The 72089-nt window shown below is 38.8% G+C and overlaps 1 non-coding gene and 1 pseudogene across 1 annotated transcript; one reads left to right on the top strand and one right to left on the bottom strand.

The window, feature by feature from the left end:
* The first annotated feature begins 36156 nt into the window (after window positions 1-36156).
* LOC138891960 (uncharacterized) lies at window positions 36157-43111 on the top strand (annotated as a pseudogene).
* A 27713-nt stretch (window positions 43112-70824) lies between these two features.
* Window positions 70825-70931, bottom strand: LOC117274298 (small nucleolar RNA R71). Its single transcript, XR_004504407.1, has one exon. It is a non-coding gene; the product is annotated as a small nucleolar RNA R71 (small nucleolar RNA).
* Between the last annotated feature and the right edge of the window lie 1158 nt (window positions 70932-72089).

Here is a 72089-nt window from a genome sequence, read left to right as displayed (position 1 = left end):
CAGATATTGTTTTTTAAATTATGGCCGTTGGGACCATTTGGGACCGTTTAGGCCCGCTAGGACCGGTCCGGTCTCGCGGGCCTCAAGATAAAGATCGACCCACTTGCCAGGTCCAATTCCTCCGGTCCCGGTCTTAAACGGTTCAGTCCGTTTAGGCCCACTATCCATGGGCCGATCCCGGTCGTGAACCGGCCAACTTGCTAGCCTTACTCTAGCACCTGAATTTGTCTCTAATTATATATAGTCCTTGTTATGGGCATATATATATATATATATATATATATATATATATATAAAAATATAGAGGGACCAGCATATTTCAACTTTTCCAAGGCTGATGTTAACATCCAATATATGTAGGGAAGGTTACGTCTTTTTTCAAGCTAATGAAAAAGTTGTGTCCAAGAAACAGTTGGCACATTGACATTGTAGTTATAAGTACTTTGATTAAATATGAAAGGTCCAATTCAAGAGACATAAATGGGGCAGGAACTCGTGAACGGTGGGGTGGTATTAATATTCAATAGGACTTTCCAGCTATCTTATTTTATACTTATATGTTACGTTTTTGTGACAAGATGATATTCTAACAGGATATATTCCTTTTATTTTCTCTCGACAAAAATAATTATGATTACGTTACATTACAGTTATATGCCCCACAAGTACAATCTCTGAAGAATGTGCTTGATGATATCCATTTTAAGTAGCAGACTAACATGCTTGATAAGACTTCTAACAGATAATTTCCATTTTGGATCAGATCAATATCCATACAAAAAAGAAAAAGCAAAACACATATAATCAGTCTATCAGTCTATTTGATCACGCTTCTAAAATTAGCTTATTTCGAAAAGTGCTTTACTTTTTTTTACTTATCAAAAACTGTTTTTGTTTCTACTCAAAAGCGTTTTCTTTTCTTATAAAAACACGGACAAATACCTAAACTTTGTTGGGAAAAAAATATTTTTGGCCAAAAAAAAAAGAAGAAAGTATCGTTGGCCAAAAAAAGCTTGACTAAACATGCTATAGTAGAACACAAAAATTTGGGAATCGTCTGCAATTAATGTCTTATGGACCTAACACCAAAAAATGAGGAACGGTCATGGCGAAGCGATGACTATTATTTATTACGTCATTTTTGATGGGCAGAATTTTTTTTAGGAGATTCGGAGTAGGTCGCCCGAATTCATGCTGATGGAATGGACACGAAAATATGGGAATCGTCCTCAATTTTCGTATGCTATGACTATTGTTCATTAGGTTATTTTTTATGGGCCCGCAAAATTTTAGGAGATTCGGAGCTGGTCACTCGAATTCATGCTAATGGAATCGTACTGAATTCCTATTTACCGGTCCTAAAAAATAAAAAAATAATAAGGAACGGTCATAGCGAAGCGATGACTAATTATTCATTATGTCGTTTTCCAGCAAAATTTTAGGAGATTCGGAGCCGGTCGCCCGAATTCATGCAGATAGTAGGGACTATAACACATGAAAATCTGGGAATCGTCCTTAATTCGTGTTTTATGGCCCTAAATTGCCAAAATACGAGGACAATCATGGTGAAATGGAATATGGTTCGTTATGACATTTATTATTAGCCCGCAAAATGTTAGGAGATTCAGAGCCGGTCGCCCGAATTCATGCAGATGATATAGACTAATACACGAAAATCTGAGAATAGTCCAGAATTTCATTTTTATGGCTCTACAACGCCAAAAAAACGAGGAACGATCATAGCGAAGCGATGATATTGTGAGGTCGTTTTTTATGGGCCCGCAAAATTTAAGGAGATTCAGGGCTGGTCTCCCAAATTCATACAGATGGCGTGCACTATAGCACACGAAAATCTGGGAATCGTTCTGAATTCCTATTTTATGATCGTAAAACGTCAAAAAATGAGGAACGGTTATGACGAAGCAATGATTATTGTTCATTAGGTCAATTTTGATGGGCCTATAAAATTTTAGAAAATTCGGAGTTGGTCGTCCGAATTCATATAGATGATTTGGATTATAGCATACGAAAATCTGGGGATCGTGCAGAATTCCTATTTTATGTCCCTAAAATGCCAAAAAATGAGAAACGGTCATGGCGAAGCGATGACTATGATTTATTTGGTCATTTTTAGTGGGCCCACAAATATTAGAAGGTTCGAGGCCGGTCGCCCGAATTCATACGGATGGTGTGGACTATAGTATACGAAAATCTAGTATTTGTCCTGAATTCCTTTTTATGGCCCTAAAACACCAAAAATCGTGGACCGATTATGGTAAAATAATGATTATTGTTCATTAGGTCATTTTATTTGGGCATGCAAAATTTTAAGAGATTCGGGGCCGATCGCCCGAATTCATGTAGATGTCGTGGACTATAACACATGAATATCCGGGAATCATCCTGAATTCCTGTTTTATGGCCCTATACCACCAAAACAATGAGGAGCGGTCATGAAAAAAGATGACTATTGTTCATTAGGTATTTTTATATGGGCCCGCAAAATTTTTGACGATTCGGAGCCGGTCGCCCGAATTCATGCAGATGGTGTGGACTATAGCGCAAGAAAATCTGGGAATCATACTAAATTCTTATTTTATGGCCCTAAAATGGCAAAAAGTGAGGAATGGTCATGGCGAAGCGATGACTACTGTTCGTTATGTCATTTTTTATGGGCCCGAAAATTTATAGGAGATTCAGAGCTGGTCGTCTGAATTCATGCAGATAGCGTGAACTATCGCACATGAAAATCAGAGAATCGTCCTGAATTCCTATTTTATGGCCCTAAAATGATAAACAATGAGGAACGGTCATGGCGAATCGATGATAATTATTCATTAGGTCATTTTTGATAGGCCCGCAAAATCTTAGGAGATTCAGAGCCGGTTGCTCGAATTTATGCAGATGGAAATCATCTTGTATTTCTGTTTTATGGCCCTAAAACGCCAAAAAGCGAGGAACTATCATGGCAAAGTGATGACTATTTTTCATTAATTCATTTTTGATGGGCTCACAATATTTTAGGATATTCGGAATCGGTCACCCGAATTCATGTAGATGGAACTATAGCACATGAAAATTTGAGAATCGTCCAGAATTCTTATTTTATGCCCTAAATGCCAGAAACAAGGAACGCTGATGGTGAAGCGATGACTATGGTTCAGTAGGTCGTTATTGATGGTCCAGTAAATTTTTAGGAGATTCGAGGCCGGTCTCCCGAATGCATGCGATGGTGTAGACAATAGCACACGAAAATCTGAGAATCATCCTAAATTCTTATTTTATGGCCCAAAAAGCCAAAATATGAGGAACGGTCATGGCGAATCGATAACTATTTTTCATTAATTCGTTTTTATGGGCTCTCAATATTTAAGGAGATTCAGAGCCGGTCGCCCGAATTCATTCAGATGGCGTGGACTATAACACATGAAAATTTGGGAATCGTCGTGAATTGGGTTTTTATGACCCTAAATGCCAAAAAATGAGGAACGCTGATGGTGAAGCGATGACTATTGTTCATTAGGTCATTTTTATGGTCCCGTAAAATTTTAGGTTATTCAGGGTCGGTCGCACAAATTAATGCAGATGGTATGGACTATTATAGCTTATGAAAATCTAGGAATCGTCCTGAATTCCTGTTTATGGCCCTATAATGCTAAAAAATGATGAACGGACATGGAGAAGTGATGATTGTTGTTCGTAGGATATTTTTTGTGGGTCGACATAATTTTAGGAGATTCAAGGCCGGTCGTCCAAATTCTTGCGGATGGCGTGGACTATATCACATAAAAATTTGGAAATTGTCCTGAATTGCTATTTTATGGCCCAAAAATATCAAAAAATGAGGAACATTCATGGCAAAGTGATGTATATTGTTCTTTAGGTCGTTCTTGATGGGCCCACAAAAGTTTAGAAGATTCGGAGTCGGTCACGCGAATTCATGCTGATGGCATGGACTAAATCTCGAAATCGTCATGAATTCCTATTGTATGGTCCTAAAATGCAAAATAATGAGAAACGGTCATGGCAAAGCGATGACTATTATTCATTAGGTCATTTTTATGGGCCCGCAAAATATTAGGTGATTCGGAGGCGGTTGCCCGAATTTATGCAGATTGCATTGACTATAGCACACGAAATCTGAGAATCGTCCTTAATTCCTATTTGATGGTCCTAAAACATCAAAAAACGAGGAATAATCATGGTGATGCACTGACTATGGTTCATTAGGTCATTTTTTATTAGCCCGCAAAATTGTAGGAGATTCAGAGCAGGTCGCCCGAATTCATGCAGATGACATGGACTATAATACACGAAAATCTAGGAATCGTGTTGAGTTCCTCTTTATGGCCCTAAAATGCCAAAAATGAGGAATTATCACGGCGAAGCTATGACTACTGTTCATTAGGTCGCCCGCATTCATGCAAATGGTGTGGACTATAAAACACGAAAAACTAGGAATCGTCATGAATTCCTGTTTTATGACCCTAAAATACCAAAAGAGGAGGAACGTCAATAGTGAAGCTATGACTATTGTTCATTAGATTATTTTTGATGGGCTCGCAAAATTTAAGGAGATTCAGAATCGGTTTCTCGAATTCATGCAGATGGCGTGTATTGTAGCATACAAAAATCTAGAAATTCTCCTGATTTCCTAATTTATTGCCCTAAAATGCAAAAAATGAGGAACAATCATGGAGAAACGTTGACTATTGTTCGTTAGGTCATTTTTTATGGGCCTGCAAAATTATAGGAGATTAGAGCCGGTCGTTCGAATTCATACATATGGCATGGACTATAGCACACGAAAATGAGGGAATCGTCCAGAATTCTTATTTTATGGCTGTAAAACGCCAAAAAACGAGGAACAGACATGGCGAAGCGATGCCTTTTGTTCATTAGGCCATTTTTATGGGATCGCAAAATTTAAGAGATTCGAAGTCGGTTGCTCGAATTCATACAGATAGCATGGACTATAGCATACGAAAATCTGGGAATCCTCCTGAATTCATATTTTATGGCACTAAAATGCCAAAAAAGTAAGAACGTAATGACGAAGCGATGACTATTGTTCATTAGGTCATTTTGACGGACCCACAAAATCTTAAGAGATTTGGAACCAGTTACTCGAATTCATGCTGATGGCGTGGAGTATAGCTCATAAAAATCTGTTAATCGTCCTGATTTCCTGTTTTATGGCCATAAAACGCCAAAAACGAGGAACGATCATGGCGAAACGATGACTATTGTTCATTAGGTCATATTTTATGTTATGCTAAATTTTAGGAGATTCATTGCCGGTCACCCGAATTCATGCAGATGTCGTGGACAATAGCACACAAAAATCTGGAAATCGCCCTGAATTCCTGTTTTATGGCCCTGAAATGCCAAAAATGAGGAATGGTCATGGAGAAGCTCTGACTATTGTTCATTAGGTCATCTTTGATGGGCACGCAAAATTTTAGGAAATTCGGGGCCGGTCACCCGAGTTCATGTAGATGGTGTAGACTTTAGTACACGAAAATATGGACATCTCCCCGAATTCATATGTTGTGGCCCTAAAAACGCCAAAAATGAGGAACGGTCATGGCGAAGCGATGGCTATTGTTCCTTAGGTTATTTTTTATAGGCCCGTAAAATTTTAGGAGATTTAGAGCCGGTCGCCCAATTTCATGCATATGGCATGGACTATATAACACATGAAAATAAGGTAATCGTCCTAAATTCATATTTTATGGCCCTAAAATACCAAAAAACAAGGAATGGTTATGGAGCAGCAATGACTATTGTTCATTAGATTATTTTTTATGGGCCATAAAATTTAAGAATATTCGGGACCGATTGCCCGAATTTATGCAGATGCCGTGGACTTAGCAAATGAAAATCTGGAAATCATCATGAATTCTTATTTTATGGCCATAAAGCGCCAAAAATGAGGAACGGTCATGACAAAGCAATTACTATTATTCATTAAGTCATTTTGGATGGGCTCTCACAATTTTAGAAGATTAGGAGTCCGTAAAATTTTAGGAGATTCGGTGTCGGTCACCCGAATTCATGCAGATGTCGTCGACTATAGCACACAAAAATTTGGAAATTTTCCTGAATTCATATTTTATGACCCTAAAACGCCGAAAAGGAGGAACGGTAATGGTAAAGGAATGACTATTGTTTATTAGGTTATTTTTTATGAGCCCACAAAATTTTAGAAGATTCGGTGTCGGTTGCTCGAATACATGCAGATGGCGTGGGCTATAGCACACAAAAATCTGAAAATCGTCCTGATTTTCTATTTTATGGTCCTATAACACCAAAAATGAGAAACAGTCATGGCGAAACGATGACTATTGTTCATTCGGTCATTTTTTATGTGCCGCCAAATTTTAGAAAATTGAGAGCCGGTCACCCGAATTCATTTAAATGTCGTGTACTAGCACACGAAAATATGGGAATCATCCTAAATTCTTATTTTATGGCCCTAAAACGCTAAAAATTGATGAACGGTCATTGAGAAGCGATAACTATTGTTTATCATGTCATTTTTGATGGGCTCACAAAATTTTAGGGTATTCGGGGCTGATCGCCCGAATTTGTGCAGACGGTGTGGACTATAGGACACAAAAATATGAGAATATCCCTGAATTCGTATTTTATGGCCCTAAAAATGCCAAAAACGATAACTATTGTTTATTAGTTTTTTTATGGGCCCGCAAAATTTTTGAAGATTCAGAGTCGGTCGCCCGAATTCATGCAGATGGCGTGAAGTCGTGGAGCACATAAAAATCAGGGAATCGTCTTGAATTCTTATTTTATGGTCCTAAAACGCCATAAAACGAAGAATGGTCATGGAGAAGCGATGACTATTGTTCATTAGGTCATTTTTATGGCCCCGTATAATTTAAAAAGATTTGGGGCCGATCACCCGAATTCATGCAGATGGCGTGGACTCAGCACACGAAAATTTGGAAATCGCCTTGAATTCCTATTTATGATCCTTAAACGCCAAAAAATGAGAAACAGTCATGGCGTAGCGATGACCAGTGTCATTAGGTAATTTTTTAAGGGCCCAAAATATATTAGGAGATTCGGAGCCGGTCTCCCAAATTAATGCAGATTGGCCTGGACTATAGCACACAAAAATCTAGAAATCGTCTTGAATTACCGTTTTATAGCTTTAAAATGCCAAAAATGAGGAACGATTATGGGGAAGCGATGGCTATTGTTCATTAGGTCATTTTTATGTCATGCAAAATTTTAGGAGATTCGGGGTCGGTCGCAAGAATTCATGCAGATGGCGTGGACTATTGTCACGACCCCAATTTCTCTCCATAGGTAGTTTCTAAGACTAGGTAAGCCTAACATGCGAAATAATTGAAATAATAATAGATATAAGTCTCAAACTCAACATCTGTAATAAAACAACGTTACAACTCAACATAATATAAATCTCGAAACCCGATGTAGTACAAGTCACAAGCTCTAAGTATGATTACTGGATAATCTTATATGCCATATCTACATATATATAAAGGATAATGAAGTAAGAGATCTAGAGAGAGGGGAACTCCAAGGCATGCGGACACCGGCAGGTATACCTTGAAGTCTCCGCAGTAGAATCCCGACTAATGCATGGACTGGTAAGAAGCACCTGGATCTGCACAAATAAATGTGCATAATAGTAGCATGAGTACACCACAATGATACCAAGTAAGTTCCAAACCTGACCTCGGTAGAGTAGTGACGAGGTCAGGTCAGGGCCCTACTGGAAATAATAATAGACTGAACAAATGTAGGAAGTGCAATAAATACAGAAATGAAATTGAAACAACGAATAGTATAACAAGATTAGCTACACAGAACTAAGTAAATAGTGCAACACAGAGAAAGACAGTTAATAATATGCTAAGGAAACAACGATCGAGAAAAGTGCAAAGAATGGGGAAATCTCAACAAGAGTCACTACCGAGGTATCGCCTTGTAGTCTCAAATCACAAAATGAATTACAATCTTTCCTTATATTACCGCGGGGGCCTTTACATTTAGTTTTGAAAATTATTTTCCCCCGAAATAACACACCGTATTTTAGCTACCTTATCACACCGCATGGCTTCTAGTAGTTCCCCTACTAGCCACGCATATCAAGCCCACCTTATCTCACCGCATGCATTTCAACACCCAGACCTTATACCACCACATGCGTATCAATATCACAATATATCACAAATCGCACCTCAAGTGCCCAATATTACAATTTGCCAGAGAAACCAAACAATAACAGAGTTTCACAATAAGGAGCCTACAGCTCAACCACAATGTATACAAAGTCTCAACAATATTAACCGGAAGAATAACTCAATGGAATGATATTTCACAACTTAACACTTTGCCTCATTAGGAATCACGGCCTTTGCAACTCAATACCATTTTCAACAACAAGATATTCCAAGAAATAGTAATTTCAAGTAAGAATTCAATAGTTAAATAATGAATACAGAATAAGGAAACGAGAATTTCAACTAAACATGTAGAGCAATTAGCAAGTAAGAGATAAGATAAGTAGACATGTGAAATTAGACTAAGTATGATGACTATAACATGTTAAGCATGAAAGGAATCTACATAGCTAAAATCCGGCAATTTCCATATTTAGCCCGTGTACATACTTGTCACCTTGCGTACACGACTCTTACATATCACAATTATCACAAGCAACACCAATCCTAAGGGAAAATTCCTTCACACAAAGTTAGGAAAGCCACTTACCTCAAACCACGCTAAATCAATTCACTAGAAGGCCTTTACCTTGATTTTGCAACTCCGAACGGCTCAAATCTAGCCAAAACAATTTCATACTATAGATATAACTATAGGAAACCAATTCAAATAATGAAATTACGATCTTTGCAAAGAATTGAAAATCGACCCAAAATGTCAACTCAGGCCCGCATCTTAGAACTCGACCAAAATTATAAAATCCGAACACCCATTCGATATCGAGTCCACTCATACAAGAATTACCCAAATCTGACCTCAATTCGCCTTTCAAAACTAACAAATTTAGCCTAAGGAGTTTCTACCATTTCCCCCCAATTTCCAACTCCAAAGCACTAATTAAATGAAGAAATTATCAATAGATTCATGTAAATGAATCAAAAACGTGTTGGAATTCCTTACCCCAATGTTCTCTCTGAAAAACCCTTGAGAAATCGCCTCCCAACGAGCTTCTAAGTCCAAAAATGAATTATGAATCAAACCCTCGGATTTTTCCCTTTTGTGCCTAGTTAAATCGCACATGCGACCCAACTGCCGCATTTACGGCTCCGCACCTGCGGAATTTCCATCGTAGGTACGGCCATGACGTAACTCCTCACTCTCTGCTTTTGCAATTAAAGGGCCACATCTGCGCATGCGTACCTGTGAAAAAAAATTTCCGCACCTGCGATTACTATCGCTTCTGTGTTTCTCTCCTTCGCAAAAGCGAAGTTGCGCATGCAGATATCTTCTCGTTTCTGCGACCCCATCTAGACATGGCCAGCTCCGCACCTGCGATCTACAGCTCACTTTTGTGATCCCTTACCTGCGGCCAATTCCTCCGCAGGTGCAAAGATACCAGAAGTTGCAAATCTTCAGCAAATTCTACAAGTCCAAATTGTTCCGGATTATATCTAAATCACACCCGGGGCTCCAGGGGCCCCATCCGAATATACCAACAAGTTCCAAAACACATAACGGACATACTCGAGGCCTAAAATCACATCAAACAATGTAAATTCTATGAATCTCTACCCAAATTCAAGCCTATGAACTTCCAAATTCCGAAACTGATGCCGATTCATACCAAATCAAGTCCGATTGACTTCAAAATTCACACACAATTCATAATTTATATTACAGACCTATTCCAACTTTCGGAATTGATATCTGATCCCAATATTAATAAAGTCAACTCCCGGTCAAGCTTTTCAAAATCTTCCATTTTCCAACTTTTACCAATTCACGCAGAAACAGTCTACGGACCTCCAAATCAACATCCGGATATGCTCCTAAGACCAAAATTACCATACGTATCTATCATAACCATCAAAACTCTATTCCTGAGTCATCTTCATACAACTCAAACTGCGGTCAACTCCTATGGCTTAATCCTCCAACTTAGGGACTATGTGTCGCATTTCACTCTGAAACTCACCCGAAACCAAAATCAAACACCCCGACAAGTTACATAACCACAATATAACATAGAGGAAGCATAAATTAGGGGATCAGGGCTACAATACTCAAAATAACCGACTAGGTCATTACAACTATAGCACACGAAAATCTAGAAATCGTCTTAAATTCCTCTTTTATTGCCCTAAAAAACCAAAAAATAGGAACGATCATGAAGAAGTGATAACTATTATTCATTAGATCATTTTTATAGGCCCATGAAATTTTAGGACATTTCAAGTCGGTCGCCCCAATTCATAGAGATGGCGTGGACTATGGCACACGATTTGGGAATCGTCTTAGAGAAACAATGACAATTTTTTATTAAGTCATTTTTATGGTCTCGCAAATTTTTATGAGATTCGAGGCCGGTCGTCTGAGTTCATGTAGATGGCATGGACTATAGCAAACGAAAATCTGGGAATCGTCCTGAATCTTTATTTTATGGCCCTAAAACGCATAAAATGAGGAATGGTTATTGTGAAGCGATGACTATTTTTCATTAGGTCATTTTCTATGGGTCCGTAAAATCTTAGGATATTCAAAGCCGGTCACCCCAATTCATGCAGATGGTATGGACTATAGCATACGAAAATCTAGGAATCTACCTGAATTCCTATTCTATGGCCCTAAAATACCAAAAATGAGGAATGGTAATGGTGAAGCGATGACTATTGCTCATTAGGTCATTTTTCATGGGCCTGCAAAATTTTAGGAGATTCGGGGGCCAGTCGCCCGCATTCATACAAATGGTCTAGACTATAACACACGAAAATCTAAGAATCGTCTTGAATTCCTATTTTATGGCCCTAAAACGTCAAAAATAACGAGGAACGATCAAGGTGAAGCGATGACTATTGTTAATTAGGTCATTATTTATGGCCCGCAAAATTTTAAGAGATTGGGAGTCGGTAGCCCGAATTCATGTAGATGGCGTAGACTATAACACTCAAAAATATGGGAATCGTCTTGAATTCCTATTTTCTGACCCTAAAACATCAAAAAATGAGGAACGGTTATGGAGAATTAATGACTATTGTTCATTAGGTAGATCAACTATCAATTTCTAATATCTCAATCAACATATATTGAGGGGGACCAACTTTGAATGTTCTTAATTGTAAAGACCCGACCGGTCATTTTGAGTATTAGCGCTTCGTTCAATGGCATAAGGTTTCGAGTAGCTCCATATTATGTGTTATGACGTACGTGCATAGTCGAGTTCGGACTTCAGATGATTCGGGATTGACGTGGAGGAAGGATTCGTGTTTTAGAAGTTTAAGTAGTAAGAGTTGTCTGGAATTTGACTTTTATGTAAACGACTCCGGAATAGTATTTTTATGGTTCCAATAGTTTTGTATGGTGATTTTGGACTTCGGCGTGCGTCCGTATTTGTATTCGGAGGTCCGTAGGGTAATTTGAAATATTTCGGCGAAAATTGGAAAGTTGAAATTTTTGTAAGTTGAGAGGTTTAACCGAGAATTGACCTTGTTGATATCGGGGTTGGATTTCGATTTCGAAAGTTGGATTAGCTTCGTTATGTCATTTGGTACTTGCATGCTAATTTGACATCATTTCGGGTTGATATGATGTGTTTCGGCACGGGTTTTGGGAGTTAAAAGACTTGGAAATTTATGAGTTCGATTCGTGGTGCGATTCGTAGTTTTGGCGTTATTTGATGTGATTCGAGGCCTCGAGTAGGTCCACGTTGTGTTTTGGAACTTGTTGTTATGCTTGGACGAGGTCCCGGGGGCTCCTGGTGTGTTTTAGACGAGTTTCGGATGATTTTCATACTTGTGATCAAGTCTAGTTCTGGTGCTTCGCACCTGCAACGTTTTGGAGCGCCGTTGCGGCTCCGCTTCTACGTGAGCCTGGTCGCCTCTGTGATCATTGTGGCCTAGGGGGAACTCGCTTCTGCGGAATTTGGAAACGCAGGTGCGACCATTGGGCTGGCTAGTTGAGTTCACAGATGCAGACCTTTTTTCGCAAATGCGAGGCCGCAGATGCGACATTCCTGTTCGTAAATGCGAAAAGCATGGGCAGAATCCCATTTATGTCGAGGGTTTGATATTTTTAACATATTTTGAGTTCTACACCTCGATTTTAGGAGAGTTTTCGTGGATTTTCAAGCAACTCATTGGGGTAAGTATTATCTAACCGGATCTTGTTATATTTTATAAATCCATTGCTATTTTTATCATTTAATTAGTGAATTAAGTTAGAAATTTTGGAAAAATTTGTAGAAAACTTTCAAAATGTAAAATGATGATTTAAAGGACTAATTGATGTCGAAAATTGATAATTTTGGTATGGTTGAACTCGTATCGGAATGGGTGTTCGGTTTTTCTAATTTTGGTCAGGTTCTGAGATGCAGGCCCGGGTTGACTTTTGGAGCAAATTTTTAATTCTTAGCTAAGATCATTATTTCATTATTTAAATTAGTTTCCTATAGTTATAATTATAGTATGAAATTGTTTTGGCTAGATTCAAGTTGTTCAGAGTTGGATATTGAGGGAAAAGGCCTACTAATTGATTGATTGAGCGTGGTTTGATGTAAGTATCTTGCCTAACTTTGTGTGGGGGAACTACCCCTTAGGTATTGAATCGTTGGTGCTAATTATGTCATGTGAAGTCCGTGTACGTGAGATGACGAGTACGTGCTCGAGCTTATTTGTGGAAAGTTGACCTTTTAGGACTCTTAGGTTATTATGTTCATTAGATATGAAGTTATTTTGTTATGTTTAGTTCCACATTAACTAGTTTCACTCTACGTGTCTTAATTGGAATTAATTGCTTCATGTTCAACCTTTATTTCCTATTTGACTATTGTATGCCTTAACTGAAGTTGTTGCCTCTTCGATTGCATGCAATCCTTTCTGTTGCTTATCCTTAATTGAATTTGGTGCATCTCCTCGTAATTTCTCAGCCCTAAATGAAGTTTAGTTATCATTTGTCATAGTTGCCTCATTCGTATTTAGAATTACTTGTTACATATTATTTCTCCCTTGTTGAGCCATTCGTATTGAGGCTAGTACTCCCTATTGTATTTATTCTTTATGAGCTCGTTCTACCGCTTCTTTGTGATCCAAAGATTTTGAGTTGGTTTACTTGTCGTATTCTTGTGCTATTGTTATTGTTGTTGTTATTGTTGTTGTTGTTGTTGTTGTTGTTGTTGTTGTTGTTGTTGTTGTTGTTGTTGTTGTTGTTGTTGTTGTTGTTGTTGTTGTTGTACTCAATTTGTTGAGCCCGAGGCTATGCGCGGTTGTGGTATTGACACTGTTTAGATGAAATGTTGTGGTATATGTGTGCGTGTTATGAAAGTCATTCTATCGTGATGTTGTTTTTTTGGCACGTGATATTGTTGGAATATTTTTTCGGGTGTTTGCACGAGGTTTCTGCCGTGCTATTGTTACTATTGATATATGCATATGCGGCGTGACAAGGCGGGCTATATATGTGGGTTTGTGTATATGACGAGACAAGGTGAAAATATTATTATGCGCGTGCGGCGAGATAAGGCGGGCATTTACTTTATTATTTCGCACGTGGCGAGACAAGGTGGGCTATGTCGAAGATTGAATTGTGATGACTTGTGATGCCCTGGGGGCATTGTTGTAGTTGATATTTGTGTGAGTTTTACTTGGTGCAAATTGTGGGAATCGTTCCTTATGTGCTGTTCATTTTCTATACTCTTATTCGTTGGCCCGAATTGTGATAAAACACTTGCACAAGTATACACGTACTTTATCACCCTATCAGTTTAAGAAGATAAACACTGATGTTACTGAACATTTATGCGTACTCCGTTTACTTGCTTTATATGTGAGATTTGTTCTATTGGCACGTGAGTTGTCCGTGCAGTTATCAGTTGTAATAAGGATAGAAGATGCCAAATGATTAGTGTTCATGAATTGGGACCCATGAATCGTGTGAGTTTTGAGGTTTGGTACCTCGTGGGGATTATTGAATAAGCCTGATACGAAAGCGGTTATTCTTATCAAGTTGTTACTTATCTTTTCTTTGTTTGTTTTTCACCGGATTTAAAATGTACCCAGCTTACTCTACTGTGTTATTACTTGTGGTGTCCCGCTGCAAATTATTGCTTCTATTTCTTATTGCAAGCACCGTATTATTGTTGTCATTGTGCATAGTTCTGTAGATATATCATACTCTGTTAGTCCTACACCTATACTTGCTCATATTATCTAGTCCAGTAGGTGTCTTGACTGTCCCTCGTCACTACTCCACTGAGGTTAGTCTTGATACTACTGGGTACCGCTGTGGTGTACTCATACTACACTTCTGCACATTTTTGTGCAGACCCAAGTAATTCAGAGTCAATCGATCGCTAGCTAGCTGTACGGATCTTGCTGTGGAGACTCAAGTAAACCTGTTGTTGCGTTCACAGGTCTCGGAGTCACCTTTTGTATTGTACTTGCACTTATCTTTATTTCGAAACAATTATATTTAGAGGATTTTTGTAGTAAACTCAGTAGAGCTTATGACATATATTACCGGTTTTGGAAATTGTAAGTTGTGTAATAAGGTTCTGTTTCATAATTATTAATTGTTGGTCACATTCTTCCATTAATTTAATAAGTATTAAGTTTACCTAGTCTTAAAGACTAGATGCCGTCACGACATCTTACATAGTAAAATTTGGATCGTGACATTAATACTAACCTGAAATTATTTCATAGCACGGGCACTGAGATATATATAAACTGAGTACGTAAGAATTATAAGGGTAGTTAACTATTGATATCAATACATGTACCAAGAATCAGAAGGCAAATTTTGTGGCAGATGATGAAAAGAAAATACAACATTAGATTTGTTGAAGAAAATATACGTCAACCTTTCGGATGTCTGCTCAATTAACTCATAAAAGTACAATAATATATACGAGTCTTGTCAAAAGAATTTTAAATGAAGTTATTGAGATGCAAAAAAAATTGCACAATATAATCATTTGGATTCGGCTTTTTTGCATGATAAAATTATTCATGTACACTCAATCGACTAACTTAATTACTCGTAAGAAATTCTTTTTTCAGAGGGAACTCTGGTAAAAATAAGAATATACTTATTTAAGTATTAGGGGCACTACTAGAAAATCGTAAATTTCCGACGAAAACAATTGTCGAAAATTTCCGACGGAATCGGTCGGAATTTTAAAAAAAATATCAATTATATTTTTTAAAAATATTTTCGACCATATTTCCGAGCAAATCGGTCATAAGTTTTGGCGCAAAAGCCCGGGAAGTTATTTCCGATCGAATCCGTCGGTATTGAATTTTTAAAATTAGTCTGTTTGACTCGTTTGACTTTTAATAGCGACCAAATCGATCGAATTTTTTTTTAAAAAAGAAATATTTAATTAAAATTCCGACCGAATCGATCAGATATTATTTTTAACCCTACCCAACCCTCGTTCCCCAAAAACAGAACATACTTTTTCCTTTCTTCGTCCTTCTTTTCTCATCCTCCTCCTCTCCCCCTCTCGTCCTTATTCTCCATCCTCCTCCATCTAGGTAATGTATCCCTTTTTCCTTTAATTTTTTTTTTTTTTAGTTTATCTGCAATGGTTCCGTGGCGGCAGCAAGTATCTTTCTTCTCCGATATTTTTTGGGCGAGGTAAGTACTTCGTTGATATATATCTTGTTTTCATTGTTAACTTTGTAGTCATTTTAGTTGTTGTAGGATTATTGGATTTTCTATATATGAACATCCTAGCTAGTTGAATTAGGTATGGTTAAAATTTTAGGGATTTTAGTTTTTGTAGGTTTATTTGATTTAGGTATGATTGAATTGGCATTATATAAAATTTAATTGTATATTTCTATTTGTATGCTATAAGTTTTTGGGGTTCCCTATAAGAAAAACTATCACGACCCAAAATCCAACTAGTCGTGATGGCACCTAACCCAACCCGTTAGGTAAGCCAACTATTCACTATCCAATTCCAATGTAATTTAACAAGACAATTATTAAAGAAAATATATGAAATCATTACATTTCCCCAAGAACTGGTATTACAAATCATGAGCTTCTAAGAATAGAGTATACAAAGCCGGTATGAAATAATACATCATCTGTTTGAAAAGTACATAAACAGAGTTTTCATGAATCTAAGGCTGCCATGAACAAGAGGCAGCAACAACCGGAACGCAGGTGCATCTTCAAATCCGAAAACCATCGAACACAGCAACAATGACATCCAACATCTGCACGCAATGTACAGAAGTGTAGTATCAGTACAACCGACCCCATGTACTGAGTAAGTAACAAACCTTAGGTTGAAAGTAGTGACGAGCTTGTACCAAGGTCAGAGTCCAACTTCCATAACCAACAATGGTTCATAACAATATAAAACAAGTAATACCAGAAGTAACTCAAATAATAAATGCTCAGCTAAATCGTGACTTTTGAAAATAGTTCTGTCTTTCAAGTACATCAGTGAAGAACCCAAATCGTTTACCGAAGTTACCAAAAATATGAATAAGTTTGAAGATAGTAATTTTTCCAAATCCTTTCAATAATAAATAAAATATCTCATTTTCTTTCTAGATAATCAGTGTAAAACAAATACTTCACTATGCCCATCTGTCAACATGTGTGAGAAATCATGAATAATATGGTACCGTACAGCATAAGAAAAAATACATCTCTATGCATATATGTCATATGTGCATGTCAATGTAATGTATCTTAGAGATTGTACTCATGTACTCACACTCTCAGAGTACTCAATCTCACTGTCTCGCATTCTCTCTCACTATGCTCAGCACACTCAATCACTCAGCACTATACAATACCTGCTGCGGCTGCAGCCTGATCCCTGTTTATAGTTGACTGCGCTCACTGTGGGTGCGTACAGACTCATGAGGGGCTCCTACAGCCCAAGCGCAATAAGCACAGACAACTCATAATATCATATCTGGATTCGCACGGATAACTCACATGCTATAATAATATCTGGATCCGCATGGCCAACTCACGTGCAATAGTATAATATATAGATCTGCACGGCCAACTCACGTGCTGCACGGCCAACTCACGTGCAATAGTATAATATAAATAAAGCCAACATGGCCTGCTGCGGCGTGCAGCCCGATCCCAAAAATATCCTCATAATCAGGCCCTCGACCTCCTTCAGTCATCAATCTCTCCAGTCTCTCTCTCATGGGCTTAAATGTCATGAGAATAGTCCAAAATGATGATATGATGTATCAATAAATAACAACAGAGACTGAGATATGATATGCAATGAAATAAATATGGCTGAGTATGAATTTTTAATTTAAAATAAATAATTCACAACAATATGACCTCTACGGGTCCCAATAATACTGGCACATAGCCTCAATATGGTTTTTAATATGCTTTTCAGCTCAATTCCTTTAACTCATAAAACCGCATGGAAAATGCCAAGATCATTTAACTACAAAATTCCATAGAAACAATTATGTCACAATTTCTATAGTGCACACCCACACACCCCTCACCTAGCATGTGCGTCACCTCCCAACAATTTTACGAACTACATATGTTCAGGGTTCACACCCTCAACTCCAAGATTACAAGAGTTACTTACCTCAAGCCGTAAAATTCTTATTTTGCAATGTCCTTTCCTCGTGAATTGATCTCCAAACACCTCGAATCTAGCCATAAATAATTCGTTTCAATCAATAAAATTCATTGGAATTAATTTCATAAGAAAATAATAATTTTCCATAAAAATCCGAAAATTAGCTCAAAAATTGCCCGTGGGTCCCACATCTCAGAACTCGACAAAAGTTATAAAATCCGGAAGCCCATTCAACTACGAGTCTAACCATACCAATTTTATCAAAATCCGACCCCAACTCGACCCTCAAATCTTCAATTTAAACCAAGAGGGTTTTCAAACTTTTCCAACTCAATTCAACAATTAAATGATAAAAACAACCATGGATTCGGGTAATTTAACCAATATTGAGTGAAGAACACTTACCCCGTTATTTTTCTTGAAAATCTCCCAAAAATCGCCTCTTTCCGTGCTCCAATCCGTCAAAAACTAAAAATGGGACGATGTCCCATTTTCAGAACTTAAACTCTCTCTCTAGACTTCTCTTTTTCGCAAACGCGACATGTCCCTCGCATTCGTGAAGCACAAAATGTGCTGCCCAACATTTGCTCTTCGCGAACGCGAGACACTACTCGCGAACGCGATGCACCCCCCAACTCCTCTTCGCGAACATGATTCTCCCTCACGAACACGAAGAGTAAATCCTACCTGCCTAAAATTCCTCTTCGCGAACGCGAGGGCCCACTCGCGAAAGCAAAAGGGAAAATCCGAAAAATGCAGCAACAGATAACAACAATCTCGTCAAGGCCACAAATGATCCGTTAACCATCCAAAACTCACCCGAGCCCCTCGGGACCTCAACCAAATATACTGACAAGTCCTAAAATATCATACGAACTTAGGCGAGCCCTCTAATTACCTCAAACAACGCTAAAACCATGAATTGCACCTCAATTCAAGCCTAATGAACTTTGAAACTTCCAATTTCTACAAACGACGCCGAAACCTATCGAATCAAGTCCGATTGAACTCAAACTTTGCAAACAAGTCATAAATAACATAACAGACCTATTCCAATTTCCGGAATCGGATTCCCACCCCGATATCAAAAAGTCAACCCCCTGTTAAACTTTCGAAAAATTCAACTTTCGGCATTTCAAGCCTAATTCCACTACGGACCTCCAAATAATTTTTCGCACACACTCCTAAGTCCAAAATCACCATACAGAGCTATTGGAATCATCAAAATTAAATTCCAAGGTCATTTACACATAAGTCGATATCCGGTCACTATTTTAACTTAAGCTTTATGTCTTGGAACTAAGTGTTCCAATTCATTCCAAAACCTTACTGGACCCGAACTAATTACCCTGACAAGTCACACCATAACTGTAAATCCCAATTTGAGCAGTAAATGGGGCAACGGGGTTGTAATAATTAAAACGACCGGTCGGATCGTTACATTCTCTCCCACTTAAACATACATTCGTCCTCGAACGTGCCAAGAGTTGTTTCCAAGCCATCAAATCACCGTTCCATCCTACCACACACGTACTAGGGGTGAACCCACGTCACCCTATTCCATATGAGCTTGACAACATAATACAACTGAAATCATTGATTTAACTTTAGCCCATAAACCTTGGAATTTAATTTTCAACCTTTAGAATTTCTTTCAAGACACAAATCTTACATTTACACCCTGTATGAGTTTGAACAAGCTGTATCAAGCCATAACCATAACCATAACCACAGACATAATCACCTAACATATTACACAACTCACATGCTTATAGCACCATTCCTGACCACAGTGACTACTCCAAAACCACCAAATACTAGTATCAAACCCATATCGAACCAAACCTTATTCCAAAACCTTCGTACACTGTTGATAATAAACGAAACATGCAAAATTTCATGACCAATTACCAAATCAACAAGTCACAAAGCTCTCTCGCCCCAACCAGAACCATAATCACTTTCTGAGCTGACTTTCAATATTATACTCCCGAATATACCGAAATCAGACTTGATACTACCCATTCTAGGTCCAATGACCTTATATTACTAAACACAATTGTTCCATAGACATGCCGCACCAATATAACATCAGAGCCACAACCCGTGCTATCCGTGCACTAATACACAATAATTCAAATGTACGCAGTCATGGAAAATGACTCAAATGAGAGAACTGCCCCGCCAGATTAACAAGTACCGCCACAACAAAACCCTGAAAATTTATCATACACCGTAGAACCATCACCCGATTCTAACACAAGGTTCATACCTTAACATAACTCCGCTGCAATGCGTAACCCCATCCAAATACTGGTCCATAATATATACCTCGATCCACCCCGCTCAAAATCAATAGCCACAGAGAGGCAAATGACACAAATGTCACACAAAACTTGAAAGAACATTACCATTACACAATCGATCATGCAATACCCAAATACTCATCACGCTCAAATTCCGCTATAAAGCTCAAATAGAACCGCACCATCTGTGCACATAAACAATGAATCACAACTCCTCGTAGCATAAAGTAGTAACTCACAGATCATTTCAGAACACGAATAAGTTCAACATCAACCGAATGACACATCCCTCAACAATAGCAGTATGGAGCCAACCATTCCGGCTCGGTGTAGAATACACATCTTAATTGGGCCTACCAATGGACCCCCAAATCAACTCGGGTTACCCACAAATAGATAAAAATCCCTCCGAAAATCCATAATGACTGAATAAAAACACATTCTATCATCTGGCTAGTTTCGGCCACAACTTCACAGTCTACAACCATGAAACAATCTGCTCCTGAGAACTCCCAATCTCCAAATCCATAGAACATGTTAATCACCATATTTGATTCCATCTCCACCACCCGAATGCCTAACACTTCTCTCATACACGATCATCCCACGAGAAATACTTTAAAAGTTCTTCCGTGCCACTTGGCAAAATTTGAATATCAGCAGTCTATCAACCATGTGAGTACCACAATACTAATTAAACATCCTTAAGTCAAAATATAATGCGCCTTCTGAAATACGCACCCTTCTCATACAACATCAAGTAGCAATCGTATTCATCTAGTCATTTGGAACCGCCCATGTTGTCTGAGAATTCATGACCATTCTGCCCAAACTTCGTTACCTTCCTTCAAGACTGAACTGCCACCTTGTACATGTAAATCCTAATCCCGCACAACACACCACATCTATTATGCCATCATGTGATAAGCACAATAATCTCATTATCAACTCCGAGTCACCAGCAAATTACATACCTGGTTAGATAGAAACCTTCTGCTTGCTTCCTTCTAGGAGGAAATCATAATACACAACACGTTTTCCACACCAGTAGATAATATCCGGTTCAATCCATGGTAGAAACCATCAAGAATACTTTGAAATCCATTTTCACATAACTAATCTATTATAACTAAATTCTTCTTACTCGACCAAACCACGTAGGTCACCAAACCCAAGAATCACCCCCTCTGCAAATACCTTATTTGAAACACTCACTCTGCAAATACCTTATTTGAGTCTAAGACCGTTTTATTCACCTTCCTGATACCGAAATATAAAATCCATAATGATATACAAAAATGTCACAAGTCTCGACACCATCCAACTTAAATCTCTGATTTTAGCTCCAAACAAATCCGCCAAAAATTCTCAATTGTTACATATAAATCTCGAATCCATTAGAACTTTCTCGAGAATCACCCCCTTTGTTCAAATCCATATTACACCGCCCAAATGGGCCAAAAGACACGTGCCCCATTAGCACAACAACTCTAAAAGAAGTAACTCTACTTTAATATCACCTATCAAATTCATACTATGTGCGCACTACATCATTCACAAATAATAACTCACTCATCCCACAATTTTCATATACTCATAAGTGCAATATAACCCGTATCCAGGAATTTTCTTATTCGAGTCATCCTCGATCAAAACTTCTGCAAGTCATAACTAACCCACCAGTATGCCTCAACCCAAAACTAAACCTTTACATATAACCATGAAATTGAATTATCAATAGCAGGCTCCCCACCTTGGCTCAAAGCCATAGATTAAAACATTTCATAACTCACAATACCAATACTCTATTACTGCCATAATTCCATAGTCAGTTCAACGAAACTTCTTCTCAAACTCATGCAACGCCAACCATAAAAATTCCCCAAATCAGCCGCTGAGCTCGCAATCATTCTCTTGACACTCAAGTCAACTTTCTCAGCCAGATTCAAATTCAAATCTCCACACATATGCTCTGTTGGCAGAAAAGAAACTCTCCACTCACATATGAGGAACATACCTACGTAAATTACTCTCTAGGAGATAACCCACCTCCTTAGCCTCATATTGGCATCTTGTTATATCTTTTCGCAGTCACAATTACTATGCAATCACTTAGTCTATTTGAGTCCAAACTCATTAACCAGACATGAGAATTTAATTTGTCCCAAAATTTAACAATGTAAAAGATCCTCCAAAATATTCATACTCGAGACTGTACGTCACATCAAAACGAAAATCAAGCACCCAATGGCCTTTCCTTTACATTTACGGAAACACTTCTCGTCACATTCAATCCTCTTAACACATCCCGCAGTTACATCGTACTCATCACAAGGCCATTCCACCGCTCATCGATCCACAAATTTCACCTGTAGGGACATTACCGGACATATGTGTCACTCCCCAAACTAGGGGAGGCACGACTGGCACTCGATACTGTATTCGATCGAGTTAGCCACAAAACATACTAGCTAACTAGACTGGGGGCCCAACAGATTGGGCAGCACAACGTCTGAAATACTAAGCCTAGACCGTAAGGTTATGACATGAATAACAATAAGCCATATAAACATAGGTAGACAAGCCAAAATAATAAAATACTAGCTGGCCAACGAGGCCGCGACTGAAGACATACATGCCTACACACCTATATATACATGCCAAGCCTATGAGCTGGAGACTGAAAGCAGCAAAAAAAAGAAACCCAGAATATTGTGTCCACAATAGCCTCTAAGAGTGTCTTAAGCACTGTCGGGATAAGGCCCCAACTATACCCAAACTGTACAACAAAAGTAACCATCCTATGAAAGCTCCAGGAAGAGGTGGAGCTTACCAACTCACAGCTGAACTCCGAAATCCTAGCAAAGGGGTCGATCAGAGTCCCTACCTGGACCTGCACGCACGAAACAAAAATGCAGTGTCCCCAGGCAACGAGACATCAGTACGAATAAAAATGTACTGGTATATAAGGCAGAAAGTAGAATCATACATAGCTGATGTAAAAAGGTAATAAAGATACCACCTGACACTGAAACTCTGATAGCCTCCATGGCCGACATCCGACCTCATAGTAATAAAATATGCATGGTATGCTCGTGTAATCGTATGTCGTGAATACATATATATTGATGTAAATGCATGACATACCCAACCAAATGCTAGCAATGGCGGTCTCTCCCGGTAGCTAACCGGTATCATATTGCCAACCTGTGGCCATCTGTACAATATATATAGTCTTTCGGGCAAATAGGCCCCTTACCTCCGATTATAGCTCGAAGTCCATGCATAATATGTCATGTATGATATGAACTTTGAATGCACATAATAGGCCATAACAAGAACTTAGCCAACCTTGGCTCATTGGTACTCTTATTCTCATAATCTCATAATCACCTTCGTATCGCATACAAATGTCTCGTGGAACCTCATATCTTTTTTAATAAGTTTGAAAACTTAACTCGACTTTTAGAAAGATAACTTAACTCTGAATATGTTCATAAAAAGCTTAAGGTGCTTCACTTAGTCCTTATACCTGATTTCTTGATAATTAGTAAAAGAAAGTATTTAAAAAAAATCAAATGTTTTAGTAGTTTAAAGATAAAAATTATATTTGAGAATTTTGAAATCGACGTGTCACTTTAGAGATTTTAAAATACACTTTAACAAGGAAGAAGGACTGATCGTAAATACTAAATGCCTTTATTTTTAAGTCACACAACCCAAAGACGAATAAGAATTCATATATATGGACATATATTTAAGAAAGCCGACAAAATGACATATATAGATGTCGAATACCCTTTTTAACCGAACGAGTGGAATATCAACCTAATAGCATCATGAAAATACTTCAGCTACGATACCAATGCCTTTCACAGAAGGTCTTTCTAGCAACAGAATAGTAAAATATCACATTTGGCGTCTTAGGAATTTCCCAAAATTCGTGCTAAAAGGAAGGACGAAGCTTAGCCTTAACATACCTCTCCAACGAACGTCTGAATGCCTGTAGTTCCTTCACGAAAGTTGTTCATTATGTCCTAAGCTTCGAAACCACTATATATATGCAGCTTATACGCACATATAACCAGTTTATAAATGAGTTTAAATCGGCAGATTTGCCATATGACCCTAACTTGACGAAACGGCCGTAGAACTTTGTAAAAACGATCATAAAAGAGTCCCAAGATGATTACCTTGGCAAATCAAGTATAAATCCTGAAGAACCAGCAATAAAAATAATTTTCTATCTTCCAAAAATAGCTCCAAACACAGCTAATAGAAGGGGAAAATGATTGCAAAGCGTAGAGATTGCGCTTCTAGGCACGGGGGCAAACTTTAACGATAGAAATCGTTAAAAACGTACCTTAATCACTCAAGAACACCATGAAACCCTCTCTTAAGCTTTCTCACTATTTTGGGACAAAGATGAAATATTTTGGTGTCATAAAAGTCGGATTTTCCGACTTATATCACTTGTTTGACCCGACCCGGTTCGCGACCCGATTTCAGCCCGGACAGTCCGCGGTAAAACAGTCATAACTGTTTACTCCAATGTCGGTTTGATGTGAGATTTCTTTGGTTGAAAACTAGACTCGTAGACCTTCGATTTGGTAGGTTGTGGGTCCCATTACTCTTTATATATTGGGAGAACGGAGCTGATACATTTGACCCAAAGTTTAGAAAAGTTATTAGAGAAATTTACGATAACTTTTGCCGACCTTTATTTCGCAACTTGTTTGACTCCAAAACTTAATATGTGACCAGTGTGATATTATAATACCTCATAACACATTATTCTTACCATATTATACACTCTTAGTCTTATCCCACAGGTACAAGTTAACTTAAACCTTCCGAACGCGCGGGGTGCTACCCGAGCCATTTCTTTAAACATGAACCTTTGTTTAAGGGATTCCTTTGACTTAAAGCTTTAGTTTAGTTCCTTGATATTACCACACATTTTCAGTCTTATTCTCCCAATGTGCTATACCCAATCATATATACCTAATATAACCACGCCACGTTACGTATATTACGTAAGAGAAGAGAGAAACACCTGAGGTCTCACAATATGAGTCCAAATGTACAAGTTATAACTGAAGCTACTGAGCTTAAACTGCGGTCTAAACCTGGCCTCTAGTCCTCCAAACTGGCCCATCACCAAAACACTAAATACACATCTTGAACCTCGTTCATAAAAATCACAAGTCGGCGATGCACAGCTGATATCGAGCGCTCACGTGCGCATATGAATATGTGGAAGGAATTCAAAGAGTTATGTCTCAAGCTGAATCAATTCCGCACGATAAAGAAAGAAAGATGGGAAATATATATCCTAAATGACCTGTAGCCTCTCGAAGATAGGCATGGACGTCATCATATCGATCCGCAAGACTCCACTAGACACTTGCTCATGACTTGTAGAATCTATTTACCTAGAGCTCTGATACCACCTTGAAACGATCCAAAATCCAACTAGTCGTGATGACACCTAACCCAACCCGTTAGGTAAGCCAACTATTCACTATCCAATTCCAATATAATTTAACAAGATAATTATTAAATAAAATATATGAAACCATTACATTTTCCCAAGAATTGGTAGTACAAATCATGAGCTTCTAAGAATAGAGTATACAAAACCGGTATGAAATAATACATCATCTGTTTGAAAAAGTAAATAAACAGAGTTTTCATGAATCTAACGCTACCATGAACAAGAGGCAGCAACAACCGGAATGCAGGTGTATCTTCAAATCCGGCAACCATCGAACACAGCAACAACGACATCCAATATCTGCATGCAATGTGTAGAAGTGTAGTATCAATACAACCGACCCCATGTACTGAGTAAGTAACAAACCTAGCCTTAGGTTGAAAGTAGTGACGAGCTTGTACCAAGGTCAGAGTCCAACTTCCATAACCAACAATGGTTCATAACAATATAAAACAAGTAATACCAGAAGTAACCCAAAGAATAAATGCTCAGCTAAATCATGACTTCTGAAAATAGTTCTGCCCTTCAAGTACATCAGTGATGAACCTAAATCGTTTACCGAAGTTACCAAAAATATGAATAAGTTTGAAGATAGTAATTTTTCCAAATCCTTTCAATAATAAATAAAATATCTCATTTTCTTTCCAGATAACCAGTGTAAAACAAATGCATCACTATGCCCATCTGGCAACATGTGTGAGAAATCATGAATAATGTGGTACCGTACAGCATGAGGAAAAACACATCTCTATGCATATATATCATGTGTGCATGTCAATGCAATGTATCTCAGAGATTGTACTCATGTACTCATACTCTCAGAGTACTCAATCTCACAGTCTCGCATTCTCTCTCACTATGCTCAGCACACTCAATCACTCAGCACTATACAATACCTATTGCGGCTGCAGCCCGATCCTTATTTATAGTCCACTGCGCTCACTGTGGGTGTGTACAGACTCATGATGTGCTCCTATAACCAAAGCGCTATAATAACGGACAACTCACATGCTGCACGGACAACTCACGTTCTATAATATCATATCTGGATCTGCACGGACAACTCACGTGCTATAATAATATCTGGATCCGCACGGCCAACTCACGTGCTCCACGGCCAACTCACGTGCAATAGTACAATATATTGATCCGCACGTCCAACTCACGTGCTGCACGACCAACTCACGTGCAATAGTATAATATATATAAAGCCAACATGGCCTGCTGCGGCGTGCAGCCCGATCCCAAAAATATCCTCACAATCAGGCCCTCGACCTCTCTCAGTCATCAATCTCTCCAGTCTCTCTCTCATGGGCTCACAATGTCATGAGAATAGCCCAAAATGATGATATGATGTATCAATAAATAACAACAGTGACTGATATATGATATCCAATGAAATGAATATGACGTAGTATGAATTTTCAATTTAAAATAAATAATTCACAACAATATGACCTCTGCGGGTCCCAATAATACTGGCACATAGCCTCAACATGGTTTTTAATATGCTTTTCAGCTTAATTCCTTTAACTCATAAAATCGCATGGAAAATGCCAAGATTATTTAACTACAAAATTTCACAGAAATAATTATGTCATAATTTCTATATTGTACGCCCACACGCCTGTCACCTAGCATGTGCGTCACCTCCCAACAATTTCACGAACTACATATGTTCAGGATTCATACCCTCAACTCCAAGATTACAAGAGTTACTTACCTCAAGCCGTGAAATTCTTATTCTGCAATGTCCTTTCCTCGTGAATTGGTCTCCAAACACCTCAAATCTAGCCATAATTAATTCGTTTCAATCAATAAAATTCATTGGAATTAATTCCATAAGAAAATAATAATTTTCCATAAAAATCCGAAATTAGCTCAAAAATCGCTCGTGGGTCCCACATCTCGGAACTCGACAAAAGTTACAAAATCCGGAAGCTCATTCAACCACGAGTCTAACCATACCAATTTTATCAAAATCCGACCCCAACTCGACCCTCAAATCTTCAATTTAAACCAAGAGGATTTTCAAACTTTTCCAACTCAATTCACCAATTAAATGATAAAAACAACCATGGATTCGGGTAATTTAACTAATATTGAGTTAAGAATACTTACCCCATTATTTTCCTTGAAAAACTCCCAAATGTTGCCTCTTCCCGAGCTCCAATCCATCAAAAACTAAAAATGTGACGAAGTCCCATTTTCAGAACTTAAACTCTCTGTCTAGACCTCTCTTCTTCGCGAACGCGACAGGTCCCTCGCATTCGTGAAGCACAAAATGTGCTGCCCAACATTTGCTCTTCGCGAACGCGAGACACTACTCGCGAACGCGATGCACACCCCAACTCCTCTTCACAAATGTGAGACTCCCTCGCGAACGCGAAGAGTAAACTGCCTGAAATTCCTCTTCGCGGATGCGAGGGCCCACTCGCGAACGCGAAAGAGAAAATCCGAAAAATGCAGCAATAGATATCAACAATCTCGTCAAGGCCACAAATGATCCGTTAACCATCCAAAACTCACCCGAGCCCCTCGGAACCTCAACCAAATATACTGACAAGTCCTAAAACATCATACGAACTTAGTCGGGCCCTCAAATTACCTCAAACAACGCTATAACCATGAATTACACCTCAATTCAAGCCTAATGTACTTTGAAACTTCCAATTTCTACAAACGACGCCGAAACCTATCGAATCAAGTCCGATTGACCTCAAATTTTGCACACAAATCATAAATAACATAACGGACCTATTCCAATTTCCGGAATCGGATTCCCACCCCGATATCAAAAAGTCACCCCTCCCCCCGGTCAAACTTTCCAAAAATTTAACTTTCGGCATTTCAAGCCTAATTCCACTACGGACCTCCAAATAATTTTTTGGATACACTGCTAAGTCCAAAATCACCATACAAAGCTATTGGAATCATCGGAATTAAATTCCGAGGTCGTTTACACATAAGTCGACATTCGGTCACTATTTTAACTTAAGCTTTAAACCTTGGAACTAAGTGTTCCAATTCATTCCAAAATCTTACTGGACCCGAACCAATTGCCCCGGCAAGTCACACCACAACTATAAAGCCCAATTTGAGCAGTAAATGAGGAAACGGGGTTGTAATACTCAAAACGACTGGTTGGGTCGTTACAAAGACATAACACTATTGCCTTGAATTTATCTATGGAATGATATATTAACTTTATAGTTTATTGATTTTAATTGTATTAACTAATTAAAGTTTAAATCTTTGGCGTATAGCTTGTTGTACTAGGTTCATTGTTGCTTGTTAGTTTTACTACTAGAATGATATTAAATTTAATTTTTTTCAATTTAAACATTAAGACTAATTTGTAAATTTGAGAAATTATTAGTTTGGATTATATGATCATTTAAGAAGCTATTAAAATTTAATTACTATAGTTAAAGACTTATATAATTTAGAATAGAGATTAATGTGAGATTTTGAGTGTTAAAAAATATTAATTTAAAAAATAAAATATATCAATTAAAGTATTTTGGCACAATGATACGTATATATTATTGATGATGAGTATAAACAAACTGAATCTGATTTGTAGTAGTTTAGGTGTATGATTTTGGTTGATTGGTAAACTTGATTGTGAGAGACAAGTTTATGTTTTATTTTTAAACTTGAATGTGGGCCACTATTTGTCACGACCCCAAATTCCCTCCGTAGGGTGTCGTGATGGCACCTAGTCTCTAAGACTAGGTAAGCCTATCAATGCGGAATAACAATAGAAATCTGAAATAAATAAATATGTAAATTCACATAATTATAACTTCCAAAATCCGGTAGAAATAAGTCATAAGCTTCTAAGGATTTATCCTCATATATATCTATATATCAGAGTCTAAAGAAAATAAGGAAGCAACATAATAAGGATAGAAGGGGACTCCGGAGTCTGCGGATGTTGACAGATGTACCTCGAAGTCTCCTCGTATGGCTAATTCATTGACGTCTGGTCTAATAAAATGTACCTGGATCTGCATAAAAAGATGTGCAGAAGCATAATATGAGTACACTACAGCGGTACCCAGTAAGTTCCAAGCCTAACCTCAGCAGAGTAGTGACGAGGTCAGGTCAGACCCTACTGGAATAATAAAAGACAGTGAGAAAAGTTTAACAATATAATAACAATAATGACAATGGGAATAAATCAAGTAAGTAGTATGTCACAATTTAACTACACAGAATAAGGGCAATTAACACCTCGCGAAAGGAAAACAGAAATTTACAACTTTAAGAAAAACACCAAAAATAACCAAAGACAATGCAGCCATAAAGAAATATCAACAAGGGTACTCCCGAGGTACCGCCTCGTAGTCCCAAATCATAAATAAATTCACAATATCTTATTACCTTATATCATCGCTGGAGCCTTCACATTAAATTTTAAAGAAATATTTTTTCCGAAATAGCATCCCGCGTTTTAGCCACCCTTATCACACTGCATGACTTCTAGTAGTTCTCCTACTAGCCACGCGTATCAAGCTACCCTTATCTCATCGCATGCGTTTCAACACACACACCTTATACTACCGCATGCGTATAAATATCACAATTTGCACCTCAAGTGCCCAAATATTTCAATTTACCAAAATAAATCAACAACAATATTTTTCATGATAAAGAACTCACGGCTCCATCACAATGAGTACGAAAATCTCACAAAATATTCAGCAAAAATAATATTTCACTAATTTAACACCTTGTCTAAATATCAAAATTTTAAATGTAAAATACTACTTTTTTATATATTTAAATTAAGAAATCCATCCTTCAAGTAATGCATAGAACAAAAGAAACAGAGTTTCAACTAAACAGGTAAAACACTTAGCAGGAATAGGTCATGCAAATTTAAAATACGAAAATATATTAATGATGATGAATATCATTTTCACTAAGTTGCATGTGATTCCACATCATCACAGCGACCTAATGGCGTGAAGAAAGCAAAAATAAAGAGAAATATGAAGATAGTCCCATCAAAAAATAATCGAATTGTTGAGGCGATGAATAATGCAACTAAGACAAAAGAAGAAGTTTTGACAATCCAAAAAGAAAAACTAAGACTAAAAGAATTGAAAGAAGAAAATAAAATTTTAGTCATCGATGTGGATTCTATTGTCGATCTAACTCGTTGTGAATTTTTGCGACAAGAACAACATCAAATAATGTATAAAAGAAGTCAACAATTTCCACGGTCATAACCACAACAATCATCGGCCCCATTCACTCAATACTATAAGGATTTTGGTGTATCTGAAATCGATATACCTCCCTACAGCTATTATGTTATTTACCGTAATTTCAATTTTTATGTATTTTAATTTAATAAATTTTCAATTTTAATGTATTTCCAATTTTCACTTTTTAATTTTAGCAACATCTAATATTTTATATTCACACCTTTTAATTTTAGCAATATCTAATGTTTTATATTTGCACCATTCATTTTTTGAGATGATTATATATTTTTTGTACAATTATAACTTACAATAAAATTAACTTATAATTTTATATAAAAAATAATAAATGCACGAAAATTAATTTATCAAAATTATACGCCAGAGTTAAGATGTAAATTAATAATATAAAAATATTACATAAACATAATTAGGTGTATATAAAGAGATAAATTAAAAGAGTTAAATAATAATAAAGTAATAGGGAATAGTAATGGAGGAGATGAATAGTGTCACTCCAAATTTGGAGTAACACTATTCATCCCCAATTTTGCAGCCAAAAATATAACAGCGTTTGAGACCAATTACTCCAAAACTCACATGCATTATAGCAAATGCAGTTGGCGTTGGAAATGCCCTAAGAAGTCAAATAATCTTCTGAAATCAAATAATCTTTTTAAAAAATGAAGTGATCTTGCTGTCTGTTATTTTGTTGTGAGCTTTTACTTTTAATAGGGACATCAATTTTTGACTCGTGATAGAATAATCCATCTAACTCGTCTAAGTGGGAATGTGTTAGTTAAGTGATTTATGCAGTTAAAATTAAAATAGATGTAATCCAGGTTAGCTCATCCAAAAGATTAGGTCAACATTAGGCTAAGAGGGTATGTGGCTAAGCTTATGAGCCGGTCACATTGACTTATAAGTATTTTTTCGTTTATCTACGTATTTGGTAAATATCCAAAGTGCTTATAGGCCAAGTGCTTATAAGCTAAAATCAGTTAAGGGTGCTCGTCGGTCGGTACGGTATTTAGACATTTCGGTTCGATATTTTTGGTATTCGGTTTCTTAAAATGTAATAACAATACCGTACCTAATTAAATTCGGCATGGTTCGATTTTTTTTCTTTCGGTTTCAGTTTATTCGATTTGGTAACTTCGATTTATTCGGTTTGAATACTAACTAGTGCATAGATTCATAGACTGTAATATTCTAAATTAAAATACTCAAAAGTACAAAACTAAAAATATTTATTGACAAAAGTTTTGTCCAAAATTAACAAATATCAACCTGGAGAGAGAAAACTATACATAAAAGAATAAATTTGATCATTAGAAATGTCTTGTTACTTGGTTAGAGTTAATTGATGAACTTAAAGAATAAAGGAAAGTAAAATTTTATATTTTTATATTTATGTTATAATTAATAATATGTATTGTGTAATATAATATATATTTCGTTACGGTATCGATATTTCAGTATTTTATTTTAAAATATTAAATACCATACCTAATACCAATATTTTTTAAAACTTAAACCAAATACCATACCGAATACCAAAACATCGAATACCAAATACCAAAACTTTCAGTTTCGGTACGGTAATTCGGTATTTACCAAATTATGCGCAGCCCTAAAATCAACCATAAGTCATAAGGTGCTTACCCTCAACTTATGGTTTTCCAGCTTATAAGCGCTTTTAGTTTGACCAAGACTTCGTGCAAGTTTGGATTGGCTTATTTTAAGTGCTTTTAAGTCAAAATAACTTTTAAGTCATTTTGTAGTGTTTGGATAGAATAAAAAAGTGCTTTGAAGCACTTGTTTTTAAGCTAAAATGACAAAAGCAAGCCAAAAGTCAAAAGCTGAAATTCCTAATTTATGGCTTAAAAGTTATTTTAGCTTAAAAGTCGCTTAAAATAAGTCAATTCAAACGAGCTCTTCTATTAGTTTATCCTTAATAATATTTTGTAATTCACAAAATACTTTTCCCAAAATAAATTTTCTAACTTTCTCTTCATTCCATATGTGTTGTTCACCATTTTTTTGCAAAAAAACTTTTTAAATTATAATCTGTTGTAAAGTTTTTAAGGGTATTTTAGTCATTTTAATTAAAGAATAACTTATTGACACGTTTTTACCAAACACATCAACTGCTTATTATTAATTTCAGCACTTTTATCAAAACACGTAAATGCGTATTTAAAATATCAGTTTCAGTACATAAAAATATTTTTCATCACTTCAACCTTATCAATTATTTACAATCAAATAATTCAAACGGACTCTAAGTTATTAACCTGAAAACAAAATATGCATAATCCACGTTATCTTGTACATGCAAGCTACTAATATCGTCTTTCACAATATATATGAGTTCCATAATATTAGATGAGTTAAGTGCCTGATTTAAAAGAATCGATTTTTTTAAAACCCAATTGGACAGCCCAAACTTTTAGCACCGTTTTGACTAGCCCAGTCCATTAGTCCTAAGTCCACACAAGTCCTAAGTATACTAAAATGTGGCATTGCCAAATCATCAATTCCGTTTCCTGTTAGAGCTTGTTTGGATGGTTGTTGCCTATTGTATTGTATCGTATTGTTACTTTAAATACAATTTTTGTTTTGATTGTTACTTAAATTTTATTGTATCGTTTTGTTAAAATCGTCGTTACGTAACGACGAAAAGTGCCATACATAATGACCGATTTGGTGTGGTCGCGTCGTTACCTTTTTTTTTTTTCTCATTTCGCCCTCCATTATTAATAAATAATCTTATTTTATCATTACCCATATCTTATTATATAATAATTCTACCTCGTATCATAATTTTTCTTTATAATATTGCAAGTTTATTCTTTATATTGCTGGTGGTGATATCAAAAAACGACGAAAAACGATACAGTCTATCCAAACATTGTATTCATCATACGATACAGTACAATATAATACAATATGATACAATGAATTATCAAACGATATGTAACAACCATCCAAACAAGCTGTTATCATTTCTCTTGGCCAATTGTCATCCATTTGCAGAAGAAAATGGAAAAAACAAGCTATTAGGCATTTTGCTTTTTTTTGGGGGGGGGGGGGGGGGGAGGGGGAGGGGGACTCTACCCACAACTAGAAAATGGATGAATTCCAAACCGCCAAAACGGTTGGAAATCACGGATTTTCGATTACTTTTCAACCAAAATTGGTTAGTCGGAAAACAGTTGGTCGGAAAACAATTTCCGACCGAATCTATTGGTGATTTCCGACCAAAGTAGTCGGAACGTTCAAAAGGTCAGACGGCTAAATTATTTTTAAATTTCTGACCAAAGTGGTCGGAATTTTATCGACCGAATCAGGCGTAATAATTTAAATAAAAATAAATATTTACCGACCGAATAAGTCAAAAATTAATAATTAAAAAATAAAATTTCTTTAATTTCCGACAAAATCCGTCAAAAATTGTTAAAAAATAATTATTTTTTTATCATTTCCGAAATTTTACTTGGTTGGGGCGATGTTTAGAGAGCTTCAAGGAGAGATTTTCGTCATCTATGTTAAGGTAAGTGATTCCCACCTATTGCAGGTTAAGTACTTGGATTATGTAAGGATTTAGACTTAAAAATTAGTAGAAATTTGGGATTTTGAAGAAAAATCTAAAAATTGATATTTTTGAATTTTGACCACGAAATTGGACATGAAATTTGGAATAAGTTATATATTTGAGTTCGTGAGGTTATGGGTAAAGTTTATCGTCGAAAATTTTCGGAATCAGGGCACGTGGGCCCGAGGGTGATTTTATCAACTTTTCGAGCGGAGTTGGAAATTTATAATATTGAATTATTATGAGTATTAGAGTATATATTTATGGGTTTGCACGTTTATTGACTAGTTTAGGAGCGATGGGCATTGATTTGAGTTGTTAGAAGGGCTTGGGAGCTGGTTATGGAATTTCGGAGCGAGGTAAGTCTCCTTTCTAACCTTGTAAGAGGGAATTAACCCATAGGTAAAATAATTCAATATGTGCTTCTATTTGTTCGGGGCTACGTACGCACGAGGTGACGGGAGTCCGTGCGTAGCTACTAATATTTTTATGTCTGGGTAGTCTAGGACCCAGATCATGCTATACTTGCGATATTTGCAACCTTATTGTTAATTTAAATTACTTAAATCATATTGAACTTGGTAAATAAATTTTTAAAAGGTTAAACTTCGTTTTCCTTGTCCGTTAAATGAGAATTGACATTTTCTTGGATAATTGCTCCTTAAAGAATTCTTGATTGACTGTTGAATGTGTTTATCTTTTGTGGAGCAGGCCGAATGCCTTAGCGGATTAAATAGATGCATCTATGGTTCGCACCGTTCGACCTTCGGCAGTGCACAGTTTAAATATTTATGTTGGAGCAGGTCGTATGACCTCGGCATGATTTGCGCATGATTGAATTGATTGCTTTGGAATTTACAATAAATGATATTGCCTCCTCGGCCTGAGATAAATTGTTAAATAATGGAAAATAAATTTGGAATTTTCTTATGAACAAAAGAATTATTTACTTATTTCATGATATTGAATTTACAGCCGTTCTACGAAATCCATGCTTAATTATATCATTGACGTTTTATTTATAGCCCATAGTAAGTGTCGGAGCTGACCCCTCGTCACTACTTCTTCGAGGTTAGGCGGGATACTTACTGGGTACGCATTAATTTATGTACTCATGCTACACTTGCTACACGTTTTTGTGCAGGTGCATATATGTCTAGTGGGCACAAAGGCGCGGTTATAACGGGGATTTAGGTGAGCTGCATTCTACACTACGATCCGTAGCCGACAGAGTCTCCTTCAGAGTACTTATATTTTTCCTGTCCAATTTGTATTTTGGACATCTGTTGTATTTTATTTTATATTCCTAATAAATGCTCATGCACTTTTGTTACCAGGTTTTGGGATGATTATGGGTTGTTATGTATTAGAATTGTTAAAAATATTATGATTTATTTTGTAAATTTCATCTTTCACCATTTAATTGAAAGGAATATGATTTCAAAAAAATTAAAATGAGAACCAAAATAGTATTTATTTTTGGCTTGCCTGACAGCGGTGTCCGACGCCATCACGACCTTTAATGGATTTTGGGTCGTGACACGAGGTATATCAGACCTTTTGAGATTCTTGAGAGAGTTGGAGAGGTGGCTTATAGACTTGCACTACCACCTAGTCTCTCTACAGTTTATCCAATGTTCCATCTTTTCATGCTCCAGAAGTATCACAGCGATTCGTCTCATGTGTTAGACTTCAGCTCAGACTAGTTGGACAAGGATTTATCGTATGTTAAGGAACCAATGGCCATTTTGGACAGACAATTTAGAAAGCTAAGATCAAAGAGTATTGCTTCAGTGAAAGTACATTGGATGGGTCATCCGGTTGAGGAGGCGACTTGGGAGACCGAGTATGATATGTGCAGCTGTTATCATCATCTTTTCACCACTCCAGGTATAATTCTAAACTCGTTCGAGGATGAACGTTTGTTTAAGAGGGGAAGAATGTAACGACTCGACCGGTCATTTTGAGAGTTGTAGCCTCATTCCCCCATTTACTGCTCAATTTATGCTTTACATTTGTTATGTGACTTGCCGGGGTGATTAGTTTGGGTCCGGTGAGGTTTTAGGAATGAATTGGAACACTTAATTTGAAGGTTTAAAGTTTAGTTGAAATAGTGACCGGATGTCGACTTATGTGTAAACGGCCCCGAAATAGAGTTTTGATGATTCCAATAGCTCCGTATGGTAATTTTGGACTTAGGAGCGTATCCGAAAAAGGTTTTGGAAGTCCGTGGTGGAATTTGGCTTGAAATGGCGAAAGTTGATTTTTTGAGAAGTTTGACCGGGGAGTTGACTTTTTGATATCGTGTTTAAAATCAAGTTCTGAAAATTTTCATAGCTCCCTTATATCATTTATGACTTGTGTACAAAATTTGATGTCAATCGGACTTGATTTGATAGATTTCGGCATCGAATGTAGAAGTTGGAAATTCTTAAGTTCCTTAAGCTTGAATTAGGGTATGATTCATGAATTTAGCATTGTTTTATGTGATTTGAGGTTTCAACTAAGTTCCTATGATATTTTAGGACTTGGTGGTGTATTCGGTTGAGGTTTCGAGGGCCTCGGGTGAGTTTCGGATGGTTAACGAATCAAGAATTGAAGTTGGGAAACTGCTGAAGTTGAGTTTGCTGGTTTTTGGCAGATCTGGTAAGATAGGAGATAATAGATGGGGTGCATCAGGGGTAGGAGTCTCAAACTCCGATGATGCCTTGCTTTCTTGTTTGTTTTCTTCCAAGATCACCATCGTTAAACTTCTCAAAATTCTTCATTATAGCCCACACATGATCAAATTTAAAATCTTTTTTTAAGTTCGGATCTTGCATAATTAAAGCTTTTGCATGTGTAAGCTACAATATTAAAAATAATTAAGGAAAATAATAAATAAATATATACAAATAAAGTATAAGTAACTATAAAATAAATACTTACAATATCTTGATCAGAAGCACCACTAGGACGCAAATGTTCTACTTGACGTACACATCCATTTAATTTTCTTACTACCTTCTCAATCATTTGCATTCAGCTTTGCAACGATTTTTTGGTGCAACTTTTCCAAAAATCTTCCTTTGCCTTATTGTATGTATCTACGACTCGACCTCAAAATTTATCTCTGGATTGACTGACGCCCGTTATTGAATCTCGAGAAACATCTAAATGCATTCGGCATAATAGAATATCTTCATTTATAGAGTATCCTGCAGATCGAATGAACATTTTTTCAAGCGATTAGAAGAAAAGTGGATTATATATTTAAAGAAAAATAAAATCTACTTGTGATTATAGAACGTTATGTTGGCATATCAATATATAGAGATAAAAGTAGATACAATAATTTAGTAGATGAGAATTGGATAGATTTTATTTTGATCTCAGTCGTCTAGTGGATTTCGTCCTAATCTCAACCGTCTGATGGATTTCGTCCTAATCTCAACCGTCTGATGGATTTCATCCTTATTCCTATTTTATCTTTAGAAAAAATATCTCTACACATTATTCAATGCGTAGACAACTCAACAGAAATAATAATTTAATAGATGAGAATAGGATAGATTTTATTTTGATCTCAGTCGTCGAGTGGACTTTGTCCTAATCTCAACCGTCCGATGGATTTCATCCTTATTCCTATTTTATCTTTAGAAAAATATCTCTACACATTATTCAATGTGTAGACAACTCAACAGAAACAATAATTTAATAGATGAGAATATGATAGATTTTATTTTGATCTCAGTCGTCGAGTGGACTTTGTCCTAATCTCAACCGTCCGATGGATTTCATCCTTATTCCTATTTTATCTTTAGAAAAAATATCTTCACACATTATTCAATGTGTAGAAAACTCAGCAAACACAATAATTTAGTAGATGAGAATAGGATAGATTTTATTTTTATCTCAGTCGTCGAGTGAATTTCGTCCTAATCTCAAACGTCCGATGGATTTTATCCTTATTCTTATTTTATCTTTAAAAAAAATATCTCTACATAATATTCATTGTGTAGAAAACTCAGCACATACAATAATTTTGTAGATGAGAATATGATATATTTTATTTTGATCTCAGTCGTCGAGTGCATTTTGTCCTAATCCGATGGATTTCATCCTTATTCCTATTTTATCTTTAGAAAATAATATCTCTATACATTATTCAATGTGTAGACAACTCAGCAGAACCAATAATTTAGTAGATGAGAAAATAATAGATTTTATTTTGAATACCACCGTCAAGTGGATTTCGTCTTAATCTCAACCATCCGATGGATTTCATCCTTATTCTTATTTATCTTTAGGAAACAAATCTCTACACATTGTTCAATGTGCAGGCAACTCAGTAGACACAATAATTTAGTAGATGAGAATATGATAGATTTTATCTTGAACTCAGTCATCGAGTGAATTTCTTCCTAATCTCAATCGTCCGATGGATTTCATACTTATTCCTATTTTATCTTTAGAAAAAATTTCAACTGTATAAAAATTAACACCATTTAGGAAAATCATATTCTTCCATCCAATTCATTTCTAAATAAATTAAATATTATTGTTTCTGTCTTCTGTAAATTAATTTCTACATGGGAGGTTCATCTAATAATAATGATTATTCAAATAACTCATCATCATCATCATCATCACCTTTGATTTCCGATAATGAAGCTGAGATGCAATTGTGTATGCAAGCAATTCAGATAAACAATTATGTGTTGTAGTGTTTGCAAGAAAATCAAAATAATAATCCTATCAGAGTTGGCCCCGTTCTAGGTTATTTGGTAATCAATCGAATCCTGAAGGTGCTGATAATAATTTATTTCTAGATTATTTTCATATAATCTTCGCTTTAATGAGGGACAATTTTGTCATAGATATCAGATGTAACAGAATTTGTTCCTTCGAATTGTTGATGCAATTAAAGGTCATGATATGTACTTCGAACAACGCATTGATGCAGTGGGTAGATTTAGATTATCTACTCTATAAAAAATCACAACCGTATTTAGAATGTTGGCATACGGTGTGCCAGCGGATGCCACTGGCGAATATTTGTAAATTGGAGAGTCAACTGCAATTGAAAGCATGAAAAGATTTTGCCGAGCTCTCGTAGAGGTTTTTGGCGAGCAATATTTGAGATCACTAACAACTAACGATGTTGCAAGGCTTATGCACATCGGTGAACAATGTGATTTTTCAGGAATGTTAAGTAGTCTAGACTGCATGCATTGAAGATGGAAAAATTGTCCAACAACATAAGTGTCACGATCCAAAATCTAACCATGGTCGTGATGGCGCCTATCGTGTTACAAGGCAAGCCTATTTCCCAAAATATTACTACTAAATCGATTATAAAAATTTAATAAAATAATACCAACATTTTAATTTATCATAAACTAAATCAACTCTAAATATAATATAGAAAATACGGAAACGAGCCCCAAACATCGGGGTGTCACTAAGTCATGAGCATCTAAAACTATGAACTAAGATATATAAGCTGTCTAATTGTCCAAAAGAAGAAATGACAAGAGGAGTAACAAGGTCCTGCGAACGCTAACAGCTACCTTGCAGTCTCCAAAGATAGCCGGCCTGAACTCAACGATCGCCGCCTTCTAACTTACCTGGATATGCACATAAAGTGCAGGGTGTAGTATGAGTACAACCAACTTAATAGTAACAGAAATAATTAAGGAACTGAGCAGTAATGACGAGCTAAGTAGAATAATCCAATTATTATTTCCACAATTAAGTACAAACAGGAGTAGACAAGTAATTTCATAAATCAGTAAGACTACAAGAAAATTTTAATAAGTAAATGCAGCAACAACAAAATTAAATGCAACCTTACAGCAATGTTACTCCATCACTCAGCACTCGCACTCAACTCTCAACACTCTGCGCTCACTAGCGGTGCGTACAGACTCCGGAGGAGCTCCCAAAGCCCAAGCGCTAAGCACGGACAACTCATGTGCCATCATATCATTACTTGGATCCACACGGTCAACTCACGTGTTATGCGGACAACTCACGCGCTATGGTATCAATACCTGGACCCGCACGGTCAACTCACGTGCTACGCGGAAAACTCACGCGCTATTGTATTAATATCCTCACAACCAGGCCTTCAGCCTCACTCAATCATGTACCTCACTAGCCTCACCATCATCAACAAATAAGGGAACACAACTCACATCAAGTATCACAATATATTAGCAAATAATAGAGACTGAGGTAAACATGTACAATAATTTTTATGACTGAGTACAAATAATGTGAGCATGAATAAAGCCTAAGCATGATCTCTAACATGAAGGCAGACAAGTTCAACAACAAGTAACTACGTAAACACAGATGATGGCCATGAGGCCTCACGGGACGAACCAAGTCTCAATCTCTCGAGGTATACACCCACACGCCCATCACCTAGCATGGGTATCACCTCCAAACAGTCACACGATATCAAATTCTCCGGGTTTATACCCTCAAAGCCAGAGTTAAAACTGTTACTTATCTTAACAGCGTAAAATCCTACTCTGGGATGCCCTCGTCTCTGGACTCGGTCTCCAAAAGCTCCGAATCTAACCAAAAATCAGAATACTACTATCAACATAGTCTAAATAATCGAATTCCACAATAAAAACTACATAAATATGCCAAAAATCCGAAATCGACCAAAACCCGGCCCTCGGGCCTACGCCTCTAAATCAGTCAAAAATAGAAGAATAATAAACCTCGTCCTCTCCCGAGTCTAACCATATAAAATTCATCAAAATCGGACTCCGTTTGGTCCCTCAAATCCTTACTTAAACTCTCCAAAACTCAAACCCTAACTCCCTCAATTTCACTTTGAAATCATCAATCAAATCCCAAAAACGAAGATGGATTCATGAAATATAACCAAAATAGAGTAGAAAATACTTACCCCAATTCTTATGGTAAAAATCACCCAAATCCGAGCTCCCCAACTCAAAATATAACAGAATGAACAAACTCTCATTTTATATATTTTTTTGCCAGTTATTCTGCCTCGTTTCTCATGCCAAACGATCTCGAAACTCGATTTTTATACCTCAAATGGATTCCTTGTGAAATTTTAGTCAAGTTAGGCTTTTGAACCTCTCAATTTGACCTTATAATGAAGGAGATATGTAGGTTTTAATATTTGCAAATAGTGCAGAATTTTAAATACGAATTTAGTGGCAAGTTCGTAATTAATCTGAAAAATCTAGCAACCCAATTGTTTTGTATAATGACCATAAATTTCTCATACGATGCCCAAATTCGATGATTCTTTTTGTTATGGCTCCGTAATTACAATACGAATCTAATGCTTTAATCAAAATAGAAATCGGAGCTCATTTGCTTAATGTGGTACCATTTATGCTGGAAGAAACGACGTCGAAACATAAGAAAAACGAGCACAACGCAGCCCAAACCTATACGAAACTCACCCAAGCTCCTCGGGATCCCGTACGAACATACTAACAAGCTCCATAATATAACACAGACCAACTCAAGGCCTTAAATCATGCATAACAACATTTAAACGACGAAACGCGCCTCAAATCAAACTAAATGAACTTTCGACTTCCAAAAACTCGCGCCGAAACATATCAAATCAACTCAGAATTAACTCAAATTTTGCACACATGTCACAAATGATACTACAAACCTACTCCAACTTCCGGAATTCCATTCCGACCCCGATACCTAATTTTTCACTGCCGACCAAAATCGCCAAATTTTTAACTTTCGCCAATTCAAGCCTAATTCTACCACGGACCTCCAAATTACATTCCGAACACTCTCCTAAGTCTAAAATCACCCAACAAAGCTAACCGAATCATAAAAATCCCAATTCGAATTAGTTTACTCATAGGTCAACTTTCGGTTGACTTTTTCTAACTTTCTAACTAAGAGACTAAGTATCTCATTTCACTCCAAAACTACTCCAAACCCAAACTTACCTACTCGATACAACTCAACACAGCTGAACAACACATAAATAAATAAAAATGGGGAAAACGGGACTATAACTCTCAAAACGACAGACCGGATCATTACAATAGGCTGGATATAAGTAGGTCGTAGTGGATCCCCATTAATAATTCTTGAAGCTATAGCCGATTATGACATTTGGATATGGCTTGTATATTTTGGTATGCCTGGCATCAATAATAACATTAATGTTTTAGAGTCATCACATTTATTTTCTGATCTTACTATAGGTATTGCTCCTCCCGCCCATTATGTTATTGAAGGAAAAGAATATGATATGAGTTGTTATTTAGCTGACGGTATATATCTAAAATGGTCAACCCTTGTGCAAACTATTCGTGACTCACGTTCACCACAGAAGAAATATTTTGCGATAAAACAAGAATCATGTCAAAAAGATGTTGAACGTGCATTCGGAGTTTTGCAAGCTCGTTTTGCAATTATTGCAGGACCATCACATTTTTGGAGAACAGATGTGTTACATGATATAATAACTACATGTATTATACTGCACAACATGATAATCGAGGATGAGCATGATCTTAATGCACCAATTCAAGATAATTGAGAATGTCCAACTCCAACGGTAGAGTAGAAATGATAGTAGATGAAAATTATCAATTTGAACAATTTTTAGCTCGACACAAAAGAATTAAGAATAAAGATACTCATTTTGCACTTCGTGGTAGAAGTTATATATTTATGTAGTATTTAATCTGAATTTTACCATAATGTAATATGTATTTAGTTATCTTGTATCTCAATGATTTCACTTTTATTTGAATTATCCGTTAATATATATAATTTATAATAATTGCTTATAATTTATATTATTTAAAAATTTATTGTATAAAATAATAATATGTTAAATGGTTATATAAGAAAGGAATATAAATTACATGTGATGAATATGTAAAAAAAAAAAAAAGGATAGAATTTCTTTAATAGAAATAAGAAAATAAAATTTAAATAAAAGATAATAATATAATATTGAAGAGCGAGAAGAATATAAAATAGAATATTTTTTTTGAAGTAAAAAATAAAGTAATGGTTAGGTTAAATTTATTCCATTTTGAAGTTTACTTTATTTTGGAGGAGAAAATGGAGGCAAGGGTTGGATGACCTTAATGGAGTATTTTAAGAAGATTATTTCTTATTTCAGAAGCTTGTTTCATGCAATGAACATTCGTGGTACTAAATTAACACAATACGTAAAATAACTTGGGAATTGGAAATCTTCCCAGAAATCTTTCTAGGAAAAGGTAGTTGAGCCCTTTCCAATGCATTCATGGAACTTGGGATGTAGTACTTGTGAAATACTTAGATAGCTACACATAAAAGGAATAACTTAATCTATTACTTTTCTATTTACAAGTTTCTCCCCTTTTTTGTTTTTTTTTTCTTCAGTTTTTTTCTTTATTCCTCTCTTTTTTTACCTTACGGTCAGTCAATTTATTATTAGTTTAATATATTATTTTCTCCTTTATTCCTCTCAATAAGGAAAAAAAAATAGAGAGAGAAAGAGAGACGATAATGCTAACATTAGTAAACATGAAAATCTTGGACATGTTTCAACTTTCCTTTTAAAATGCGAGTTCCATTTATGGAAAGAAATTTGGAAAAAGTATTATGGTGTTCACTCTAGCTACACCAATTGTTCAATAGCAGAGTTTCATTTAGATTTGAGAAATAATTATACATCGTTCCGATCCGACATTTCATGCACGAATTGCATGATTTATTTTTTTAACTAGTAAAAGATTTTATTGGGACCATGAGATCTCTTTAGAAATTACTAAAAGAATATTTACGTGAACAATTACCGAATTATTGTGCCGCCGTCAAAGGTGGCAAATAAATAATTACACTCACATAAACTCACCCTTGACCAGAGTGGATGTTCTAACGAAACATCCTTTCGAACTGCGAGATGCGGTATGTGTACACGCCACGTTCTTCAAACTTCACTTGTGAGCGGAGGAGGACCTATTCATGTAGAAAGGGGTCACCGGATCCTGTTCATTTTGATAAAAATTCCAAATATATAAGTGTATATATATGTTAAAAAGACTATATATTTTGTTTGGAACCCTTAAGATTAAAAGTTTGATGAGATATTGGTTGAACACTTTATTCATGAACCCCGCCACCTTCAAATTTTGGGTTCGCCTCTTGTTTACCCTAAAAACGGATAACAATTAAATTTGTAAGTGATTTTAAGGATATGTGGGTTAATTCAATGCAAACGATAAATTGCGTTAGATTAAATAGGTAAAGGACGTAATTAATTGTCAAACCAATCAAGATGAGTGATCCCAGACTTAGTAACAACTTAATGAAATGTCTGCCTTCGATCCCGTGCTCACGTTAATGATGATTTGATGAACAAAAGTAAGAACTTTGAATAATAGAAAAAATAAGAGTATATTGCCTTGATGTGCATGTTACAATGTGTCTAATGAATAATCAGACCCCCCTTTATATAGTGAGAAAGTTTTATCCTAAGTACAATTCCATAAAGGATAAAAATCTTCTGTTTAACTAATCACCGGTTCTCTATCGATACGTGTCGAGATTCACACCGTGACATCTGGCTGGTCACGGATATCAAGGCCTTTTGTTGGTCGTGCTCAATTATCTGGTAATGCTCTCTGAGGCCTTTGGGATTCGAATCGAACCTGGGGATCATGACCTAGATACTCCCGAGGGCAAGCGTTTTGCCCAGACCCTCGCTCGAGGGGCTCCTTGCCTCAATTCCGGTTCCTTACGGTCACGTCTCTCGCTCCATTTACTTCATCGAAAACCAAGGCATCCCATGGGATAGGTTTCGTCCGTATACAGATAGTTCCCTCGTTTCTCGGAGAGTAAGTTTACGAAAACTACGAGTAACAACATGTGCACTTCAATCCCTTCTTCAACACCGTGACAGAAACGACAAAGAATCCGCAACGTCCCGTCAGTCGCGTCATAATGACTTCAAACGTGTGTCAGCCATCGGCATGCCATTCCTGCACGTGAAACGATGCAAAGCCTCTATAAATACTCCTCTACTTCATTCATTTTTTAACTTTTGACCAAGCTACTACCTTCGAATCTTCAGGATATCATTGCCCTTATTTATACTCAAACGTTTTTACCTCCGTTCTTCAAGATTTCTCAGTAACTTGCAAGCTTTTACATATTTTCTACCCAAACCAGCGCACTTGATTTTCTCATCAAAGCTTTTACCTTTCATCTCCCAACCTTTCTTCATATTTTTTAGACTTTTTCTAGATAACAATGGCAAAAACTTCCAAAATTGTTCCCTAAAAGGTTGCTTCTTCTTCTTCACAGCCAACCACCGAAGTCGAGGAGACCACTCCCGATCTGGTCATCCTTGAGAGATCTGCTCTGGGCGCGGCTACCGATGAACCGGCTGCTGAGCCTCCCTTGAAAATGTTCGTCCCCGGGGAATGTTCGGTTGCAGATGACTTTAAGGTCGAAAAGCCCTCGTCGGTGCAAGGCCGATGTGAGGCAGTATCTATGTATATTTGCTCCATCACCGAAGAAGTCCTTCCTGCGGTTCGAAAGGATTGCGGCTGCGCGGATAAGGATATAGTAATCCTTGGGCCCGAGGAAGCCATTACTGCCCATGTGGAGGGGTATATGAGTATTTATACTTATCCCTTCACAATGGGCTCGGTGAATCCGGTCATTCTGGACTTTTGTAAGAGGTATGAAGTATCCCTCGGTTATATCCACTTGTCACTGTGGAGGATCATAATCCTCCTTCGATACTTCGTGAACAAATCGATTTCTGTCAGTTCACCATCAATCATCTACTTTGCCTGTACAGTCCCCGAATATTTCGAAGAGGACTGATAAAACTTGTACGTCGAGCTAGCAAAGCCCTATTCTCAAGTATCGATGAGGATCGGGATGAGTGCAGGCAAGGACGCTTCGTTTGGGTGAGGACTGCAGACTTGATCCCTGCCGAGTTTAGGCCATTCCCCGAGAAGTGGATTGTATCATGTAAGCATAAATTTCCTTTAAATGTCGATTTTACGTTCATCTCCTTTTTCCTCACCAATATTTCTGGAGGTGAAGCTGTTGCTCGAGTCCCAAACGCCATTCCTCGGCTCAAGGAGTGGATCGAGGGCATTTGTTCGTAGATGCCTTATTCTAAGCGCTCGTGGCATGAGCTCTCGAAGGGTCATTGAGAGGCCCATTCTCATGGTAAGATCTTTTTCCCGAATAAGTAACATTAGCCTTCACTTTTAGCATCATATTCTCATTTCCTTTCTGTTCATTTCGCAGGCTTGCCTAAGACCATTGAGCTAAGGCCTCCAGTAGGGGATGAGGACTTGTCGGTTGATCCCTCCGTCACGGGATAGCTCGGGGCTGCTGCAGGAGAGAAGAAGAAAAGAAAGGCTCCGAGTTCCCCGAGCTTGAAAGAAGAAGCTAAGGAGAAGGTTGGACCGTAAGCCAAAGGAGAGTTATAGCTCCCGAGCACCCGACTCGGACTTGCTTTTCTGGCTCAGAGATGAGCTCGAGAAAGGTGATATTTTTGTGTCCTGTGGGCCGACCTCCCCCGTAGAGCGAGCGACAGTCGAGGGGGAAATAACGGAAGCTGATCCCCCTTAGGTTCGGGAAGCCGATGTAGAGATGAGGGTTGAGATCTCTCGAGACACTGGCTCTGGTCTGCCCGGTGTCATAGATATTCCGGGGTCGTCTTTATTGATCGATTCCATGTTTGACGAAGCCCGAGCGGTGAAGGAGCGATCCAACGAAGGGGCCCATGGAGCGAACGATCCCATTCATTCTTTTTTTGAATGTGTGGACTCAACCGCTCTGGAAGACTTCTCCGGGTTGGGCGACTTGGAGGTGCTGAGGAAAGACCCATATTCAGAGGTCGGTAGGCTAAACTACAACCCAAAATTAATCAACCAGTTCCCCGCCCTGAGCATGGATCCCGGCCATAAGCGGTCAATAATCATCACCGTCCCGGAGGATGCCCGGGTTCTTTTCGCCCCCGTTGGAGTAGCGAGCTATCTCCGGTACCTGATAACCGAAGAAGACCGGGCAAAAATGAACAAGGTGGATGTGCCGTGTTTGTTTAATGAAGCACAACAAGCGCTGAACCGAGTAAGATATCATTACGCTCTTTCGTCTTCTGACTTAGTTTTTAATATCTCTCATGTTTTCTTTCTTTTATCTTTTTGCGGGCCTCAATACTTCATCATGAAAGTTTTATCCGGTACCGAGCTAAGGCTAACCAGCTCGAGGCTGAGGTCAGGGAGCTCGTCGAGAAGAGGGATACATATAAGCTTCTCAGCGAGCAACACGAAGAAGCAATAAAGAGTCTCTGGGACGAGTTGGATGCGGCTCAGAAGGAGCATGCCTACCTGGTGGAACATGTAAAGATTTTTGAAGCTAGTGATGATGCATTAGCCATGGCAACTAACGACCAAACCTCGTAGGTCCAGCAGAAGATCAACTGACTCGACCAACTCCGGGGTGAAATGAACGAGGTCAAGGCCATGGCCGATATCTGGAAGAAAAAAATAGATCGGCTGGCTTCAGAGAAGGAGACCTTCCGGGAACAGCTGGCAACGGTAGAAATCCAACTCCGAGTGGCGAAAGAGAAAGTCAAAGCATGGGCTTAACAAATCGAAGACCTCCAGTATCAACTGGGCTCGGTCATTGCTGAATGGGATGCCCTTAGCAAGGAGCTCGAAAGAGCAAAGTCCGTGTCAGAAATAACCAAGGCTGATGCTGAAGAGATGGTGGCCTAGTATAGAGCTGATGTTGAGGCAGCCGAGGCTTGCCTGAAAGTTACTGTTGAGTGTGTGAAGTAGTTGTCTCGAAGGGAGACCCTCGAGGAGGTCCATGCCCGAGGTTTCAACCTGTCGACCGAGATCAAAGATGCGAAAAGGCTCGAGGCCGAGGCCAAGAAGCTGGTTGAACTCGAGGGTGAGGAAGGCTCTGAGGGCTCCGACGAACCTGAGGATAGAGAAGACCTCGACGGCTCTGGTGACGAGGCGGGTTCTGGTGAAGATCAGGCATAGGTTCCTTAGGAAGGTTTCTTTGTTTTTGTACTTTGTTCATTTATTTTGGAATGTATATAAGGCTTTTTTCTCTTTTGGCAATTTTCAAGACTATTACTTTTGGCATCCTCTTTACAATTGCAAAGATTTTAAATGCCTTAGCATGGAATAAAACGTAATAATAAGTTTTTGTTCGGAGGTTCGGACAAGACTTGTTCTCGATGTGAATTTTGTTTGAAACTTGTGGGGGCTCGGTATAATTGGATTCTTTCCCTAAAGTACTTGTTTAGATATTCTTAGACTATAATTTTGTCGAGGGTAACCTCTGAACCGGTTTGGATTTTTGAAGGCCTTACGTTTTGATTACGGGCTTCGGACGTCTTCGAGTCATTTCTAGAGTGGCCGTAGCCTTTTAAGTTTAGGTACTACCTAATAGGCTTTGTACCTCCGGGCTTCGATAACCCGAGCCGTCCGAGCGTGCCTTGGACGATAGTCCCCGAGTGGGGGTGGTCGTAGCCTTTTGTGTTTAGGCACTGTCTACTAGGCTTTTGTATATATATATATATGCAAGGTATAAACTTTATTTTATTTCTATGCGTAATATACAAGATTGTAAGTGTATACAAGCATCTTGTTATGGCTTAGGTAATCTACGTGGGCACGGTTCATTCGATCGTTTGGCCCTTACAATAAATCCTATCCACTTAGCCCAGATTGTTTAAGCACAAAGTTTTGAGGTCGATTGTCGAGAGGGCTAGGATACTGTTGATGTGACCATTGACATCGGTTCATAACCGACCTTTAATTCTAAGTTATCACAATCTACTGTTTCCTCATTAAAAACCTTTCTAGAAAACCCATTTGGCACAAAATCGTGTCAAGGAAAAAAGAGTGTGACGCGTGCTTCCAGGCCTAACAACTACATCTTCATTTGGTTGTTGCTTGGAAGTGTTAGTCCCATTCGCAATATATGTAATAATAAAAAAAATGAATGGGGTCGTACCTTAGCAGTAGTCTTGTTTTAGGTGGGTTATGTTTCAGTTGTTCCGTACCTGCTCACCATTCCCTGCTTCGAGTTTGTATAAACCTTTACCGGTAATCTCAATAATTCGATATGGACCTTTCCAATTCGGTCCCAGCTTCCCTTCGTTCGGGTTCTGGATGTTCAATGTCACCTTTCTTAACACCAAGTTCCCGATATTGAAGTGTCGAAGGTTGGCTCTCCGGTTGGTATACCTTTCGATCCTTTGTTTTTGGGCGCCCAACCGGACGAGGGCGGCCTCGTGCCTTTCGTCCAATAGTTCTAGGCTCATGATCATGGCCTCACCGTTTGACTCATCGGTCACATATCATAACTTGAAACTCGGCTCTCCTACCTCGGCCTGTATTAGTGCTTTGGCACCGTTGATCAACGAAAACGGGGTGGCCCCGGTACTATATTTTGAGGTCGTACGGTATGCCCACAAGACTTCGAGAAAAATTTCCTTTGGCGTCGGTCAATCTCTTCTTAAGGTTTTGGAGTATGGTCTTGTTTGTAGACTCCGTCTGCCCGTTCCTATTAGGGCAATAGGGTAGTGACATGATCCTTTTGATCTTATGGTCCTAGAAAACTTTTCTTACCTTACTGCCGATAAACTGCTCCCGTTGTCACATACAATCTTGGCCGGCATTCCGAACCGACATATTATGTGGTCGCAAATAAAATCAATAACTTCTTTCTCTCTGACTATCTCAAATTTTTGAGCTTCAACCCATTTAGAAAAATAGTCAGTCATAAATAATATAAAGTAAGCCTTATCGGGTGCCCATGGTAGGGGACCGACGATATCCATTCCCTATTTCATGAATGGCCAAGGTGATGGATCGTCGGTGCGTGCCTCTGACATCCGTCACATTTTCGTACGAACTCCTTCGCATCTTTCTCCATGTCGATCTAGTAGTAGCAGGCTCTGATTATCTTACGAACCAACGGCACCCGAATGGGTCCCGAAGGTGCCTTCGTGAACTTCTCTCAAGACATATTCGGTGTCTCCCGGTCCTATACATATGGTGAGTGGGCCATCGTACGTTCTCCTGAATAGGGTGTTATCTTCAGACAGGATGAACCTCGCCGCGTTCGTGCGCAGAGCTCGCGATTCTTTAGGATCCGAGGGTAGCTTCCCGATCTTCAGGTAATCTATGTACGTGTTTCTCTAGTCCCAGGTTAAGCTTATCGAGTTTATCTCAGTGTGGCCTTCTTCCACTACTGATTTCATTAGTTGTACGACCATTCCTGAGCTGAACTTATCGCCATCAACCGACGACCCCAAATAGGGAATCGTATTTGTTCCTCTTTCACTTCGAACGTCCCATTGACTTAATTCACTATAAATAGGGAATCGCATTTAGCTTCGATCACCTCATCCCCCAAGCATTTAGCCAGTTCGAGACCTGCAATCATAGCCTCATACTCGGCCTCATTATTAGTCAATTTCATAGTTCTAATAGATTGCCTAACTACATTACCCGTGGGCGGCTTTAATACGATGCCGAGTCTGGACCCCTTTGCATTCAAAGCTCCATCCGCAAAGAGGGTCCAGATCCCCGAGGAGGTCCTCGAGGTTAACAACAATTTCTTTTCGACCTCGGGTACCAAGGCCGGCGTGAAATCGGCCACGAAGGCTGCCAAAATTTGAAACTTGATTGTGGTTCGGGGTCGATATTCAATATCGTACCCACTAATTTCCACTGCCCATTTGGCCAATCATCCCGAGAGCTTGGGTTTGTGCATTATGTTCCTCAATAGGTAAGTAGTCATGACACATATGAGATGGCATTGAACATATGGCCTTAACTTCTTGGAGGTGCTTAGCAAAGTGAGCGCCAATTTTTCCTGGTGAGGATACCTCATTTCGGGCTTGCCTAGAGTCCTGCTAACATAATATATAGGGAACTGCATATGTTCTTCTTCCCGGACTAAGACTCCACTTACCGCTATCTCGGATACCGCTAAGTACATGTATACCTGCTCGTATGCCTTTGGAGTATGAAGTAAAAGCGGACTCGAAAGGTACCGTTTGAGTTCTTCCAAAGCTTGCTGGCACTCCGGGGTCCAGAAGAAGTTATTCTTCTTCTTCAATAATGAGAAGAAACGATGGCTCTTATCGGAGGACTTTGAAATGAATAGACCCAAGGCGGCTATGCGCCCAATTAGTCTTTGAATGGCCTTGACATTGTCCACCACGGTGATGTCTTTTATGGCCTTGATCTTGTCGGGATTGATCTCGATCCCCCGGTTGGGCACCATGAATCCAAGGAACTTCCTGGACCCGACCCTGAATGCGCATTTCTTCGGGTTAAGCTTCATATTGTATTCCCTCAGTATGTTGAAAGTTTCCTGCAAATATTTCAGATGGTCCTCTGCTCGCCGGGACTTAGCTAACATGTCATCAGTGTAAACCTCCATTGATTTTTCTATTTGCACTTCGAATATCCGATTTACTAGGTGTTGGTAAGTGGCACCAGTATTTTTTAGTCCGAATGGGATTACGTTATCAAATAGGTGCCGTATTTGGTGATGAAGGAAGTCTTTTCCTGGTCGCCCGGATCCATCCGGATTTGGTTGTACCCGGAATAGGCATCGAGAAAGCTGAGTATCTCGTGGTCGGCCGTCGCATCGATCAAGCGATCGATGTTAGGCAAAGGAAAAGAGTCCTTAGGGTATGCCTTGTTCAAGTCTTTGTAGTCTACACACATTCTTAATTTATTTTTCTTTTTAGGTACTACCACTACGTTTGCTAACCAGTTCGGGTATTTAACTTCCCGAGTGGAACTTATCTTAAGGAGTTTGGATATCTTGTCTTTGATGAATGCATGCTTGACTTTGGACTGAGGCCTCCTCTTCTGTTTAACCGGGTAAAATCAGATCTAAGCTCAACTTGTGAGTAGTTATTTCTGGCGGGATCCTTGTCATGTCAAGATAGAACCAAGCGAAACAATATATGTTAGCTATAAGAAATTCAATAAGTTTTTTCCTGAACGTAAGCTCAACTTGTGCCCAGGTATACCTTCCGATCGAGCAGGTGCTCGATCAATATGACTTGCTCCAGCTCCTCAACCGTCGACTTGGTGGCATCGGAATCGTCAGGGGCTATAAAAGACCCGGGGACTCCGTAATCGTCCTTCTGGACCGTCCCCTGATTTTTTGGTTCGTTCGGGGCTGGTGTCGATGATTGCTATTTGTTTTCTTTCTTGGTGACCGAACTCAGGTTCTTCGATGTCGAGAGTGCGGATACCGGGACTACCTTATCGACCACGAACATCTCTTTTGCAGCCGATTGCTCTCCGTAAGCTAGTTTGATCCCTCCCATTATGGGAAATTTCAACGCCTGATGTAGTGTCAAGGGTATTGCTCTCATGTTGTGAATCCAAGGCCTCCCGAACAGGGCATTGTATCTCATATCTCCTTCGATCACGTAGAACTTTGTTTCCTGAACGATTCTGGTAGTGTTTACTAGCAGGGTTATCTCCCCTTGAGTGGTCTCACATTCCATGTTAAACCCGTTTAAAACTCTAACTGCATGCACAATTTGGTCTTGTAAACCCAGATGTTCCACGACCCTCGATCTGATGATATTGGCCGAGCTACCTCGATCAATTAGCACACGCTTAACTTGAGAATTATTTATGAGTACAGATATTACCAGTGCGGCATTGTGTGGTTGCACGATGCCTTCAGCATCCTCATCGTTGAAAGATACGGTACCCTCCGGTACATAATCTCAAGTCCATTTTTCTCTTGTAATGGACACTTTAGTGCGCTTTAACATCGGCCCCTGGGGACGTCAACCTCACCAATGATCATGTTGATGACGTGCTGAGGCTCCTCTTGCTCCATATGCTTGTTCGAGCCTCTGTTCCTGAAGTGATATTTGGCTCGATCACTCAAATATTCTCGGAGGTGTCCGTTATTGAATAACCGTTCTACTTCTTCTCTCAGCTGTTGGCAATCTTCGGTTCTGTGGCCGTGAGTGCCATGATATTTACACATTAGGTTGGGGTCTCTTTGGGCAGGATCAGATTGTAACGGTTGAGGCCACTTAGTATCTTTGATGCATCCGATGGACGATATGATGCCGACAACATAGACGTTGAAGTTGTACTCCGATAACTTTGGTGCTTCCTTAGACCTAATGGTATGTCAAAATTGTTTTTGCTCATGAGTCACCGGTTAATATGACCTTGGTCGCTTCTCCTTTCACTTCTCAAGTGTTGCGTCCGGACTCATTACCCCTTCGATCTCCATTGTATGGTTGATAATGGTCTATGTTGGATCTCGGTTCATGATCGATGGCCCTTTTGGATCTGTCACTACTCCTGACGGGATAAACGGACCCGGAAGGGGCCCCGAGTTGATTGTCTTTGACCCTGATTTTGGATTGATACCGGTTATGGACGTCGGCCTAAGTTACCGCCGAGTATTCTATCAAATTTTGCTTCAATTTCTGTGAAGCCAATGAGCTTCGGGGATTGAGTCCTTGGGTGAAGGCCTAAACGACCCAATCATCTACGACCGGAGGAAGATCCATTCGATCCATTTGAAACCTCGATACGAATTCCTTGAGCATCTCGTTGTCTCTTTGCTTTACCTTGAAAAGGTCTGATTTACTGGCCTCGACCTTAATGGCCCCGATGTGCGCTTTTACAAAGGCATATGCAAGCATAGAAAATGAGTCAATAGAATTAGGGGACAAGTTGTGATACCATATCACAGCTCCTTTCGACAAGGTCTCTCCGAACTTTTTCAGTAGAACGGATTCGATTTCATCATCTTCCAAGTCATTTCCCTTGATGGCGCACATATAAGAGGTCACTTGTTCGTTTGGATCGGTTGTCCCATTATACTTCAAAATTTCGGGCATACGAAACTTTCTTGAGATCGGCTTCGGAACTGCGCTCGGAGGGAAAGGCTTTTGGACAAATTTTTTGGAATCCAGGCCCTTTAGTATCGGTGGTGCTCCCGGGATTTGGTCGACCCTGGAATTATAGGTCTCCATTTTTTTGTCGTTGGGTTCGATTTTCTTTTCTCCCGACTTCACCTATTTTGTCAGTTCCTCAAGCATCTTTATTATCTCGGGGTTGGTCCAGGTTCTGCTTCACCCGACCTTTCTGTGACCGGTTCATTTCTACGGGCATTTTTTCGGGATGATTCGGGCTCAACTCTGCTGGGCGCTCGGCTTTGGTTCTGCAACTAGTTTATCGCTGCATGTTGAATCTATAACATTTCAAAGATCACACGCAAGTTGATCCTATCACCTTCGCCGTCGTGTGTACTCTGGGTTATCGGCCGGGCTCCCCCGCGAATGCTATTTTCGGTGTCAGTATGCAAGTTTGCTTCAATAGCCACGTGTGAGTTAGCATTAATCGGATCAGTGACTGGGACTCTGTTGGCGTCAGCAGGGGGCACTTCGTTGCTGGATACCACGTTGTTGTTTTCGCCATGGTGGTCGGACTCAGCATCCACATTGAAATGGGCAGATTGGGAGTTCGACCTTTTTAATTTGACCTGAAATTAAAAGATCAAAGAACAAGCATAAAAGAGAGTGTGTTATAGAAATACGTGCCGAAATTCACGCCGTGACATCCGACTGGTCACGGATATCACGACCTTTTGTTGGTTGTGCTCGATTATCTGGTAATGCTCTCTGAGGCCTTTGGGATTCGAATCGAACTTGAGGGTCATGGCCCCGATACTCCCGAGGGCAAGTATTTTGTCTAGACCCCGGCTCGAGGGGCTCCTTACCTCTATTCCGGTTCCTTACCGTCACGTCTTTCGCTTCGTTTACTTCATCGGAAACCGAGGTGTCCCATGGGCTTGGTTTCGTCAGTATACACCTCTATTTGTGAGAATACACTAAATATATTATTGTTGGTTTATTTCACTTAAATAGGTAAGAATAGGGATAGGCATAATACCGGTCGAACCGTGAATTTTAGTTTTTCGATTTTGGTTTAAACGGTTATTCGGTCGGTGTGCAGTTTTTAAATTATTAAATTTCGGTTTTTCGGTGCAGTTTACGATTTTGGTATTTTGGTTAAACCGAAAAACCGAAATTTTGGACTCATACCCAAAATTTTCGGCCTACAGACTTACGCTACCCATACCCAAAATTTTCGGCCTACAGACTTACGCTACCAATACCCATCTGAAGCTCAAGTTACCCAAACTCATCTGTACCTAAGCCTATTAGCCTATTAGCTTATTAGTCTTACTAAGCCCAAATGCCCAAATTAGGTGTTAGTCTTTGGTTCTTTGAGTTGAGAAGTTGTATTTGCAGAATGCTCTACTGTTTGAGATTTGCAGTCTTTTCTGCAATCTTTTTTTCGTTCTTTTTCATGCATTGCGAAGGCTTAAAATCTAGTGGTATAACTGGTGTCTCGAGTGTGTCGGACTGCTAACTAGAAACAGTGAAAAAAATTACTATAATTAAAGATCCGTAGCCTACATCGGATATAAAAATCTTGAACCGTTAATAACCGAAAAACTAAACCGGAAATAACCGAACCGAACCTTGAAAAAACCGCACCGAACCGTAAATACTTTGGTTTGATTTGATTATTAATATTACAAAACCGAAAATCGATAAATCAAACCGTACTTTTATAATAACTGACCGAACCGATCGACACACCCCTAGGTAAGAATGAGAATTAATTTCTAAGAATAAGAAATGTGCATGAAGATATTTCAAATTCCAAGAATGTCCATTGGCAACCAGCAGAGGGAGCAAATGTGCATGGGAATGGTAAAATCAATTCAATCAATAAATTATAAGAAAACTCTAATGCATGGAAGCTTCCTAGATAAAGGCAACAACCCCATGATTCATGCATGCAATAATTAAATATAAACAAATAGAATCATTTGATTGAAAAACTAAAAATCCTTTGGTCGTTTGTTCATAAGACAATCTCACGTGCGCAGAATGTCTTTAGTTCTTCTCTCCCAATCGAACAAAAATTAGATACAGACAAATTTATCAAGCTATCTTCTTCTTCTTTTTTTAATGAAAGAAAATTACAGTCCCTTACGTTGTCGGTTCCGATTATCAACCGACATTAACTAGCTAGCTAGAAAATAGAAATGATGGCAAAATGAATACATAATTGTAAAGTGAAACGACTTATTTAAATTATTATATGATTGTGTTCAGTGACGAAACTAGAAAATATTTCAAGGGTGTTCAAACTTGAACAAGAAAAATAAAAATTATGGAGAGTGAAGCTCGAACCCGCGACCCTGAGGCCCTCTTGACCACCCTTTGCCACTGAGCTATGATTCTTCATTGTTGTAAGAGTGTTCAATATGTATTACATGCATATAAATTCAAAATTTTACCTATATACATAGTGTTAATTTTTCGACGAAGGGTGGTCAGTTGACCACCCTTGCTATACTATAGCTTCGCCCCTGATTGTGTTCAGAGGCAAACTAACATTGAGTCCCGAGCTCAGGAAAAACTCATTGAATTCCTTATAGCTAACATAGATTGTTTCGCTTCATCCCATCTTAATATGATCGGGATCCCGCTAGAAATAACTACCCACAAGCTGAGCCTGGATTCGTTGTTCTGCCCGGTTAAACAGAAGAGGAGGCCTCAGTCCCAAGTTAAACATGCATTTGATTGGTTAGCTAACGTAGTGGTAATTCTTAAAAAGGAAAATAAATTAAGAATGTGTGTAGATTATAATGACTTGAACAAGGCATGCCCTAAAGACTCTTTTCCTTTGCCTAACATTGATCTCATGATCGATGTGATGGCCGACCACGAGTACAACCAAATACGGATGGACCCGGGCGAACAAGAAAAATCTTCCTTCATCACTACATTCGACACCTATTATTATAACGTAATGCCGTTCGGACTAAAAAAATATCGGTGTCACTTACCAATGCCTAGTAAATCGTATGTTCGAAGAACAAATAGGAAAATCAATGGAGGTTTACATTGACGACATGTTAGTTAAGTCTCTGCGAGCAGAGAACCATTTGAAACATTTGTAGGAAACCTTCAACATATTGAAAAAATACAATATGAAGCTGAACCTGGAGAAATGCGCATTCGGGGTCGGGTCCGGAAAGTTCCTTGGATTCATGGTGTCCAACCGGGGGATCGAGATTAATCCCAACAAAATCAAAGCTATAGAAGACATCACCGTAGTGGACAATGTCAAGATCGTTCAAAGGCTAACCGGGCGCATAGCCGCCCTGGGTCGGTTCATATCAAGGTCCTCTGATAAGAGCCATCAGATTTTCTCATTATTGAAGAAGAGCCATATTTTCAATGCCATAAGAGCCCTGGGTCGGTTCATAAGTTAAAGCCATATTTTCAATGACATGCCATATGTGTCGTAAGTACTTACCCATTGAGGAATATAATACATAAACTTAAGCTCTCAGGATGATTGGCCAAAATGGGCCGTGGAAATTAGCGGGTAAGATATCAAATATCGACCTCGAACCGCCATCAAATCTCAAATTTTGGCAGACTTCACGCCGACCTTAATACCCAAAGTCAAAAAGGAATTTTTATTAACCTCGAGGACCACCTCGGGAATCTAGTCCATCTTTACGGACGATGCCTCAAATGCAAAGGGGTCCGGACTCGGTATCGTGTTGAAGCCGTCTACGGGTAATGTTATTAGGCAATCTATTAGAATTGAGAAATTGACTAACAATGAGGCCGAGTGTGAGGCCATGATTGCAGGTCTCGAATTGGCTAAACGCTTGGGGGCCGAAGTGATCGAAGCTAAATGTAATTCCCTCCTTGTGGTAAATCAAGTCAATGGGATATTCAAAGTAAAAGAGGAACGGATGCGAAAATACTTGGATAAACTACAGGTAACGCTGCATCGATTCAAGGAATGGAACCTACACCACGGGCCCCAGGATCAAAATAGCAAAGCCGATGCTCTGGCTAACTTGGGGTCATCGGTTGATGATGATGAATTCAGCTCGGGAACGGCCGTATAAATTATGAAATCAGTAGTGGAAGAAGGACATGCCGAGATAAACTCAACGAGTTTAACTTGGGACTGGAGAAACAAGTGTATAGACTATTTAAAGACTAGGAAGTTGTCCTCGAATCCCAAAGAATCGAGAGCTCTGCCCATAAAGGCAGCCAAGTTTAGCATGTCTGAAGATACTCTATTTAGAAGAATGTTCGATGGCCCACACATCATATTCTTGGGGCCGGGAGACACCGAATATGATTTGAGGGAAGTTCACGAAGGCACCTGCGAAAGTCATTCGGGGGCAGAATCGTGGTTTCGTAAGATAATCAGAGTCGTCTATTACCGGATCCACATGGAAAACGATGCCAAGGACTTTGTGCGAAAATGTGACAACTGTCATAGGCACACACCAATGATCCATCAATCCGGGGAGTTACTATATTCGATCATGTCGCCCTGGCCATTCATTAAATGGAAAATGGACATCGTCGGTCCCCTACCATGGGCACCCGGTAAGGCTCAATATATATTATTTATGACTGACTATTTCTCTAAATGGGTCAAAGCTAAAGCGTTCGAGAAGGTCCGGGAAAAAGAAGTCATCGACTTCGTTTGGGACCACATAATATTTCTGTATACTGGCCGAGATAGTAGGTGATAATGGGAAGCAGTTCATCGATAGCGAGGTAAGAAAATGTTTCGAGGACCATAAGATTAAAAATATCCTATCAACACCCTATGATCCTAGTAGGAATGGACAGGCGAAGTTGACGAACAAAACCATCCTTCAAAACCTTAAGAAAAGGTTGACCGATGCCAAAGGAAAATGGAAGGAGATTCTGCCCGAAGTCTTGTAGGCATGCTGCATGACCGCAAAATCCAGTACCAGGGCCACTCCATTTTTGCGTTTTCGTTGATCTACGGTGCCAAATGACTAATACCAATTGAGGTGGGAAAACCAAGCTTCGGGTTGCGATATGCAACCGAAGAATCAAACGGTGAGGCCATGAGCACGATCTTGGAACTACTGGATAAGAGGTGCGAGGTCACCCTTGTCCTGATGGCCGCCCAGAAGCAGCAGATAGAAATATATTATAACCGAAGAGCCAATCTCCGACACTTTAATATCGGGGACTTGGTGTTAAGAAAAGTAATAGTGAACACCCAGAACCCGAACGAAGGGAAGCTGGGATTGAATTGGGAAAGACCATATCGAGTCATCAATATTACTGGTAAAGGTTCGTATAAACTCGAAGAAGGAAATGGCGCACAACTACTAAACAACTAGAACGTGACCCACTTAAAATGATACTACTGCTAAGGTACGACCTCATTCACTTTCTTTTTTTATATTACTAATTGAGCTAACACTTGCAGGCAACAACCAAAATAGAATGTAGCTATTAAGTCTAAAAGCACGCGTTGCACTCTTTTTTCCTTGAATCGGTTTTGTCCCAAATAGGTTTTCCAGCAAGGTTTTTAACGAGGCAACAATAAATCATGCTAACTTAGAGTCGAAGAACAATTTTAAATCGGAGTCAATGGTCACATGAACAGTATACGAGCCCTCTCGAAGATCGACCTCAAATACTGGGGGCCAGCACCCTCGGGTCAAGATTTTTAGCAAGGAAGGAAACTTTGTGCTTGAACAGTCTAGGCTCGGTGGATAGGATTTGTTGTAAGGGCCAAACTGTCAAATGAATCGTGTCCGCATAAGACACCTCAGCCATAATACGAGCTTTTAAATGCTTACAATATTGTATGTTACACTCAGAAATGAAAGAAAATGTCTACCTTGCTAACAAACATATTTTGCTTCTTAAAAGTATCGAGCCTAAGGGCTATTCCTACCCGGGAACTATCGAGCCCAAGGGCCACCCTTATCCGAGTCCAAAGTGCTACCGCCACTCGGGGATTTCTGTCCAAGACAAGTTTGGGCGGCTCGGGTTATCGAAACCCCGAAGCACAAAACCTATTAGGCAGTGCCCAAACCTAAAAGGCTACGGCCGCCCTAAAAATGGTTCGGAGACGTTCAAATCCCGTAATCAAAACATAAGGCCTTCCACAACATTCTAAACCTGTTCAAAGGTTACCATCGGTAAAGATATAATCTAAAAACATTTAAACAAGCATCTTGGGGAAATTTTCAGTCACTCCGAGCTTCCATAAGTTCAAACAAAAATTGCATCGAGGATAGGTCTTGTTCGGACCTTCGAAAAATGACTTAGTACTACGTTTGATTCTGTAAATGCGGAAGATAATAGGCTTGAAAATTGCCAAAAGGGAAAACTTTATATATTTCGGAATATCTTTACAAAGGACAATTAAAAACGGCCTCAACAAAGTATATGTACAAGATACAAAAACAAAAGAAAATCCTAAGGCATCTTCGCCTGATCTTCACCGGAGCCCGACTCGTCACCAGAACCGTCAGGGCCTTCAGATTATTCAGAGCCCTCGAAGCTCTCTTCTCCTCGGGGTTCAACTAGCCTCTTAGCCTCGACCTCGATTCTTTTTGCCTCTTTGATCTCGGCATATAGGTCGAAGCCTCGGGCATGTATTTCTTTTAGGGTCTCCCTTCGGGAAAGCCGCCTCGCATACTCAAAAGTAGTCTTTAGGTGGGCCTCAACTGCTTCAATATCAGCCTTTTATTGGGCCATCATCTCGTCAACATCAGCCGAGGTTGCTTCCAACTTGGACCATATTATTTCGAGCTCCTTTCCATGGGCATCCCGTTCAACGATGGCTGAGCCAAGTTGAGCTTGAAGGTCCTCATTTTGTCGAGCACATGTGTCGGCCTTCTCCTTCACCACCTAAAACAGAACTTCCACTGAAGACAGCTTGGCCTGGGCAGTCTCTTTCTCCGAGGCCAACAAGTCCATCTTGTTTTTCCACCCGTCGTATCTTTGCGGGACCTGCGAAGTATTGTTGTTAGCTTCCGCGACCAAACCTTCGTTTCTAACTTCGAAAACCTTTAACTTTTCCATCAAGTAGGCACGCTCCTGCCTTAAGGCCAATGCCTCTTTCTTAGCCGCATCCAGCTCGGCCTGGAGGTTCTTGGCTACTCCATCATGCTATTCACTAATAAGCATGTACATGTCCCTTTTTTGACAATCTCCTTGATCTCAAGCTCGGGTTGATTGACTTCAACCCGGTATTGGAGGAAACTCTCGAGGTGAAGTACCGAGGCATGCAAAAAGACAAAGCAAATATGAGAAACATCAAGCACAGATAACTATAGACAGATGGAAGAAATGATGCCTTACCCGGTTCAGCGCCTGTTGCGCCTCATTGAAAAGGCATGGCACGTTCACTACATTCATTGTTTCCTGGTCCTCCTCGGTCACCGGGCATACTACGGTCAGTATAATCGACCTCTTACGGCCAGGGTCCACGCTCAGAGCGAGGAACTGATTGACTAATTTCGGGCTCGAGCTTGTCCCGCCAGCTTTCGAGGAAGTGTCTTTCTTCGGAACTTCCAGGTCACCCAGACTGGAGAAGTCTTACATAGCGGACAAATCCACTCCATCGAAAAAGGAGTGAAAGGGATCTTCATCACAAAAACTACACAAAAACTAAACTAACATATATATATATACAACATACAACTATCCCCCACCCCACACTTTAAGTTGTGGCATGTCCCCATGACACACAATTAAAAAGCATAAGGTAAAAAAAATTCCATGAATCTCTAGTCAGGGTCTGAATCAAAGTCGGTCTCCATTCCACGCGCCCGAACCAATGTGCAAATCTATGAAGACAACTTCTTCTCAGCCTTCTTAGGGTACACCCCACACTTATCTTTTTCAATGATTGGAGCCTTCTCATTCGAACTCTTCACTTTCCACTCAACACTTACAAATGGCTTCTCCTTTCTCACCCCCGAGTCAACGTCTCCTCACCCACTCTAAGCATGAGTTTTCTATCATATATATCCAATATTACTCTACCCGTTGCTAAGAATGGTCTTTCTAAGATAAGGGGGACCTCTTTGTTCTCTTCCATCTTCACCACTATGAAATCTACAGGAAATACAAACTTATCTACCCGAACTAAGACATCTTCCTCTATCCCCTTGTGTATGATAGTTGTTTGGTCTGCCGGGTACTAAGATATTGGTGCAGACCTTATCTCTCCAATCTCATGCTCCAGCTTCCTATAAATATACAAAGGCATTAAATTAATTAAGGCACCAAAATCATATAAAGACTTGTCAAATTTAATAGTGCCTAAAGAGCAAGGTATAGTAAAACTCTCTGGATATCCACATTTTTGCGGGAGTTTGTTTTGTAAGATTGCACTGCAATGATCCGTGATCTTGACCATTGATGTCTCTTCTATCCTTCTCTTCTTTGTCAGGATTTCCTTGAAGAATTTTACATAAGCTGGCATTTGGAGAGCATCTCTGTGAATGACAAATTTACATTAACTTGTTTCAGCATATCCGGAAATCTCTCAAATTGCTTGTCCAGCTTCTCTCTATGCTTTTGGGGAAAAGGTAAAGCAGGCGTGTGCTTGCTCTCTTCAGATTCATCCCTTCTTGAATTCTCTTCCTTCTTCTTTTTCTTAATTCCCTTCTTGCCTTTCTTCTTCTTATCAACTTCATTTTCCAGTTGCTCCCCACTTTTTTTTTTCAGGTACCACCTCTTTTTGGATAGGGGTGGGCTCTTTCACTACTGCCCACTTCTCAGAGTTATAACATTCACCGTCTCCTTGGGGGTTCTATCAGTATCAGCTCGCAGAGTACCTAGGATTATCTCATATAATATGGTGGTAATTTGTCCCACTTGCTTCTCCAAGTTTTGCAACCCTGTGCCAAGTTCTTTGATAGCTGCACCATGAGCATCTAACCTCTCATCTGTCTTGACAATAAAGGACTTTATCAAATCTTCTAGCCCAGGCTAATAGGACTGTTGAGGTTAAAACTGCTGCCTTTGCTGATTTTAGAAGCCTAGAGCTCCTTGTCCCTGGAATCTTGAGTTGTTTTGTTGCCATGTATTTGCAGTACTCCCAGGTGAACTCCATGAAAAACCAGGGTGCTTCTGACCCATTGCATTGAAGTTATAATTTCCCACAATATTTACTTCCTCGGTTGAGGCTTGACACTCATGAGTATGGTGTCATCTTTCACATATATCACAAGTTGCATGATTCTCACTTTGTATTGAAGCTAAGGTCATCTTCCTTATCTCTTTCGCCATGGCATCAAGTTGTACCTGCATATATGTGTTAGCTTCAACCTGGTGAACACCATTCTCCCTTCTTCTTTCAGCACTTTCAGAGGGCCACTGATTTGCATCTTCAGACAATTTATTGAGAATAATGACTATCTCCTCTCGTGTCTTATTCATCAAAGGTCCTCTAGCTGTATTACTCAATGTTCTACATGAGGCCGATGTCAAACTATCCCAAAAATCCTGGAGTTGCATACAGAGTTCAACTCCGCTATGTTGACACTTTCGAACTAATTCCTTAAACCTCTCCCACGCTTAAAACATAGTTTCATTATCTATCTAGCAGAAGTTATGGATCTCTCTTCTAAACTTGCTCATCTTAGCTGAGGAGAAATATTTATCAAGAAATATTTTGGTCATCTCCTCCCATGTTCTAATTGATCCATGGGGCAAGCTTTGAAGCCACTGCTTTGCCTCGTCTTTGAGAGTGAAGGGGAATGCCCTTAAGTACACTGTATCTTGTGACACACCATTATATTAAAAGGTGTTCATAATCTCCTTAAAGTCCATCAGATGTGTGTTTGGATCTTCGTTCATCTTCTCTCTTAAGACACAACAATTTTGCAGTATTTGGAGCAACACTTTCTTCAATTCAAAATTGTTTGCAGCCACTGGAGGTGGTCTAACACTTGATAAGACTTAGTTGTAGACTGGTCTAGCATAATCTCCAAGTGGTCTCCCATCACCCAAAGATTGATTCTAAATAATTCTCCGAGCCCTCTCCTCCTCGTAGATAAGTTGTGCATTCCGAAGAGTTATTTCCTCGGCATCCCTTGCAGCCTTTTCTCTTTGCTGGGCTACCTCTCTTGCAGCCAAATCAACATTATCATCATCTCCCGCCATAATTTCTTTGGTTGAGGATTGCCTAACCTTCTCTATATTCTCAGGGAGATTTCTTTCCTTCCTCAGCTGTCACAGTTATTTTTCAATTTCTGGTTTTTATAGTAGCACTTCCTCCCCAGAAGATCGAGTCATGCACCACTCTTACCTGCAACCTGCGCATAGTCAAAGAACACCAGCCGTAAAAAGAGAAAAATAAAAATAAAAATAAAAATTCCTGAATTAGCACTACAAATATTTCAAACACTATTGATTTTCAATCTACGGTAACGGCGCCAAAATTTGACGAGCTTAAAATACACACTTAAATATGCTCGCTAGTCGAATATAGTATAGTATAGTATAGTATCCACAGGGATTGGAGTTAAATAATATTTTCATAATTTGTAGTTTAATTACTATCCTGGAGAATCAACAATTGAGATTGATGTGATTAAAACTAAAATTAACTAAGAGTCTAAACTATTGACTAATGACAATCGACGCAAGTGATGAGCAAAGAAGGTTATCAATGGGAGAAGATAGGGTTTTGATAGAAGAGGTGCAAGACAATTGTTTGGGATCTAACTCTAGATAATTCACTTCTAATGTTCAAGTGATTCTCCCCAATTCACTCAATTATTAGTTCAACCGTCTAGTAGAAACTCCTCTCTCGATTAAGTCTCAACCTCACAAGATGAACCAATTTAAGCTCAGTGAAGACATGCAAGAATGCGTAGTGGATTAGTCTTTAGGAAAACCTCTCTCGATTATCCTCCTAACTAGGTTTGATTAATGATTCAACTAGCCTCTTTCGATTACTAAGAAAAATTAATGAACTCAACCAACAATAGAATGCAATGATATCACAAGTTATGCCTCTCTCGATTACCTGAATAAGTGAATATAGATGAAATAATTAAATAATCAAAAAATACTTCAATACATAAAACTAGAGTTATAATCCACAAACAAATGCCAATACACCAAATCCATCAAATCCTAAAGGAAAATACTCCATAGGCATGGAGTAATTTATCACAAATATAGTTAAAGTATAGAAAAATATAAAACGATCCAAACTCATGTCTTGAGTGAGGATTGAATGATGAATTCTGGTGTTGTTTCTTCTCCCACTCCTCCTTAGCTTCCTTAGGTCTAAGATATGTCAAACGTCCCCCAAAATAATATTTTTCTATGTATTTATACCAAGTAGGGTCGGGCCTAGACGAAAATACTTTCTCCTGTGCTAAATAGGAAAATACTCTGTAAACATTGCACAGGTGCATTGCATGGGGCGACGTGCCATGCGGGGCATTAGTGGGGATTTTTAGAGAGTTGATTTCAGACATAAGGTAGGATTTTACACAGGCGCGGCGCGGCGCGCCACGTGCTGCCCCACGCTCCGCGCTAGTGTAGTTTTCTCATAGTCCGGCTTTTTGCTTTGATTTTGACATCCAGACTTGGTCCTCGACCCCCGAACGCAATCCAGGCTTCATCCCTTGGGCTTTTACTCAGACTTCAAAGCTCCAAATCAGTCGAATTAAATCCATAACATTTACATAGCTCGAAATTCTCTTACAAGGCATAAAATACACAATTAGTGCAAAACACTAGCAATTAAAGCTCAAACTCAGTTAAAGTGCAGTAAATTGGAGTGCAATAAGTGACTAAAATACGAGATTATAGCCTACCATCACCCCCTCAAAACATCCGAGGACCGTATAATCCAAGCAGATGGTCGATCGTGAACCAATGAGACTCGATCTTATTTATGAAGTAATGGAGGAGGGTCACGATCCTCCACAATGATGGGTGGATTTGCCTGAGGCACACCTTGTACCTCTTGAAAACATCTAGAACAATTAGCTCCATCGAGCCCAACGTGAAGGGATAAGTGTAAATACTTAAGTACCCCTCCATGTGGGTAGTAACGGCATCCTCGGGCCCGAGGATTACTACGTTCCTGTCTTCCCAATTGCAGTCCTTACGAACTATGGGAAGAATATCTTCAGTCACAGAACATATATATCTCGAGACTCCTTCGCCCTGGTCCTGTTTGTGTGAAGGCTTATCGACTTTAAAGTCATCTTCAATCGAGCAGCCCCCGGGGATGAACGCTGATAAGGGAGGCTCGGCGGCCGGTTCGTTAGCAGCCATAACGGGGGAAGCCATTTCGAGGGCAACCACCTCAGGGTTAACCGCTTCAATACCAGCGGCCGGTTGAGAAGATGAAGAGATAATTTGGTAAGGAACGATTTTTGATGTTTTTGCCATTGCCATCTGGGGAGTGTTTGAAATTTAAGAAATGAACACGAAATTTTGGGAAAATGGGTTTTGAAGATGAAGAACAGAGTATGAAGATTTAGAGGAAATGTGGCCAAAAATATGGATATTACTATGGAAATTGAATAACAAGGATGGAGATATGAAGGTTTGATGATGGCTAGAAAGCTCGAAGGTAGTGATTTGTTCGAAAAGTAGAAAAAGGACAAAAGGAGGAAGCTTTTATAGGGAAACAATTGACACTTCGCATTTGGATGCAACTTTCTGGTGAGTGACAGGTGTCCAAAGTCATATCGACGCGATTGATAGCACATTTCGGCTCCCTCATCATAACGTACAAAGGAAGGAACCAGAGCCATCTGTCATTTCCCATCATTTCGGCAAACCTACTCTTTGAGAAACGAGGGGACTATCTGTATACGGGTAAAACTAGGCCCACTAAACACCTCGATTTCCCGGTAATCCAAACAGAGCAGGAACATGATCGTAATAAATCGGAGACAGAGCGAGGAGCACTCGTATCGGGTCTCAGGAAAAACATCTGCCCTCGGGGGTATCAAGGCCATGTCCTCCGGGTCCGGTTCGAGGATTAAGACTTCGAAGGTCATTAACAAATAACTACACACGACTAACAGAGGGTCGTGATGTCCGTGCCCAACTGGATATCACGGCGTGAATCTCGGCTTGTATCGGTAGAAAATCAGTGATTAGCAAAACAAAAGATCTCTACCTTTCTAAGAATTATACCTAGGGTAAAACCCCCAACTATATAAAAGGAAAAAGAATATTATTCAAGGACACATTGTAACACGCATATCAAGGTAATTTATTTCAATTCTCTTTGTCGTTCAAAGTTCTTATTCTTGTTCTTAAGTTCTTCATAAGTATAAACTTGGAATCGAGGGCAGGTTCTTCATCGAGCCATCAACCGAGCTCGAAATTATCCTTATCATTGGTTTGGTCATCTATTATATTTTATATTTGCTTAATCTAATGTCATTAATCACTCGTATTAAATTAATCTACATATCCTTAAAACCACATATAACTTAAATTGTTATTTGTTTTTAGGGTAAACAATAATAATATTAGAAGGGTAGGGGATGTATCCACCAACACGTTAAATGTTACAATATGTGAAGATTAATTGGGCGGAAGACTACGAAGGATTACCACTAGGTATGGTCGGCCCCTGCCAATATCTGTTGCTTACAAGTAATCATATCGAATACCAATAATGTTATCATTGATTTTACCTTCTTCTCAAAAACATTATCCATATTTTTCAATTTATATGTCTCCAACGGCAACAAAAGTGTTTTCCTATGTGGACTTCCAGAGTGTTTTATTATTGGGGTTAACGTCTGCCCAATACCGGAATGCGGCTACGGTGGAAGACACATTTGGAGAGTTGGAAAATTACCTTTGGGACCCCGGAAAGATGCTTATATATAGAAGGAAACACAATCTATTAGGGCTCATGCAATGAAGTCGTCTCTTTATTTTCTTAGTTGGTTAGATTAATTCTGGAACCTCCCTCCCTTCTTCCTTTTCTGTTTCTTCTTCCCTTGGAAGCAACAAATTTTTCAGCGCCCCGCGCTACCCTGGGCAGTACTGGGTGACGGGAAACTATCCCACTTCGCCCAGGACAAGGCTATTTCAGCCCTATACACCCCCAACTCGTATAAAGAGAAGTCTAAACCTATTTTGGAGGGAGAGATATCACTTTGAGAGGAAAACAAAAGCACGGAACACTCGGAAGCAAGGATTCTCAGTTTTTCTTCATCTTTCTTAGTATTTTTAGCTATTCAAACACTTGTGAAATTGTTTAACCTTATCATGAGTGGCTAAAACCCATAAGTTTTGGGATTGTGATTTATACATGAATATTATTGTTTGAAGTTGATAATAGTTAGGTTCTATTTAACCTTGATTATAATTCATTATATATGATTATTTTTTTAATTCTATGATTAATTACTTAATTGTCTGGCTAATAGTTAGGTTCTATTTACTATCTATGATATGCTTGGGAAATCTATATCTAGATTAGAGCAAAATTGAAGAGGGTATGATCTTACTTCTGAATGGGAGGGGGGGGGAGCGGATTTGTGGTTAGGATAGGAATATACCTAGTCACCATGCTCAATTTGAATATCATAATCTTAATGCGTTCTTAAGATATTGATTCCATAGGAATATAGGCAATCTATTTTGAATAGGCGAGTAGTAATTCAGGAGAATACTAAGAGAGCAATTACTCGATTAATTAGCAACCATAAGCGAATTGTATGAAAGAGAGAGTTGATTAGAATGCAATAGAATTGGTAAATCGATCGCAACCCTGAAATGTTCATCTCTACTGAATACACAACAACTATTTTTTGTTTAATTAATTAGTTATTTGTTACAATTATTGCTTAGTATATTCACACTCTTAAACTCTGATTAACTCGACTGAATAACGATCTTGATGAAATTAGTAGGTAGTTAACATAAGTCTCTGTTTCGATACTCGATTTATCATTTTATTACATATACGACAATATATACTTGTGTGTTGGCGCCGTTGTCGGGGACTTGAATATTGATTACTTTACTAGCTTTTACTTTAGTTGTTTATTTCGTCAAGTCTAACGTTTATTATTGGTTGCTCTGCTCTCAAGAACCTTGATTGAATGCGAAGGGTCTTTAGTTGTTTATTTCGTCAAGTCTAACGTTTCTTATTAGTTGCTCTGCTCTCAGGAACCTTGATTGAATGCGAAGGGTCAGGAGCAGGGATAGACTTCAAGGCTTTGACCTCGAACCTGAGATAACATTTCACATGAGTTTGAGAGAAGCAAGGGACCAATTTTTTAAAAGGCGTTTTCGGGGCGAGCCCTGGGGCGAGACGTACCAAAAACTCCCTGGGGCGAGACGTACCAAAAACTCCCCGGGGCGATGGCCTGGTGCGAAAGTCTCATGAGGCGTACGCCCTTCAATTCGGGGCGTACACCCGGGCGTTTGAGGTGAGTTTTTTTAGTGAGGCGTAATCGCCAAAGATTTTTTCAAATTAAAATAAAATTTGTTGAATAAGTCCTTCATATAATACCCAAATTTCAAAATTCAACTTGGTAATTACTCAAAAATTTTAAAAAGCAATTGAAATGTATTAAATTTAAAAGTCAAGACCTTTTTTATTAATTGAAGCCCCAATTCATGGTCTTTCCCAATTATTGAAGGTTAGTCATCCTTTTTGTTCCTCCATGTAGAAAACTTTATTCTTTTCAACTCAAGTTACTTGAGCTTCTAAGTAGCGTATAATAGATTATTTGAGTAGTTTTTTGTGGGGATGAAGCACATCTCTCTCTCTCTCTCTCTCTCTCTCTCTCTCTCTCTCTCTCTCTCTCTCTCTCTCTCTCTCTCTCTCTCTCTCTATATATATATATATATATATATATATATATATATATTTCACATATTTATAGTTTTCTTCATTTTTTTATGCAATTTTACTTGTTTATAAATATTTACTGTAATTATATTATTTTATAAAATATTAAAAATTAAATATCTATGGGGCTTACGCCCCATGCCTCGGGACTTACGCCTCGCTGAGGCATATGTAAAACACCTCGCCTTTTAAAACACTACAAGGGACACAAATAATCTCCAGGAACTTGTTCAATTGCCTGTGAATATGACAGAAAAGCAACATATGGTTGTTCAGGAGATGGCGATGCCCAGCATTGCTAATGTCACCTCCAACATTGTGAAGTCCAGAATCACTGGGCACTTTGAGCTAAAACAGAGTATGATCCAGTTACTACATGAAAATGGGCAGTTTATGGGTCTTCCACACGAGGATCCACAACAACACATTCTGAACTTCTTGGAAATTAGTGATACCTGTATCACTAACGGAGTTACTCCAGACTATGTGAGGCTCACATTGTTTCCGTTTTCTCTGTTAGGCGAAATAAAGCAATGGTTGAAGACGAAACCGGCTAATTTTATTACATCATGGAATGATCTTGCAAGAAACATTTTGGCATGATTCTTCCCTTTGTGCAAAACTGGAAAGATCAGAAGTGAGATAGTAGCCTTCAAACAAAAGTCGGGCGAGTCTTTATTTTCAGCTTGGGAGAGGTTCAAGGGGTTGCTCATCGATTATCCTCATCACAACCAGACAAATGAAGTATTGGTTCATACCTTCATTGAAGGGCTACATCCTGAGACAAAAATTGTGGTGGACGCTGCAGCGGAAGGTCAAGTGTTGGAGAAAAGCTTTGATGAAATTTATGCATTATTGAACAAAATCTCCACAAGTAATCCAGACTAGCAAGGATAGATGGGCAGACACATAATTCAAAAATCTGCAGGGGTCCTTGAGTTAGACGTTGTTTCTGTATTATCAGCACATGTTACCACATTGGCCAACCAAGTTAATAAGATGACCTTGGTTATTAATAAGCAACAAGATCAGCGCAGCAGGTTCAGATATTTTGTGAAGTATGTGGAGAGGGTCATACGAACGACTTATGCCCACCTAATCCAGAGTCTGTATGTTTTGTAGGTAATGCAAATAGGAGCTAGACAAATCAGTATGGGAACACTAACAATCCTAACTGGAGGAACCACCCAAACTTCTTTTGGTGTGGAAACCAAGGTGCTCAGAATCAGTACAAGCCACAAGCCCCTCAACAGCAATATAGACCACCATAGGCTGAGCAACCTACAAACTCGATGAGTTACATTGAGGAGATGCTAAAGGAATTGATGGATGACCAGCAGGCCCAAGCAACAGCCCACTCAGCATCTATTCAAAATTTAGAGCGACAAATAGGGCAACTTGTCAGTGCCCAAAATACTCGATGAGTTGGGGCTCTTCCAAGCGACACTGAGGCTAATCCTAAGGCATCTATTAATGTTGTATCATTAAGGAATGGGAGACAGTTAGAAGAAGTCACATTGAAAAAGAGAAATCAAGTGACTTTTAATGAAAAACAGGACACCATAGAAGCAGAAGCAGAAAAAGCAAAGGAGTCAGAAAAGCCAATTGAAGAGGCGGTGGCAAAAAAACCCCAACCACTAGTTGCAAGGCCACCACCTATGTTCCCTTAAAGATTGCAGAAAGTGAAGGATAATGCTGCTTATAAGAAGTTTCTTAATATTTTGAAGCAAGTGAAAATTAATATTCCACTGGTAGACATCTTGCAGGAAATGCCCAAATACGCAAAATATATCAAGGACATAGTGACAAATAAGAGGAGATTGGCCGAGTTTGAGAATGTGGCACTCACTGAAGAATGTAGCTCAAGTATCCAAAGTAAGCTACCTCAAAAA

This window comes from Nicotiana tomentosiformis, chromosome 5, assembly GCF_000390325.3.
Source record: "Nicotiana tomentosiformis chromosome 5, ASM39032v3, whole genome shotgun sequence".
NCBI classification, from domain to species: Eukaryota; Viridiplantae; Streptophyta; class Magnoliopsida; order Solanales; family Solanaceae; genus Nicotiana; species Nicotiana tomentosiformis.
This window is presented reverse-complemented; position numbering and strand designations above follow the sequence as displayed.